The sequence below is a fragment of the Xenopus laevis genome, chromosome 5L, assembly GCF_017654675.1.
Source record: "Xenopus laevis strain J_2021 chromosome 5L, Xenopus_laevis_v10.1, whole genome shotgun sequence".
NCBI classification, from domain to species: Eukaryota; Metazoa; Chordata; class Amphibia; order Anura; family Pipidae; genus Xenopus; species Xenopus laevis.
In genome coordinates this window covers 169,112,711-169,184,799 of record NC_054379.1, presented here as the reverse complement: position 1 = coordinate 169,184,799, position 72,089 = coordinate 169,112,711, and positions in this window count along the sequence as shown.

Below are 72,089 nucleotides of genomic sequence, written 5' to 3'. Positions count from 1 at the left end.
ATCTTGAAAGACTGTCCTTCCTTTTAATTGATTGTCCTTCTACTCCCATTGTGCTTGGTTTGCCCTGGTTGAATATTCATAACCCAGTAATAGACTGGGCTTCGTCTCAGATCTCCCGATGGAGTTCTTTCTGCCAACAAAATTGTTTACCCACCAAATCCATCATTAAAGTTTCATCTGTGTCTTCAAATTCTTCTTTGCCCTTGGTTTATCAAGCCTTTTCTGATGTCTTCAATAAAAAGTCTGCCGAAGTCCTGCCTCCCCATCGTCCCTATGATTGCCCCATCGAACTTCTTCCTGGAACCATGCCTCCCAGGGGTCGCACCTACCCGCTTTCTCCTTCTGAAACCCGTGCCATGAAGGAGTACATTCAAGAGAATCTGCAAAGAGGCTTTATTCGTCCTTCCTCTTCCCCGGCTGGCCGGCTTCTTCTTGTAGAGAAAAAGATGGAGGTTTGCGGCCCTGCATTGATTATAGAGGTTAAACAAAATTACTATTAAAAACCGTTATCCCCTTCCTCTCATCTCTGAACTGTTCGATCAACTCAAAGGCTTGTCTTTTCACCAAGTGTGATCTTCGTGGGGCGTATAATTTAATCCGGGTCAGAGAGGGAGATGAATGGAAGACCGCATTCAACACCCGTGACGGGCATTATGAATACCTAGTAATGCCATTTGGCCTCTGTAACGCCCCCGCGGTCTTCCAAGAATTTGTAAATGACATTTTCAGGGATTTACTGGGCCAATACGTGGTGGTGTACTTGGACGATATCCTTATTTTTTCCAGGAACCTTGCTGAGCACCGTCTTCAAGTCCAAGAAGTCCTTTCCCGTCTGCGGAGAAATAACTTATTTGCCAAGTTGGAGAAGTGTTCTTTTGAAGTATCGTCCATCTCTTTCCTTGGTTATATTATTTCTCAACAGGGTTTCAGAATGGATCCTGCCAAGATCTCCGCTATCCAGGACTGGCCTCTCCCCACCCGTATCAAAGCTATCCAAAGATTTATTGGCTTCGTTAACTATTATAGACAATTCATCAAGGGGTTTTCATCCAAGATTGCTCCCATTCTTTCTCTTATCCAAAAAGGGGGTAAGCCTCAGCATTGGCCACCTTCAGCTTTGGAAGCATTCAAGAATCTTAAGACTTCTTTTTCTTCTGCTCCCATTCTCAGACACCCTGAACCATTCCAGCCATTCTTCATTGAAGTTGATGCCTCAGATGTCGGTGCTGGAGCAATTTTGTCCCAAAGAGCGTCTACTGATGGAAAACTACATCCTTGCGCTTTCTTTTCGAAAAAATTCACCTCTTCTGAGCAGAATTATGATGTTGGAAATCGAGAATTACTGGCCGTTAAACTTGCCCTAGAGGAGTGGAGACATTTGTTGGAAGGCTCTTCCGTCCCTGTGACCATCTTTACGGACCATAAAAATCTAGAGTACATCCAGACACTCAAACGCCTCAACCCTCGTCAGGCCAGGTGGGCACTATTCTTCTCTCGTTTTAATTTCATTCTAACTTTTCGGCCTGGTGCTAGAAACAAGAAGGCGGACGCTCTTTCCAGAAGCTTTCTTCCCGAGGATCTCTCTTCTGTCGAACCAGAATCCATCGTACCTCCTACAAAGATCATCGCTGCTCTATTTCCTTCCTTGGCCTCCCAGTTATTATCAGTTCAATCTTCTGCTCCTGTAGGAACCCCTGCTGGTGTTGCTTTTGTCCCTCCTGAACTCCGTCATTCCATTCTGGTTCAGTCCCACAGCTCCAAACAGGCCGGGCATCCGGGTATCAGAAAAACCACTGAACTTCTGTCTCGCCTTGTATGGTGGCCTTCCCTAAGAAAGGATGTCGACAAAGATTTCTCTTCTTGCTCTGTGTGTGCCGTATCCAAGTCTGGACGTTCTCCTCCTAAGGGGTTACTCCTGCCGTTACCCATTCCTTCTCGCCCATGGACTCATCTATCTATGGACTTCATCGTGGATCTCCCTAACTCCTCTGGTTACACAGTTATTTGGGTGGTAATTGATAGATTCAGTAAAGTCGCACATTTTACTCCTCTTCGGAAACTCCCCTCTGCTCCTGAACTTTCTTCATTATTTATTAAACACATTTTCCGCCTCCACGGTTTCCCTGCTGAAATTGTCTCTGACCGTGGTTCTCAATTCATTTCCAAGTTTTGGAGGTCCCTGTGTAAAGCCCTTGGTGTTTCTCTTCAATTTTCTTCTTCTTACCATCCACAGTCTAATGGAGCAGCAGAGAGGGTTAACCAGGCCCTCGAACAGTTTCTTCGATGCCATGTATCGTTGTGCCAAGATGATTGGGCGGATCTGCTTCCGTGAGCTGAATTCGCACATAACAATGCCTTACACATTTCTTCTGAAAAATCCCCTTTTTTCTGTATGTATGGTCTTAACCCTTTGGCTTTTCCTCAGGACCTATTACTCACCAATGTGCCTACCGCCAATGACCAAGCTGCCCATATGTCGGCCATCTGGCACGCCACGGTTGTCAATCTGGAGAAAAGTTCCTTGGTCCAGAAAAGATTTGCTGATCAAAAAAGAGTCCCTTCCCCTCTGTATGCACCCGGTGACAAGGTTTGGCTATCTACCCGGAACATTCGTCTCAAAGTCCCCTCTCCTAAACTTGGTCCCAAGTTTATTGGTCCCTTCTCCATCTCTGAGATCATCAATCCGGTGGCTGTCCGTTTACAACTTCCTTCGGAAATGCGGATTCCAAACGCCTTCCATGTCTCCTTGCTCAAACCCGCAGGTACTTCTTCTTCTTCCTCCTCAGCTCCTGTCATGGTGGACGGTCATCAAGAATTTGAGGTGAAAAGAATCCTGGACTCCCGAATTTCGAGGGGCACCCTACAATACCTCATTGAGTGAAGGGTTCGGCCCTGAGGAGTGCTCCTGGTAAGAAGTTCAGATGTCCATGCTCCTCTCCTGGTCCAAAAATTTCATCGGCAGTTTCCTTCTAACCCAGGTGGTCCTGAGGCCCCCCCTAGGGAGGGGGGTACTGTAATGGAGTCTGAGCTGAGATCCCAAAATGGCGACCAAGATGGCGGCTCCCTGGTTCCTCACGGACGCAGCCGGATGACGCCGACCTCTTCCCGCACTCGGATTGGTCGCCGGCGACGGAATGGGCGCCGGCGTCAATAAATGGCGCCTGCGTCGGACGCATACGCCACCGCGTCAGTCGCCGACGTCAGAGCGTCCGTGCATTCGTCATGACGCCGATGCGTCCAAAATTGGCGCCAAGTCTGGGCCTATAAGAAGGAACTCTGGAAAGACACCAGTGCCCAATTATAGGTTTCAGCTTGCTATTCCTGGGAGTGTTCTTGTGATATTCTTGCCTATTTTGTGTACCGACCTCTTGCCTGATTCTTCGACTTTGAACCTCTTCTGCCTGGACTGATATTATTGCCTGTTTGACCATTCTCTCGTCTCATCCCTATCTGTACCGCGAACTTGGACTTTTGCTACCTCCTCCCTTGGTCCTCACTACCTCTGAGGCCTTTGGCCTTACACAGGCACTTTGCTAAGGAAAGGTCTTCCCTTAAGGAAAAAAAGGGAGTCAACAGCTAACACACCACTATATTATCAGTTAACCTTTTAATTCACTTGTAATTTCTTTGTTAGTTGCTATTATTCATTTATTGGGGCATTTCTGCAAAAAAAAAAAAAAATCTCTTGATTATTCTTGAACCACCAAGGATGTCTACTGAATACATAATTTTATTTACTTCTATATTAAATATATTTGTTTTCCGAAGTCGTCCAAAGTTGCCTAACGAGGAAACTTTGGGTGAGTGCCATCCCGCCAGCATTCTAGTTCGCCCGAAGATAAAACGGTTTGTCGCTGGGCGACTAATCTCCCAAAATAGCAGCGTGTGGCTCTGCCCTACAGGGGTTGTAAAGCCAAAATAAAATACAATACACAGTCGCCGATTGCTCTACAGGGAAACAAACAAAGCTGCTTGAATTGTTTCATTGCAGAGCAGTTAGGGACCGTCTGACAATTCCTATGCACAGCAATAAATGAAGGGAGAATGTCACTGCATACAGTCAGGTTTCTTGTAAAAACGAAACACATTTTTTAATTAAAGTATATTGGAGATTTCTTTTTCATTAAAGAAAGTAAAAATTGGATTTTTTTTGTTTTGCCTTTACATATCTTTTAATAAAATTAAAAAATGTGTATTTTGTTCTCTTGATGTTCCCAATGAAGTGATAGAGGTTTGATTCATTTTTGTTTTTTAATAAATCTGCAAATCCTAAATTCAATTGCATACATTTAGCAACAAATCTATGGAAGTAAACGTATATGAATAATGACTCTGAGTTAAACAGCTGAAAGATTATCCACATTCTGGGATATGACAGTGAAACCAGATCTACCAATTTATTATTTGAAAACTATGATAAAATGGTTAATTCAGAATGCTGGAGAGAAAACCAGTTTCATATAAGCAGTATTTTATAAACAGACCAAAATGTGTAATTGATTGCATTTCAAAATGCCATTTTTAATGCAAGACAGTACTTTATTTGACTCATTAGTGATATTGCCTAGAGTTTCACAGTTTGTTATGTATGTATAACTTTACTTGTAAATTCCTGTTAGTGAGCCGCTGTACAGTACATAAAAGGTTACAGTGATTGTATTATTTAAAAATACATATTTTATTTTAATTTTTATATACACGTGTCTTTTGGAAATACAGAATATGTTTTTTTTTATTAACTTACAATATCCTAGCAAAGATATAATAAATCTGCCTATTCTATTAGAACAAATGAAGGGACAATTTTACAATTTTCTTTTGTTCTGTTCTGGCTTAAAAAAAATAATATAACATTTAGGAACAAATATACAGCCCAATAATCCAGCACTGGAAGATAACATGGCAAATATCTCAACAGCCACCATTCTACTCCCCTTACTGCTCAGGTATGCAGGGACAAATGTCACCCACACACTACAGAACACCAACATACTGAAAGTGATGTTTTTAGCCTCATTAAATCGGTCAGGGAAATCCTTGGCTAGAAATGCAGCAATGAAACTGAACAGAGCCAGAGCAGTCATGTAACCAATTACACTGAAGAAAAACAACACAGATCCTTCATTACACATTAAAAGTACGGTGTCAGTTTCAGACAATGTATCAGCCTCCAGAAATGGAGGATTTGAAGCCATCCACACAGTTGAGATGATCATCACGCCTAAACAACATACAATGACTACTGTGATGGCCAGTTGGGTTCCTACATACTTCTTCAGCTTGCTCCCAGGCTTTGTGGCATTGAAGGCAATTATAACTGTGAGAGTTTTAGCCAACACAATAGAAATAGAAGTGGTAAACAGAATACCAAAATTGGCTTGCCGGAGGAGACAACATAACTTCGTTGGACGCCCAATGAATAATAAAGTACAAAGGAAACACAACATGAGAGAGATGAGGAGGAGGAAGCTGAGGTTTTGGTTATTGGCCTTCACAATAGGAGTGTCACAATATTTCATAAATATTCCCAAAACGACAAAAGCTGTGATGAAGAGAATCAAAGTCATAGATGTTAAACTGGCCCCCAGGGTATCTTTATAGGAAAGGTAGTCTATGTCTTTCAGGACACATTCTGTTCTCCGCTTATTAGACTTCTGATATTCAGAGCATATAAAACAGTTGAGTGCATCTAAAATATTAAAAAATATATATTTAGAGAGGATTATTATGTTGCCAAAAGTTGCTGCTCACACAGAACTTCCTTTGATAGTGACCCGTTTTGGTTTCCATGATGTGACTACTACCTGATAATAGTACAGAGGATAAGAATTAACTGAAATGTAGAATGTAGCTGAAAAGCAAATGCATTAAATGAAGACTTCCAAACTGAGGATTCATTTGGTTTTATTGTTCAGTCATGTGGGAAATGCAGTAGAGGATGAGCTGGAGGACAAAAGAAGGATTGACTCACAGTGATTGGTTTCTTGTGTAATAAACTAAAGACATGAGCCAAGATGAATGGTCATATATTGTTAGATATTAAGGAGCAGATAGTTACATAGTTAAATTGGGTTGAAAAAAGACAAAGTCCATCAAGTTCAACCCCTCCAAATGAAAACCCAGCCCCATACACACACCCCTCCCTACTTTTAATTAAAATTCTACATACCCATATCTATACTAACTATAGAGTTTAGTATCACAATAGCCTTTGTATTATGTCTGTCCAAAAAATCATCCAAGCCATTCTTAAAGGTATTAACTGAATCAGCATCACAACATCACCCGGCAGTGCATTCCACAACCTCACTGTCCTCACTGTGAAGAACCCCCTACGTTGCTTCAAATGAAAGTTCTTTTCTTCTAGTCTAAAGGGGAGGCCTCTGGTACGGTGATCCACTTTATGGGTAAAAAGGTCCCCTGTCATTTGTCTATAATGTCCTCTAATGTACTTGTAAAATGTAATCATGTCCCCTCGCAAGCGCCTTTTTTCCAGAGAAAACAACCCCAACCTTGACAGTCTACCCTCATAATTTAACTCTTCCCTCCCTCTACCCAATTTAGTTGCACGTCTCTGCACTCTCTCCAGCTCATTTATATCCCTCTTAAGGACTGGAGTCCAAAACTGCCCCCATACTCCAGATGAGGCCTCACCAGGGACCTATAAAGAGGCATAATTATGTTTCATCCCTTGAGTTAATGCCCTTTTTTATACAAGAACTTTATTTGCTTTAGTAGCCACAGAATGACACTGCCCAGAATTAGACAACTTGTTATCTACAAAGACCCCAAGATCCTTCTCATTTAAGGAAACTCCCAACACACTGCCATTTAGTGTATAATTTGCATTTATATTATTTTTGCCAAAGTGCATAACCTGATTTATCAACATTGAACCTCATTTTCCAGTTTGCTGCCCAGTTTTCCAGTTTAGACAAATCACTGTGCAAAGTGGCAGCATCCTGCATGGAACCTATAGTTCTGCACAATTTAGTCTCATCTGCACAAATAGAAACAGTACTTTCAATGGCCACCTCCAGGTCATTAATAAACAAGTTGAAAAGCAAGGGACCTAGTACAGAGCCCTGCGGTACTCCACTAACAACACTGGTCCAATTAGAAAATGTTCCATTTACCACCACTCTTTGTAGTCTATCTTTTAGCCAGTTCTCTATCCAGGTACAAATACTATGTTCCAGGCCAACATTCCTTCATTTAACCTTTTGTGTGACACTGTATCAAATGCTTTAGCAAAGTCTAAGTAAATCACATCCACTGCCATCCCAGAATCAAGGTCTCTGCTCACCTTCTCATAAAAAGAAATTAAGTTAGTCTGGCAAGATCTATTACACATAAAACCATGCTGGCACACACTCATAGTATTATGATTTGCTATGAAGTCCAGTATCTTATCCTTTATTAGATGTATCTAAATGGTAATTTAGCGCTCACTCTTAATTCCTATTGGATTTTCAGAAGCATATTTATCAATGGGTGAAAGTTAGAGTTCATTTAATTCTAAAACTCCCATAGGAATGAATAAAAAATTAATATTTTTTTCTGTGGTGAGTTCTAATCTCAGAAGGGCCATAGAAAAACCAGGGGAAGTTTCTGTCACATGATATTGCTCCCCCCAAGCATACATTCCCTTCACTTGTAGCAAGAATATTTTCTCTTCTCATTGTTTTCATTTCCCTATATAATTTGTGTGTTGTGCTCATTCTCTTGGTCTGTCATTTTTCTCTATAAAGACAATATTCTGATGTAAAGATACCATTAGTAAAGAATTTCTGATTTTTAAAATCGGATATTACTACCCGGTTAGATTTATATTGTTAGTAAGATTATTCTGTAGTCAGAATTCCCAATTTATGGATAAAGCACCCCCACTCCCACCCTCTCATTCACAGTCTGATCCTTCTCCACTGTAACATCTTGAAAACCAACACCTAATTTAAAGATCAACATTAAAGGTCGGAAGATCAGTCCTCCTATTTCTTTCCTATTTCTGTCCTGTGACTGCCACTTACCTGTTGTGTTGGACATTTCCCCATCTGCACACTTGACACATTCATAGCAACAAGATGGCTTCCCTTCTATTTTAGCTTTCCTGTATCCTGGGACACATGGCTCGTTGCACAGAGATTGTGGCACCTGTATTTGTATGGGAAAAACATGGAGGGAGTATTGAGATATTGGAATGTGTGTGTCTTTTTCAACCTAATTTACTATGGGTGTTACACTGAAACAGGCACCCGTAAATCACGAATGCTGGGAAATATCAATTATTATTTATTATTACCTCTTTAAAGTAAGGGCCCCACAGATCAGCGCTGCTATTTATATAAAGGCGTTTGGTGCCGTTGTTTAATACATGAAAACTTCCAATTTTTTGTCTTGCAAAGAGACCATTTGGCAACGATAAAAATATTATAACATCGAACTGAGCTGGTGGATCTCCTTTGTCACTGAAGAATATGGTGTCACCAGAAGAAGATAAGAAAGTCACATTACGAACAAATGTATTTATCTGCATATAAGCACACATGGCACAACATTTTCAGTACAAGTTCATATAATTTTTTAGGAAATATTTTTAAGCAAATGTTAAAGTATTGCTTGTTAATAACATATCTACAACAAACTATTATTACCATATTCAAACATATTCCGTAGCATTGTACAATAAATGCATGCATACGTTAAACTTAGAAGAAAACATGCAAAAAAAAACAACCAAAAACCAAACAAGAGGTAAAGAAACCCTGAATGAGACACAAGATTAGGAGAGATGTGGCACTGAGCATGGCATTTAGCAGCAGATAGTGTCCACTGAAGTTAAGCTAGAGGAGGAAAACTTCCCAAAAGAAATGTGTATAATAGATTGTTTGAAGGCAGAGAGATTGGGGAAAGTTGGACAAAATGCTAGAGAACTCCAGAGATGGGGAGCAGTCCTAGTGGGAGAAGAAAGAATGAGAGAGGAGCTGAGGAGTGAATATTTCTGAGGTGAAACATTCTGTTGGCATCTGACTAACTGCCCCAGAGTGGCATAAAATGTGTAAGGCTTTTTGGCAGATGTAATAAAGATACAATAAATATAGAGCAGAATCAAGCATAACCCCATGGCACTGGACCAGAGGAGATGAGGAGATAATGGAGCTTTCTCCTATCCAACGCCCACAACATCCCAGAAGTGTCTACCACAATTGTTGAAGTAGATGTAAAGGGGTTTTGGGCTATTTTAGCACAAAAGGGTTAATATCCAGCTATAGGTATAGAGAGCATGTGTTACATTTAACTCTAAAACTCCAGGATGGGCCTTCACAATATTGAAGAATTGAAGGTATGGTATAGAAAAAACAAATACAAGGGCTCCAGGAGGTTTTTGCAATAAAAATAGAACAGTTTATTTGTCAGAGACAAATTATCCACAGGTTTTGTACTTTCAAGCCACAGAGGCCCAGCAGATAATCATGGCATGGCTACAACATGTCCCTCACAGACAGCACATTGGAACTCCCCAAGGCGATAGCGTCACACCCCCAGGATCTCAGCACTGTGACCTGGATCCCACACTTGTAAAGTCACTTGGTTTCCACTGGATGTGTTGTCTTTCCTGTAGCTTATTAACCCTATGGTTCTGCTCCTGTACCCCATCCAAGGTACGATATCATCAGTATAAATATGTAGGGTAGAACAGACCAGGTTTACGCAGTACTTTGCTGCAAATTTTCATTTATTTGACACTACATGTTTCGAGCCAAATTGCCCTTTATCAAGTGTACTAAACACCATTAACACACATTCTGTATAGGAATACAATGGGAGGAGTTTAAGGTAACACACCCCTTGTTTAAGGTGGGGAAGGGGTTAACCTTCTCAATAAAAATATTTGCAAACAACCTATTGTGCAAATATATGCACTACATGTTTATACTGATGATATCGTACCTTGGACGGGGTACAGGAGCAGAACCATAGGGTTAATAAGCTACGGGAAAGACAACACACAACTTCAGGTCGCCATAAATCTGATGACCAATGCCTCAAACTAGGGTCAGGATTTCAGAAGTCAGGATCGTCAAAACAGGCAGGGGTCACAACAGGAATCAGATATCAGACAAGAATAACTCAGAAAGGCACCAGGAACTCACAAGGAATGAACCTATAATGGGCAATGAAAAAAATCCAAAATGTCCCTTTAAATACATTTAAATTTCACGCCATTGTGCGCTGGTTTCATCACGGCAGCGTGCATGCGCCTATAAATACAGAAGAAGCGCGCCATAGTTACCGGTGCACACAGAAGAGGAGCATTGTGGTATTGTGTATTGAGGACCCGCTAATGGCACAGCCCTGGTAAGCCATTTACAATAAATGCAGTTTAGACATAATGGTCCTGACCATTGAGCGGGCACAGGAAAAACTTACTAATACACGGTCGGAACTTGTGGAAGAAAAATCCAAACTCACAGATCTCTGGGGACAAACAAGAGCGGCGGCCATCTTGGAAGAGCAGGCTGAGATGCTCAGCAAGTTCCGCGATACTATACAGCTGCAGAAACAACACAAGCTTGAGCGCGACAAGGAGGATTACAGGCTGAACCGTGTGTATTCGTGGAAGGAGGACCGACGTCGGCAGCGATCCCAGAGATTTCCACCGCGACAGAGGGGACAAAGGAGTGGTCTGCCAGGCCCTGTAGGCGAGAGCCAAGTAAGCCAGGAAACTGGCCCGTCAGATGAGTATGGGAGCCATGCGAGCGACTCTGAAACAAGTACAGCATCATCAGCCTCTCTTTTTTTAGGCAACCGCATAACAAGGGACACAGACAGCAAGAGAAAAAACCCAAGAGAGACAATACCCCGGCAACAGTATCCTTACCGGAGGCACCAACAGAGGAGCTAAAAGATCTAATTGTTAATTTATCCTCTCATCAACTTACTCCCGCTGAAAGTACTGGACTAAATAAAGGGCTGGGATTTGTTCCACCTTTCTCTTGTGACCCCGTCAGCTGGGAAATGGACTTCCTTAAGTTTACTAGGAACATAAAACTTAAAATGCAGTTTTCTGATAAAGCACAATACCCAAAGGAAAGAAGGGAACCCTTCAGGAAACCCAGGACCCATATGCTAGAAATGGACAATCTTGCATTAAATACATTTGAAACTGTTGTATTAAACGATGTGAAACAACTATGGGATAGAAAATGTATCGGAGGGAATCACTAGACTCACCTTTAAAGAAAGAGCAGCCCTAAAAGCTTTAGAAAGTAACACTGATATAGTGATAAAGAAGGCTGATAAAGGTGGGGCAATTGTAGTGATGGATAAACTAAAATATGTGAATGAAATACAGAGACAGCTGTTAACCCCTGGTCACTATAAAGAGATAGGAAATGATCCCACACCCCAGGTTAAAAAGGAGGTTGACTTTATAATTCAAGAAGCATGGAATGAAGGTGTAATTGATAAGAAAACCAGTGAGTTCCTAAGTACAGAGTTTCCATATATACCGGTCCTGTACACTGTACCGAAAATACATAAACGGTTACACGATCCCCCTGAACGACCAATAGTGTCAGGAATCGGCTCTGTACTGGAACCCCTGTCCAAATTTGTTGACTCATATTTGCTGTATGAGGAATTGTGGAATTGAGGAATTGTGGAGCAGCAAAGTCCCAAGATAGAGCACCACAGAATTGCATCCATGGAATTTGTATTTGTATTAACGGAGTGATAATGCATCTGGTTCACCTATATTGTGGGAAGACTTAGGGGCAGATTTATCAAAGGTCGAGGTGAATTTTCGAATGAAAGAAATTTGAATTTGAGCTATTTTTGTGAACCTCGACAAGGGAATAGTCTATGGGGGACCTCCTAGAACCTATTTGGAGTCAATTGGTGGACTTTGAAAAATTGAAAACTTTGAATCGAATGCGCTATTAATTTGATTTGTACGTTTCGAATTCGGCCGAATACGGACCTATTCGATCAAAGTTTTTCAAATTCAAAATTCTACACTTGATGAATATGCCCCTTAAAATCAAGGTTTGGGGAGTTATGGGGTAAAATTGGGAATTTTATTAATACAAAACTGAACATTGATATTGAGTTATCTCCTGAATTTGCATTACTTGATTATCAGGTGAACACTTCGGCTTATTTTACTCCTAAATTAAATATTGGAATAAATATAAATATTTCATACATCTGGTCAATGCAGCTACTCGTAAATCTATTTTTTTGTATTGGATTCAGGAAAACTCCCCAGATCTGAATCTGAATGTTATCTTAAGTCTCTATGTTTAGAAGCAATTGGTTTTAGATATGGTAATACTGGTTTCAAGGAAAAGTTTTTGAAACTTTGGTCTCCCTACTTTGACATTCTGGAGTCTGATTTATGTAAAATTCTGATGAAGACTCTTTTCACTCATCCATTGATGTTCAAAGATAAATAGATGATTTGTTAATTTTGTCCATTAATATAGCATATGTTTTATTTGCTTGGTTAGTAGAGCGGAAGATTTTATTTATTTTTATTCTGTATTAATTTATTTTTTCCTTGATGAATTATTGTTTAAGTTGGCATTTGTTTGAAATAAAATCTAATAATAATTGTTTTCTTTTATTATGAAAACTGATGGGCTTTATTGTAAGTCAATATTTTATTGATTTTGCCCTTACTGTTTAATTTTTAAATACCAATAAACATAATTGGAAAAAAAGAAAGAAAACTTTACAATCTAAAATAAACCTAAAACCTTCAAATCATACATTGTGGTCCCATTTCTGTAGATGCAGAGCATGGCCCAAACCTTCTTACCTTAGAACCTGGTCCCTACACATTAACAAACACTTGACTTAAATGTTTCGCTTAAAACTTAATACACAATTATAGCACATTATAAACTCTTCAGGGCAACCAGGGTTACTGCAAAAGAAGCACATGTTATACAAAACATTTCAAATCTTTATTGGAAAAAACTATGGTGCCCAAAAACGATGATGCAACTGAAACAAGAAAGTGATAATCAGCCCATCATGATTATTTGCCATGATTTGAGATGTTTATTTGCAGCAAAAACCACGAATTTGAACTTCTGAAACTCAAATGTTTGATATTTATTAATCAATAAACTTAAAACTCATATATAAAAACTTGCCATCTAAAAGTTGGTGAGCTGATGTTGTATCAGTGAAATTCAAGCTACTTTCAATTTGATTTTCAAGACTTTTTCAAGATGTGGCAGAAAAAAACAAAAAAAAATTCAATAGCATAATGGTGGGAGGGTTGCCATGGAGAGGAAACATGCCAACGGAATTAGGAAAGGATGGATGCGTTGTCATGGCAACAAACCCCCTTAAGAGAAGCGCGACATGCGCACTAACGGTATTGAAGCCTCTGAGGAAGTTGGGTCTCTGGCAAAACGCGTCAGGCAGAACGAGGAGCAAGCATCCAATGTCATTACCAGGCACCCGGAAGAGAAGCATGTGGCTGAGAAGCAACGCTGGTCCGGGCATGATCGCTGCAATTGCGGGTGGATACTGGACTAGCGGATATATGATGTTTTATTTGTGAGTATGATTTTAAATAATTTTATATTTTATATAAATAAAAGGGGTTTACACTATATATTTGCTCCATTTTTAAGATACACTGGAGGATGTGATTTGCATCAGGATTACCCTAACTTGATGGGCACAGATTACTTTTAAACGCTTGTGAGTACCCACCAAAACCACAGCTGGTGATTTAATATTACCACGTATGTGAGCCACTTGAACGTGCTGTGTATGTGAACTCTGTATAACTGAGAGTTTGGAAAAGCAGGCTAAATAAGAAAAAATATACTACTATTTGCTGTACTACTTATTCTCCTTCAGCCATTTCAGCTTTAATTGAAATGATAGAAGCCAAGCAGCAAAGTGATCTAAAACGTAAGAATAGGGACCAGGGACCATATATGACTGAAACATGACGAGAGATTGGGGAGAATAAGCATATGTTGTGGGCTTCAAAAGAAATGAAGGAAAGAGAGTTTGAAACCTAAATTTGGGGGAGAGAGGAATTCCATCCCCTCCACTCTGACGATCTTCTGGTGTAGGGGTATGACTAACTGAGAAGCCTCCATAGGAGAGGACAGCAGGTGAAGGAGCGAGCCATGTTTCAGTAATAGCCAGAAGATTATAAAGAGATCATAACCTGCAGTGAGTTTACTGCAAAGAAATGAAAGTGACAGAGGGTGATGGGTTTATGTGAGAAGTGCATAAGGTCTTAAAGATTGGACAAGACATTGACAAGGGCCTGTGTTTAGGAATAGCCAAGGAATGATGAGAGAGTGGGACCACGGTTTGGGGAGATGTCCCCAGCTACAAGTAATAATAAATTGTGACCTAGATTTAAAATTGTGACCATTGAATTGTTTGATCAGTTGAAATGGGTTAAATTAATTAACATTGCAGGTGTGGTTAGATTGAGAGAGGGTGATGGGAGCAGTAAAGAGGAGATTAGAATGTCAGGATTGATGGATGTTGGACGGCTGAGGATATATGCAGAACAATGGAGGAAAGAGATATAAAAGATATATATATATATATTAATTATATACATAGTTTAAATGGTATAACCAGGTTTATCTTGTTTAGAAAAGTATTGATGAGCATTGATGTCTGGATGAGATGTGCAATGTGTGCTGGGAGTTGCCAATCCAACTACTGATGCAACTGTCCAACTTTGTGTAACTCTATGGAGATTATTTACTAAACTCTGAATTGATCTCATTATTTTATTTAAAAAAAAAAAAACAACCAAACTCCCATGTACAATTTGACCTTATTTATTAATTAAAAAACTTGAATTAATCTGTTCAGGTGAAAACCCATATCGTCCAATTTTTTTTGGACATTTTTCCAGAATCACTAGATTTTTTTGTTTTTTTCCAGAAAACCCACACTTTTTTCAGATTTTCAGGCTAAAACCAGCACAAACCACAATATCTTGAAATTGGGATAGGTGCCTCTCCCATTGACTCATACAGTACCTCAACAGGTCTGCGATGGCAGATTTTCGGATTCTGGCTTTTTGCAGCATCGGGATATAATAAATCTTGAAAAATGTGAGTTTTCTTTCCCACGTACAATTCCAGTTTTTGCCCCAAAAATTTGAGATTTAGTAAATAACCCCTATATGTTGCACTTAAAATTCCTGTAATTTAATTCTGTCATACTGTAGCTCTCCTGCCATGTTCCCCCTTAATGAGTACCCTGATATACAGCAAGAGAGTCACATTGGTTAAGAGTGGGCAGATGATTAATTAAGATGTTTTAAAGACAAAACTCTCCTAGTCCTGGTGATCTGATGGAATATGAGTAATTAAGCAACTAACAGGACTGAGCACTAAAATGGACATATCGTATATACCCGAGTATAAGCAGAGTTTTTCAGCATCCAAAAATGTGCTGAAAAAGTCTACCTCGGCTTATACTCGGGTCAGCGGTACCCAACCCGAGTAGCTGAGATTGCAGTCACTTTTAATCATTCCTATACCAACAGTAGACTTGGGGAGAGACTGCAATATCCCACAATGCCCTCTGTTGGTTATATGAAAGAATAACAGTGCGCCCTCTGTTGGTTATATGAAAGAATAACAGTGACTGCAATATCAGACAGCGCCATCTGTTGGTTATATGAAAGAATAACAGTGACTGCAATATCAGACAGCGCCATCTGTTGGTTATATGAAAGAATAACAGTGACTGCAATATCACACAGCGCCATCTGTTGGTTATATGAAAGAATAACAGTGACTGCAATATCACACAGCGCCATCTGTTGGTTGTATGAAAGAATAACAGTGATGACAATATCACACAGCGCCCTCTGTTGGTTATATTAAAGAATAACAGTGACTGCAATATCACACAGCGCCCTCTGTTGGTTATATGATAGAATAACAGTGCGCCCTCTGTTGGTTATATGAAAGAATAACAATGACTGCAATATCACACAGCACCCTCTGTTGGTTATATGAAAGAATAACAGTGACTGCAATATCACACAGTGCCCTCTGTTGGTTATACGAAAGATTAACAGTGATGGCAATATCAAACAGCACCCTCTGCACATGGTAGTGGGACAGTGGGACAATGCACACAGTAATCCGTTTGGCAATTCTCTGTCATCATCAACTTTGCAAAGAAGTCCGGTTGATCGCTGGGGGGGGTCGCTTTGGCAGAATGTGCGCTGCTGGGAGACAGGGCTGTAGTTGTGTCTAGGCTTATACAAGAGTCAATAAGTTTTCCCAGTTTTCGTAGGTAAAATTAGGTACCTCGGCTTATACTTGGGTCGGCTTATACTCGAGTATATACGGTAGCAGCCCATCAGTCAAGCAAGTAGGGAAAGCTGTTAGATAAAAGTTATATCAATAAAACATATTGCACATACCCCACAAATGGCAATATGATTAAAATGTTAAGCATCTGACTGTATTGGTAAGTTGCAGAAAGCAAGGAGTAGTAGAGTCTATTTAGCAGGAGTAGTACATACCTGGAAAGCATGAGGAGAGATGTAGTTCAGCAGGTATCCATGAGCATCATTCTTAACTCTGTCTATCTCTGTATGTTGTACTTCAAATTCCTAGGGGCATCATTATCAAAAAGTGAAGTTAGAGATCACCCTAATCCACTGGTGTGAAATTCTTCCACTCTCCAGTACTTATCAATGGGTGAAAATTCACCATTTCATAAATATGCCTTTAAAAATGCTATAGAAATAAATGGAGTGTGGACTGTGGTGATCTCTAACTTCACGTTTTGATAAAGATACCCCCTGCACTTTAAATTGCTAAAGCTGCCATAGCTCCCTAACCCTCACCCCTGCCAAATAGGACAGATTGGATATATTTGTGTGTGGCTGGTTGGAATTGAAATATCTAATTGCACATGAATTTTCCATTATTCCTCACCCCTAACATATGCACCAAGTTATTTTACATAAGGTTTAAATCAATACTTAATTTCATCATAACTTACTAAATTAACTTAAGATTCCTATACCCCCTACATGCACTAGGTGGGGGCGGGCCCTGGTGCAGGCCGTGCAGCCGGGCCCGCCCCCACCCTCGTCTGTGTGATTTTTCTCTGCGGCTGCAGCCGACTCCAGCACGCACAATCTGCCGGGGGGGGATCTGTGGGAGTGCGGACCCTGGCCCAGTTGCTCTCCCTGCTCCCCTGGTAGTGACACCCCTGCCTACATGATTTTAGTACAACAAACTCTCGATTTACCCTACCTGCCAGGGCTTTAGGTTTCTCATATATTCCAGTTTGTCCCAGTGATTGGCTGGTGGCTGAGCAGAGTAGAGATTGTGCAGGGCATGAGCCAGGGCATAGACTGCAGTGTAAATTCTATAAGTCACTCTGTAATCCCCAAGCATTGAAACTTCATCAATTATAGACTCATTCCCTGTACAGATTCTGTCACTTGTGGGTTTATTTTCAGTCCATGATGGAAAAATGCAGTCAAATACATCTTGCCATATATATTCTGTTAACTTACTTTGGGGGTAGTTGCTAAGAGAAAAACTTTTTAAAAAAGAATGAAAATCTGGAATTTCTCCCTCTTGGATTAACAAAGAAAGAGCTCTGTTAAATATGACATTTTTTTTTAAGTTATGAGGAAAAGTGATAAAATCAGTAAAAAGGGAAGATGTGATGCAAATTCTTTCTGGAATTCTGTAATTTGAAAGGATAGCTATAGATTCATCAATGTACTTTGCATTAATAAACACAATAACCACATTGACAGAGGTTTTTACCATCGCCTTAAACATTGTTTCTCCTCTCAAGATTGCAGAGTGTGTGCGCGTACCATAATCAATTGCAAATAAGAAAGCTAAACAGCCCCCCATCATGGCAAGTTCTGTACTTATCCTGTCCCGGGCTCTGTATCCAGTGTCATCATCTGATATAATGAGTCCGACCCATTTCCAGCCAAAGTGCTTCAGAATCTGCACAATCCCATCAATTTCTGCCTCCTCATTGGGGATAGTTCTGTAGAATGATGGGAACTGGACTCTGTCATTGAAAACTGGATCCATGGCGCCATAACTGATCTTAAATAAATACATAAATAATTATGGTTTTATATTTCCCAGTTTTGACTACTTTCTTTAATGAATGACCCATTTTATATTCTACCCCTTTCTCATGATTCTTCCATATCTCATTGTGCTTTCTTCTTTATTCTCTTTCCTTACACATTTGTCAATACTTACCTCTCTCTCTCCATTTATCATCAGCTCTCCTCTCTCATTCTCACATTGTCCTTTCTGTTATGTACTTCCCAAATCTATTTTCCCTTGTTTTACTCCTCCTATTCTTTAGCTTTTTAATCTTTCTTGTCGTTTCTGCACCTCCCTTTATTATCTTATCAGTTTGTGTGTTCTCTCGCACTTTCTTCTCTTCTATTCTTTTTTCCTTGACATCTGTACTCTTGCCTTTACTCCTCTTTTCACTGTCATTTCTTTCCCCCTATAGTCCAGCAGTTATCTTGTTTAAACACCTTATTTTGGTACACAAATCACATTTTCCCCGTTTCTCCAAATCCACATTCTTTCATAAGTAGTTGCTATGACATTTCTCTTTGCATTGGATAGAATTGCTCTCCAACTGTAATTAATTCACCAGTCTCCCATCATCAGTACAGTTGCAGTGAGCTTCTCTTTGGGAAAGACCATTTTTTTAAAGAAGGACCATTTTAAAGAAGAGTGGAATTGAAGTTGTCAGAAAGATGATACAAGTAGCCTGACAGTTATTTAAATTTGCTATTGTACTGTAACTCTTAAACACACAAGCTGGGCAGCACCAAAGTAAAAATCTTGTATTCTTTACAGAATGGTAGGCTTTTAGGTTGAAAAAGAGAAATATTTATTGAGAAAGTGCATCATTGTAGGTATGTAGATGTAGGCGAACGCAAAATTGGTAGTATGATTCAGAATGATAAAGATAAGCTTGCAGTATGAATTTATTGTCGCATCTTTTTACACAGGTCTACAGCACATAAATGAATACCTGCCTGGGGGTATCTAAACACTGCTAGAAATTGGGATATGGATCGTGTTGTGATAGTAGTCAAGTCTCCCAAAAACCCCACCAGTTTATTAGTCTTCCAACAGTCATAATTTGGAATTGTTTGTTGTTCTCCAGACATTATGTCCAATAAACCACTCATGGCCTTAGCTTCACATCCACAGGAGTCAAATATCTGGTAGCCCAGGGTAATATTAGGTAAAATTTGAGAACTCTTATTAATCTCCTCAACTGCATAAATCAATGCCAAATATTGCCGCAGAAAGCTGAAAGATGTTCTGTAGAAAGCAATAAGTTGATTGAAAAAAATGACAGAATTAAAAGAAATTAATTAATACTTTATGGACAAAATATCAAAGGACCTGTGATGGGAAAATGTGTGATGTTGAAGGCAAAGGGTTGATAATAATGACGTTTGCATTTTCTAGGGTGGCTTTTTGGTGAAATAGACTGGATTGTAAAATTCTTGCATTGATTTGTGAAATTCTTCACCAATGGTGGAACTGCAAATTTCTCTGAGAAACATTACTAGGGGAAAAGGGTCCTACTAAATTACAAGGTTTTTTTTTTTTAAACATTCAAAATTATTTGTAGCCCCAAAAAGTAAAGTCTTTAATATAACATAAGTCCATTGTGGGATAAGAAGAATATAATACTGTAGGCTTTAGTAGAAAATAATAAAATGGTAATGATAAAATACATGGTAAATAGATTCAGTTGTTGTAAATTGAATACGATAAAGGAAAATGACCGTAGCAGTTGTTAATGGTAAAGAATGTATAAAATAGTGATAGTGTAAAAAATTCAACTTTTTGTTCCTTTCATTCTCAATGAAGCGGAAAATCTCAAAAAGTTTAATAAAATGTCAAAATAAATAATTAAAGTTGGTAAAGACAATATCCTTCCAGAAAAACTCGTCAGTTTTTACTTTCCAGGTTATCTCTGGCAACTTTTTGAGATTATATTTCTTGAATAAATCCAGACTATTCCAGGTTTTAGAAACTACTTGTGTGTATATTTGAATTTGCTTTTTTTCACTGTGTTTTAAATGTAGATGTGTTTCTAGTTTAGTTTTGCTACATTTGGAATATTGAAGGTTGCCTATATATATATATATATATGACTATATACTGTATATAAGAGAGGAATAATGGTTTTCAATAAGGAGAAAACTGGTTTCCTAAGATTAAAAGACACAAATTAGATGACAGTGTGCTGAAAGCTTAGACAGATACTTGAGACTTATTTCATACATATGGTACAACTTTGCTAAACCCCTGATACAAAATCCTATTAATAAAGAAGTACTTACCCAGAACATTTAACATCTACTCTTAAAAAATGTAGCTTATAAAATTTGTTTACGGAAAAGGAGTATAGCTGGACAAAGGAACCAACAATCAGGTCCCCAGCTTGAAAGCTGGTCGGATAGTAAACTTTCCTCATAGAACATGTGGCTCTGGGTTCCAGATGAACATCAGACACTACTGGAATAATAAACAGAGATATGATTAGAATTAACATGATTCATTTAGAGAAATGGAGTGCTACCGAGCTGGAGCATCTGTTAGAGAAAATGTTCTATTCTGTTACCAGCTCAGAGCAGGGGCTATTTATCCCAATGCAGAATCTATTTATTGTATTCATTTCAACAGAAATCACATCTAGGCTATAAGCTATTTTTTTACAGACTAGGTCAGATATAAATCTCCTTGTGGACTGAGCAGTCTGCAATGCAATGTACTAGAATTAACTCCCAGTAGAGATTGTAAGTGTTTCCCTTCCCAAGTGGTGACCAAAAGTTTGGCATATTTTTGATTATTTCTAAAAACCTGTTGACTGCTATATTTTATTCCTCTATAGTGTATATATATATATATATATATATATATATATATATATATATATATATATATATATATATATATATATATATATATATATATATATATATAAAACTTTTATACAGTCTAGACTATAAACTAAAAGCCAGAGAATGGGAATAATGAATATTATTTTTCATAAAGTTCTCATTTGCAGAAAGGTTTGTTCTTTATTATACATATGCATTTTGATCTAAATAATGTTGATGATTATTTAGGATATATGCAAAGGGAATAATGATATTAATAATGAAATTTAATATAGAATAAACTTTTTCCAGTTAAATTAATATTATAAATAAGTTAGGGAGCTGATGATGGAAGCAATAATTCATGGCTCCTGTTTTATACATATATCTGAGTATAAATATTGTTCATTTTAGCCTAAAACCATCAATAACAGATATCTTGAGCACTTAAGTTCAAAAGCACATGATTTGTACTAAAAAATTCGAGTACATTGAAGGACCCTCGAAGCTTTTATAACTGCACTGGTACATGATCATTCTTGCAGAAAAAAGACATCATTGAAATCCAAAAAATAAAGTTGCACAGCTATTTTGTTTTTAATCCTGATTTTAAGTGAGACCAAAAGGCAGTCATTTCCTTCCTCTCCAAGTAAACTAGATTCAGTAATGCACATCTTATTTAGGTACTGCCAAACATCAGTTTGAAGCAGATGGTCCAACTGAGGAGGAGGCGTGAAGGGAGGAATGAGGAGACTTGAAGAACTGGCCCTCAGGCTCAGAATTGAGAAAAATGGACATTGCTCTCCAAGATACACAAGGTTTAGATTTGGAGAGAATATATATTTGCCAAGCTAAGAGGAGCCTTGACCAAAGGTTGGACCTTCGAGGGGATTTAAAGTGATAACTTAAAAAGTTTGATAAGTAAAAGTACAAAAAGGTTCTCTATGTCAGAAAGAAGTGAAAGGTAGAAGTCAGGAGAAATGAGTGGAATTCTAAAGTTCAAGTACAAATGTGAAGGTAATTTTATCGGTATATGGATAAAGGTTTAGAGAGGATAGCATTGAATGATCACATACAATAATACAAATATATTTTAGGCATATAAAATGGAAAAACTGGACACAAAACAATTATTTTTCAAAGTACTGTACCTATTTCCCAAAAATAGAATTTTCTGGAACCCGAACAGCCTGTGTTAGAAAGTGCTGGCGGCTTCAAGAGTTACCAAACTGGGCCGTGGACCAGAAATATACAACAGTGTAGGAAAGGGGAGAGTCCAGTACACTGTTCAGGCTTTATCACACACATTTTACCTGAAAGGTATTCAATTAAAAACTATCCTTCTATTTCAGATGTGTGGACATGTTTTTGTGCATACTCAAAATGTATGCTATTTGTCCTTTTTAAGCTTGGAATACAATGTTTGTTTGTTTCAAATTGTATTACTGCATTTAGGATTGGTGAAATGGTGTCACCTAATAAACTAATCTCAGGTGGTATCTTCTCCGAGGATGTTTCGTTGATAAAAGAGGATTCGAATTTTAGAGAGAAGGTCCAAAACAGATCATTCAGGAAGGGTAAAGTAATTTTGATTGATCATGCCAATAATAAGGATATTTGCCCATTTACTCTGTACAAAAAATTCATGGAGCTTAGACCAACAACCTCTGACTTATTGTTCAATCATTTGGATAAGTCGAGGGTGACTAAGTTCCAGTTTAGGAAAATACTTAGTAATAGTTCTCATTCCTTTCATATTGGTGCAGCAGCACAAGCCTCAATTCCGAGTTTTTCAAAAGAAACCATAAAGAGGATAGCTAGTTGGGAGTCTGATGGCTTTACAATTTATGTTCGGCCTGCATTTGCAGAATTCAATTAATATTACTGATGTTATTTTATTTTAGAAACACCAGTGAAGTCAGTCTGGATTTTAGCCGATTCATACCATATATTAGTTGGGCATTGGAGAGAACCAAAAGACGCCATGGAAATCAATATAGTTTGGATAGGAATTAAAGGACTAATGTGGGATGATATTCTGCACACCTTAACACAGGCTATACTTGAGCATTGGCCTCCTTCCATTTTGTTAATAAATGCTGGAGGTAATAACAAAGAAAAAAAGATTTTGACTATTGACCTCATTAAAGGAATTAAAAGGGGCTTTTCATACATTCATTTTTTGCTTTGCATAAAATTTGCGTTTGGTCTGAAGTTATACCAAGATTGTTTCGGGCAAAAAAAGGAACATTTGAATCCTGTTAAAATGCAGAAAAAAAGCAGAATTTCTCAATCTCTTTACAGACACACAGAATTGGAAGATGGTAGTGCAGGCCTGTACTTCAAGGATAGGATTCATCTTTCATGTGTAGGCTCTGATATATTTAACACTGGGTTGCAAAATGCAAAGGTGTTTCCTAATGATTGTTCACTGGCATTTGCATAGCTGGGAACTAAAACTTTGTTGAAATGAGAGTTGTTATCAACATGTTCTTGTAAAAATTGTAATTATTGTTGAAATGTAATATTTGTTTACGTAGGGGATCAGAAAAAATCCTTCTCCTGTTGTTCTGTCTGTGACATCATCCAGCCCAGTTACAGGCTGGAGAGCCATCCGATTGGCTGGGCACCCCAGTGCATCCTTGGGAGTGAGGGTATGCCTGACTTTGGAGCCTTTTGTACAGGGTTTCTGACAGAGTTTAACAGGGGATGTGTGGTGAAAGATCCAGCCAGAACCAAGTCTTGTGAAACTGTCCATGCTGTTAAATCTGTGAAAATACAGAGAGAGCCCATCCTGTTCTCTGCCCCAGTGAGTGAGCCACCCAAGGGAAGATACTGGCAAGGATAAAAGTGTGGGGCCCCAATTTGAGGACAGGTCCTGTGCATTTACCTGCTATGTGGGAGCGACTGCTAAATTCCAAAGGGAAAGGTACTTTGGGAAAGGTAGCACTACCTAGGGTATAAGAGCTCTAGGGAAGGGACATTCTATTTCAACTGAACTGTGTGGTTATTAACCCCTTCCAGAGGATTGGGACTTTGTCGGGTACCTAATAGTGAGATAGGTAGGTCCCATGCGTCCCCAGTGGAGGAGTGTATTATGTATTAGATTGCCCAAGTTCTTTCACTACTGTTTATATAAAGTTTATATTTGTTTAATTTGCAAACTGTGTTTTATTTGTCCTAGTGGAAATTCCCTGAGGTGTGCTCCTCAGTGTTCCCTAGGTGGAGGCACTGCACTGTAAATCCCAGTTCTCATAAGCAAAAGGGAATCAGGGCCCTTGGATTGCCAATGGTTAATTGCAATTTAAAGAGACAGTGGCCAAATTAGAGTTACATTTGTATACCAATAACTCTTAAAAATTGTGGGTCACCATCAGGGCAGACAGAACAATGGTTAGTTACAGTGGGTTTCCTTCTTTGGTTTTCCTTTCAAGGTCCTTGCGTCACGGTTGGCACCCTGAATTCAGAACCGACGCTAAGCACCCTGTTCTCGGCTCTTGCATCTGCCTTTAACAGCCGCCTTTCACCTTGGGAGGAGCCCTCGGCTAATCGGATGCCACCAGGTCTTATTAAGAGGAAGCGAAGGGTTCTGAACAAGCAAAGTGACACAATGGTAATGCAGAAGTCTTTTGGGCAGAAGGTCGCAGTACAAGGCGTAGACAGAAAGCAACATCAGATCAGGCCGGATCGGGGCAGGAAGAGTATAAGCAGGCAAGGGTCAAACCAGGAGATCAATAAGACGGAATACGGAATAGAAGAGTCGGTTATCAGGCAGGGTCAGGATTTCAGAAGTCAGGATCGTCAGAAGCAGGCAGGGGTCACAACAGGTAGTCAAATCACAGAATAACAGAAGCTATATTAGCACAGAAGCACCAGGCAAGGAGATTACCTATATCAGGCAAAGAACACAGCACTGATGCTCCTTTAAATCCTGTCTGAATTTGGCGCCATGCGCTCTGACGTCATGCGCCAGCGTCACTGCGCCTTTAAGAAGGGACGTGCGCGCCGCTCGCACCCATAAGAACCAGCACTGAAGCAGATGAATGGCGCGGTGGGCGTCTCCACTGACCCCCACGAGGGTAAGTTATTACACATTGACATTTGGTCAACATTTTGACACCCACATTGTGTGCATGGTAAAAGGTAAATCACATGTCTAGAATTATAATGAATATATTGTCAAATACAATGTACATTCCAAAGGTTTTATATTTTGTAAAAAAATAAGTCTACAACTATTATGTAAATTTTATTTAAAATAGGGTCCATACATGGAATTTTTAGATTCTTTTGTATATGTTTGAGCTGAAAATATTGAGATCTAAAAGTAAGAATGTAGGAGGGAACCTAAGGGGAAAGATGATTCTTCTCCTGTTTACTACATCTAGGAAAGGAGAACAAATTAGACATGGCACCATCATGGGTTATGTATTTCCAAAATAGGGCCAGGCAGGGAGTGTAAGGGGCACACTCAAAAGCCTTTACAAGGGGTGGCATGGAATAATCCCCTGTGAAACAAATGGTCCCAGAGAATACATGGTTTTAGAACAAAGCTCTTGTGCTTGGCTCTTCCCACTCCTTGATTTAAGTATTTGCCATGTTTGCTTTTGCATAATTAAATCTTGCTTTAAATTGCCATTAATCCCCAGCTTTGTTAAGTCATAGCAATGTTTGATTGAAGTTACTAAGCACATAGGCTCTGCTAATTCAGTGGGGAATCCTGACAGATACTTACAGGCACTTTGCTAAGGAAAGGTCTTCCCTTAGGGCTATTCCACACGGGGAGATAGCGACGCGTTTGCGGCGACAAAGCGCCGCGCCAGTCGCCGCGACCGGCGCAGGCGACAGTTTTGTATGGGCGCCTATGTAAAAACGCCTGTGCTAACCACACGAGGCGATGCGCTTTTCAACAGTCGCCTGAAAATGCCTCGCCAGGCCATTTCTGCAAAAAAAAATTAAAAAAATCTCTTGATTATTCTTGAACCACCAAGGATGTCTACTGAATACATAATTTTATTTACTTCTATATTAAATATATTTGTTTTCCGAAGTCGTCCAAAGTTGCCTAACGAGGAAACTTTGGGCGAGTGCCATCCCGCCAGCATTCTAGCTAGTCTGAAGAAAAAACGATTTGTCGCTGGGCGACTAATCTCCCAAAATAGCAGCGTGTGGCTCTGCCCTACAGGGGTTGTAAAGCCAAAATAAAATACAATACACAGTCGCCGACTGCTCTACAGGGAAACAAACAAAGCTGCTTGAATTGTTTCCCTGCAGAGCAGTTAGGGACCGTCTGACAATTCCTATTCACAACAATAAATGAAGGGAGAATGTCACTGCATACAGTCAGGTTTCTTGTAAAAACTAAACACATTTTTTAATTAAAGTATATTGGAGATTTCTTTTTCATTAAAGAAAGTAAAAATTGGATTTTTTTTGTTTTGCCTTTACATATCTTTTAATAAAATTAAAAAACTTGTATTTTGTTCTCTTGATGTTCCCAATGAAGTGATAGAGGTTTGATTCACTTTTTTTTAAAATAAATCTGCAAATCCTAAATTCAATTGCATACATTTAGCAACAAATCTATGGAAGTAAACGTATATGAATAATGACTCTGAGTTAAACAGCTGAAAGATTATCCACATTCTGGGATATGACAGTGAAACCAGATCTACCAATTTATTATTTGAAAACTACGATAAAATGGTTAATTCAGAATGCTGGAGAGAAAACCAGTTTCATATAAGCAGTATTTTATAAACAGACCAAAATGTGTAATTGATTGCATTTCAAAATGCCATTTTTAATGCAAGACAGTACTTTATTTGACTTATTAGTGATATTGCCTAGAGTTTCACAGTTTGTTATGTATGTATAACTTTACTTGTAAATTCCTGTTAGTGAGCCGCTGTACAGTACATAAAAGGTTACAGTGATTGTATTATTTAAAAATACATATTTTATTTTAATTTTTATATACACGTGTCTTTTGGAAATACAGAATATGGTTTTTTTTATTAACTTAGTATATCCTAGCAAAGATATAATAAATCTGCCTATTCTATTAGAACAAATGAAGGGGCAATTTTACATTTTTCTTTTGTTCTGTTCTGGCTTAAAAAAAATAATATAACATTTAGGAACAAATATACAGCCCAATAATCCAGCACTGGAAGATAACATGGCAAATATCTCAACTGCCACCATTCTACTCCCCTTACTGCTCAGGTATGCAGGGACAAATGTCACCCACACACTACAGAACACCAACATACTGAAAGTGATGTTTTTAGCCTCATTAAATCGGTCAGGGAAATCCTTGGCTAGAAATGCAGCAATGAAACTGAACAGAGCCAGAGCAGTCATGTAACCAATTACACTGAAGAAAAACAACACAGATCCTTCATTACACATTAAAAGTACGGTGTCAGTTTCAGACAATGTATCAGCCTCCAGAAATGGAGGATTTGAAGCCATCCACACAGTTGAGATGATCATCACGCCTAAACAACATACAATGACTACTGTGATGGCCAGTTGGGTTCCTACATACTTCTTCAGCTTGCTCCCAGGCTTTGTGGCATTGAAGGCAATAATAACTGTGAGAGTTTTAGCCAAGACAATAGAAATAGAAGTGGTAAACAGAATACCAAAATTGACTTGCCGGAGGAGACAACATAACTTCGTTGGACGCCCAATGAATAATAAAGTACAAAGGAAACACAACATGAGAGAGATGAGGAGGAGGAAGCTGAGGTTTTGGTTATTGGCTTTCACAATAGGAGTGTCCCAATATTTCATAAAGATTCCAAAAACGACAAAAGCTGTGATGAAGAGAACCAAAGTCATAGATGTTAAACTGGCCCCCAGGGTATCTTTATAGGAAAGGTAGTCTATGTCTTTCAGGACACATTCTGTTCTCTGCTTATTAGACTTCTGATATTCAGAGCATAAAAAACATTTGAGTGCATCTAAAATATTTAAAAAAAATATATATTTAGAGAGGATTATTATGTTGTCAAAAATTGCTGCTCACTCAGGAACTTCTTTTTATGATGTGACTACTACCTGATAATAGTACTGTGAGGACTCACCCTGGTTGTCTAGTGGGGCGACAGGGACGCCCGCCGCGTTGATCTGCTCCTCTCTCTTGCCGGTTTCTCTATGGCGCGCACTTCCTGGTTTTGGTGCGTCACGAGCATCATGACGTCATCGCAAGGGCGCAAAAGTTGAATATTTAAAGGGGCTCTGTGCACAAACTCATTGCCCATTGTTAAGTCTAAATTGTTAGTATCTGGGTGTGGTTCTACTACTGTTTGATTCTTGTTTTGAACCATGCCTGCCTGACCATTCTGAACTCTGATTACCTTGACCCTTGCCTGCCTGACTATTCTGATTCTACCAGTATTGACCATTGCCTGCCTGACTATCCTTGAACTCTGCCTGCACCGACCGGGCCTGTTGACTGCGCTTTGTTTTTTCTAAGAACTGTGCCTACCGTCCAAAGACTTTATAACGACCGTGCCCCATTGATTGTCCTCTCTTATTAAGACCTGGCAACATCCAATTAGCGGAGGGCTCCTCCCGAAGTAAAAGGCGGCTGCTACAGGCAGAAGCGGACCAGGGAGCCTAGCACTTGTTCTGGATTTTGGGAGCCGGTCGTGACAAGTACAGAGGATAGGAATTTACTGAAATGTAGCTGAAAAGCAAATGCATTAAATGAAGACTGTCAAACTGAGGGTTGATTTGGTTTTATTGATCAGTCATGTGGGAAATGCAGTAGAGGATGAGCTGGAGGACAAAAGAAGGATTGACTCACAATGATTGGTTCCTTGTGTAATAAACTAAAGACATGAGCCAATATACAACTCCTAAAGATGGATGGTCATATATTGTTAGATATTAAGGAGCAGATGTATCAAAATGGTAATTTAGCGCTCACCACAAAAAAACGTACCCAAGTTCTCTTAATTCCTATGGAATTTTCAGAAGCATATTTATCAATGAGTTCATTTGATTCTAAAACTCCCATAGGAATGAATAGAAAATTATTTTTTTGTGTTGTAAACTCTAATCTCAGAAGGGCCATAGAAAATTAAGGGGAAGTTTCTGTCACATGATATTGCTCCCCCCAAGCATACATTCCCTTCACTTGTAGCAAGAATATTTTCTCTTCTCATTGTTTTCAGTTCCCTATGTAATTTGTGACTCTCTTGGTCTGTCATTTTTCTCTATAAAGAAAATATGCTGATATAAAGATATCATTAGTAAAGAATTTGTGATTTTTAAAATTGGATATGGTACCATCCGGTTAGATTTATATTGTTAGCAGAATTATTCTGTAGGAAGAATTGCCAATTTTTGGATAAAGCACCCCCACCCCCACCCTCTCATTCACAGTCTGATCCTTCTCCACTGTAACATCTTGAAAACCAACACCTATTTTTGGACAAATTGGAGAGGCTTCAGATGGGTTTTTACCTTCCTCTGGATCAACTGGCAGTTAGGCAGGTTATATATACTTAAGGTTGAACTTGATGGACATGTGTCTTTTTCAACTGAATTTACTATGTTTGTTACACCAAAACAGGCACCCGCACACAATGAATTCTGGGAAATATCAATTATTATTCTATTATTACCTCTTTAAAGTAAGGGCCCCACAGATCAGCGCTGCTATTTATATGAAGGAGTTTGGTGCCGTTGTTTAATACATGAAAACTTCCAATTTTTTGTCTTGCAAAGAGACCATTTGGCAACAATAAAAATATCATAACATCAAACTGAGCTGGTGGATCTCCTTTGTCACTGAAGAATATGGTGTCACCAGAAGAAGATAAGAAAGTCACATTACGAACAAATGTATTTATCTGCATATAAACACACATGGCACAACATTTCAGTACAAATTCAGTTTTTAGGAAAACTTTTTTTTAGCAAATGTTAAAGTATTGCTTGTTAATAACATATCTACAATAAATTATTATTACCATTTATTTATAAAATGCCAACATATTTAGTAGCGGTGTACAATAAATGCATGCATACATTAAACATAGAAGAAAACATTCCAAAAACCAACCTAAAACCAAACACGAGGTAAAGAAACCCTTGTATGAGATGTGGGGATGGTTAAGGAATGGGCAGGATGAGAGATGTGGCACTGAGCATGGCATTTAGTAGCAGATAGTGTCCACTGAAGCTAAGCTAGAGGAGGGAAACTTCTTAAAATAAATGTGTATAATAGATTGTTTGAAGGCAGAGAGACTGGGGAAAGACAGAATGCGAGAGAGGACTCCAGAGATGGGGAGTAGCCCTAGTGAGTGTGAGAAGAAAGAATGAGAGAGGAGCTGAGGAGCAGGTCAGTAGAGGAGAGTAACTAAGTGAGTGAATATTTCTGTGGTGAAAAATACTGTTGGCATCTGACTGTGCCCCAGAGTGGCATAAAATGTGTAAGGCTTTTTGGCAGATGTAATATAGATACAATAAATACAGAGCAGAATCAGATCATGAGAGGAGAGAGATATTTGAGTACTGAATGCATTCATTTGCTGAGAGAGATAGTATAGAAGGAACATAATAAGGGCCTTTGTGACACTGCCTGGCCTGGTTCTTATCTTACTCCTAAAATGTTTCATTTGGTGTCTGAGGTCCTACAAGGTTCTGTCTGAGGCCTAAGAGTATGAAGAGACTGGAGTAGGAGAGAGTGGGTAACAGTGTCATAAGTAACTGTGAGATATAGCAGTATTAGTGTAATGTAAGGGACACTTTGGAGGCAGATGAGGGAAGGGTGAGTCTTTCAGGCAGGGACTGGCTGTGCACACAAGGAACTGAATGGCAGGACAGAAGCAGGGAGACAAGGACGTAGAATCAGAAGTGGACCTGATGAAGATGAGTCAGAACAGGAGCAGACTGGAAGGATAGGACGGTGCGGGCGTAGCTCAGATCAGACTGGGGACTGGATAGCTGGAGGACTGGATAGTAGGAAAGGCAAAGATAAGGGTCAGGCTTGGTAGACGGGATTCAGACAGAAAAAGGAAAGAAAGGGCAAGGTGCAAAGTAAGGTCAAGACAAGGCCAGGATTGGAGGGAGGAGCAGATCCCTGGTTCGCATCCCAGCAGAGTCTGACAATTAGTTGTTAGAAGAGGGTTTTGGCCTTAGCTGATAACTTCATTAATTAGCGGGATTACAGTAGTTTCAGTGCTTTTAATTTCCCTTATAATTTCTCATCTACTACAGGTATGATACCCGTCATCCAGAACGCTCAGGGACCTGGGGCTTTTCAGATAAGGGATCTTTCCTTCATTTGGATCTTCATACCTTAAGTCTACTCAAGAATCATGTAAACATTCAAAAAACTATAGGCTGGTTCTGCTTCCAGTAAGGATTAATTATATTTTAGCTGGGATTATGTACAAGGTATTGTTTTATTATTACAGAGAAAAATCATTTTCAAAAATGTGGATTATTTGGATAAAATGGGGTTTATGGGAGATGTCCTTTCCGTAATTCAGAGTTTTCTGGATAACGGGTTTCCGGATAATGGATAACATACCTGTATTACTTCTTCCTCTCTGGATTTTCTTGCATATTCTTTCCCTGACCGTGTGTGATTTCTGCCCAATTTATTGAAGCCCGCAAGGGCATTTATAGACATATATACCATTCTTGTACAGGAACCCCTATTAGGTTCAGATGAGACTTCTCGGTTCTTCAACAACTGTAGTTTGACGTCTCTTTGTTGGCAGTTAGAGCAGCAATTGCATGCAATACATGGAAAAGTTCCATTTTTCACTGGACTAAATACCTGCTGTCCTTTAGTGTTTACCCTTAAATCAGGCATAACTACAAGGCAACCCAACATTTTATTATTTTTATATGATTTTGAGACTTAAATATCCCTTTATCATTGATATCACTCAGGGAACTACTGAAGTAACCGTTAACCACACTGTATCCCACCATAAAACACATCTATTAAATACCTTGGGTGCCAGTGGTTCTTTAAAACAAAAAACTTTATTGGGCAGATGACACAATTTAGAATGATAGGTGCTGATTCAGCTGGTACAATATCAAATCAGTAAATGCTGGAAGTTCACAGATCTCCCAGCATCACCAATTCTTTCTCAGATAACACACTCACAGCTATAATGTTTACAACAGGTAGTACTCACTGGCTTGGTGAAACAATCCAGGAAAATCCAATCTCTGAGCCTAACTACTTGAGTCCCTATACTGGCAGCTTTGTCACCACAAGGTACTAACCCTTACCTGCCTCCTCATTTAATCTTCTGATTGCTTTACTACCCTCATGCTGCCTCTCACTTAAAGGAGAACTAAAGTCTAACTAAAGAAGTAGGTAGAAATGTTGTACATGATGTTTTGTGCTTCTGTACCAGCCCACAGAGGAAGTGCAGTGACACGAAATGCGTCAGACCTCATGGCGCTGTTTGTTCAGTGTATCAAGATGTACAAATAAAGGAAAACCATTTTAATTACAAAATTGAGAACAAGCTATTTCTCTGAAAGGGACACCGGAGTGCGCCGCCACAACCATTAATGCAGACAGTGAATACGTTCCCCTTAGTGACCGACTCAGGGTGGCAGCACCTGGGTCACAGTGCAGTCCAGATAAGATACTTTTAACACACACTTTCCATACGTTTTGGGAGTTGGAACCGCTCCGTGTGTGAACGGTGAGTGGGCATATGGGAATTCTAAAATTAAATAAATTAAATTTACCAATTGAATGCTTGGATTTGATACCACGGACTTGCAATTGACTAATAGGAACCCCCCGGTGTAGCACTGGATACATGTATATATGTTGTATCAGTGAAATTCAAGCTACTTTCAAAATTATTTTCAAGTGATCTAAAAAGGTAGAATAGGGACCAGGGGACGATATATATGTGTAACATGTAGAGAGATTGGGGAGAATAAGCATATGTTGTGGGCTTCAAAAGAACTGAATGAAAGAGTTTGAAACCTAAATTTGGGGGAGAAAATAATTCCATCCCCCCCACTCTGACGATCTTCTGGTGTAGGGGTTTGACCAAATGAGAAGCCTCCATAGGAGACGGCAGCAGGTGAAGGGGTGAGCCATGTTTCAGTAATAGCCAGAAGATTATAAAGAGATCATAACCTGCAGTGAGTTTACTGCAAATAGATGCATTCCAGGGGGGCACATGAGAAAGCGAGAGATGGTAATGGCTTTATGTGAGTAATATTTGAAGGATTGGAAGAGTGTAAGGTGTTAGAGACTGCAGAAAGACATTGACAAACACCTGTATTTAGGAATAGCCGAGGGGAGGAATGATGTGACAGTGGGACCAGGGTTTGGGGACATTAACAGCTGAAACAGAGGCTCATATCTCTAACTGCCTCCTGGCTATCTCAAATTGGTTGAACCAGCGCCACCTCAACCTTACAAAAACTGAACTTATCATCTTTCCACCTAAGCCTGGTCCTACTCCCCTATTTACTATCTCTATTGATGGCTCATTAACCCTGTCAACTCAGCTCACTGTCTGGGGGGAATCTTTGACTCCTCTCTCTCCTTCTCTGATCATATTAACACCACTGTCAAAACCTGTCACTTTTTCTTACGCAATATTGCCAAAATCCGTCCCTTCCTTTCACCTGATACGGCCAAGACGCTCATGCATGCTCTCATCCTATCCCGACTAGATTACTCTCTACAGTCTGTATTAAACACTGCTGCCAGAATTCTCCTTCTCTCATCCAAAAGGTACAGGCCCATCCGCTGCTGAAGTCCTTATCATGGCTTCCTATAAAACAAAGAATAACTTATAAACTCCTCCTCATAACCTTCAAAGCCCTTCATTCCTCTGAATCTAACTACATCTCATCTCTTGTTCTTGACCTAAACCTCCGCTCCTCTCAGAGCAATCGCTTGGTCTAACCCCCCACTACTACTGCTGTTTCCCATATCAAACCCTTCTCTCTTGCGACTCCTTATATTTGGAATGTCATTCCTGAATCCCAACGGTGCGAATCCTCCTTCATTGTTTTTAAAACCAAACTCAAAGACTCCCTCTGGGAGCACCTGGATAACAGCTGAACTGGGAACTGGCACCTATATGTGTCACACACTATAACTGAATTGTGTCTGTCTGTCACCCTCCCATTTAGACTGTAAGCCCCATGGGATAGGGTCCTCAATCCTTTTGTCTCCTTGACACTGACCACTTAATCTTCATTTTAATTATATTTTATATGTAGGGAATCTGTGCAAAATCATTGCACTTATCCCTGTAAGGGCAGAGAGCCTGTGTGTGTGTGCTGTAAGCTGTTACCTAGCAACCAGCTATTCAGTGCAACAGGAAGTGACACAGCAGCTAGTGAGTGGCTGGCAGGAAGAGGAAGTCACAGAGACTGGCAAAAGAAGAGAGCCTGGCATAGAGAGCCGCATGGTGGACAGAGAGAGAAGCAAGAGAGCTGCTGGTGGGACCAGAGAGCTGAGAGGCTGCACCACATTCATTTGGATCAGATGAAGCCACATACTGTGCCTGGAGAGACAGAGAGTGTGAGAGGAATCCAGACTGGAGGAACAACCAGCAGGAGATTCCTATCTGAGCATCCAAAGTCTCACTGTATGTCTGACTGTGCTGGACTCACCTGAAGAGACTCTTAAGTATCCAAAGAGGATTTGTGAGTATCCTGGTTAAAGGGACAGTACCCTAAAGAGCACTGAAGATAAACAGACTGTGTATTAAAGAACATTAAAGGGATACTGTCATAGGGAAAAATTTTTTTTCAAAATGAATCAGTTAATAGTGCTACTCCAGCAGAATTCTGCACTGAAATCCATTTCTCAAAAGAGCAAACAGATTTTTTTATATTCAATTTTGAAATCTGACATGGGGCTAGACATTTTGTCAATTTCCCAGCTGCCCCTGGTCATGTGACTTGTGCCTGCACTTTAGGAGAGAAATGCTTTCTGGCAGGCTGCTGTTTTTCCTTCTCAATGTAACTGAATGTGTCTCAGTGGGACATGGGATTTTACTATTGAGTGTTGTTCTTAGATCTACCAGGCAGCTGTTATCTTGTGTTAGGGAGCTGCTATCTGGTTACCTTCCCATTGTTCTGTTGTTTAGCTGCTGGGGGGGAAAAGGGAGGGGGTTCACATGACTGGGGGCAGCTGGGAAATTGACAAAATGTCTAGCCCCAAGTCAAATTTCAAAATTGAATATAAAAAAAATCAGTTTGCTCTTTTGAGAAATGGATTTCAGTGCAGAATTCTGCTGGAGCGGCACTATTAACTGATTCATTTTGAAAAAATGTTTTTTTCCCATGACAGTATCCCTTTAAAGGACTTTACCTTTTTTCTTAGTTATCTAGACATATTGCGCTAGCAAGTTAGTTAGTGAGGCCCTATTGCCACCGGTTAGGAGTGCTGCATGTATTAGGTGCCCATTTATTTTATATAAACTGTTATTTAAGTTTAACCAATACTGTGCGTGTGTTATTACTGTATTCCTAGTGGGGCCAACCGTATGTCATTCCCGGATCCCACTAGGTGGAGGCACTACGCTAGTAAGTACCAGGTACCCAGTCTCTCCCCATACCACTGCAGAGTGGCTCAGGTTTGTCCTGTGTCATCAGGTAAGCGCCACACGTGGAGTGTAACACCGGCCAAAGGGGTGTCGAAAGGGTTACATATATTTATGTGAATTGTATTTCTAATAATGCACTTATTGATACTTATTAAAAACTATGACCATTGTATTGTTTGATCAGTTGAAATGGGTTAAATGAGTAAACATTGCAGGTGTGGTTAGATTGAGAGAGGGTGATGGGAGCATTAAATTGGAGATAAGAATTTCAGGATTGATCGATGTTGGATGGCTGAGGATATATGCAGAACAATGGAGGGGAGATAAATATAAGATATATATTAAATATATACATATTTAAATGGTATAACCAGGTTTATCTTGTTTAGAAAAGTAATGATGAGCAGTGATGTCTGGATGAGATGTGCAACGTGTGCTGGGAGTTGCCAATCCAACTACTGATCCCATGCGGTACAACTCTGTATAACTCTATGGAGATAGACGCGCAGCCGTGCCCCGCCCTCCTCCGCACACGCTGGATTTCAGTGGCGAGCGGGCTGCCGGGGGCCCTGAGGGGGTGCGGGCCCTGGTCCGCTTGCACCCCCTGCTCCCCTGGTAGTTCCGCCACTGCAATCCACTAGTGTAAAATTCCGCCAATTTCCACTATTAATCAATGGGTGAAACTTTACCCTTTGATAAATATGCCTTTAAAAATTCTATAGAAATAAATTTACAGATTGGATATATTTGTGTGTGGCTGGTTGGAATTGAACTGCACATCATTTTCATGAACTTTTTCCATTATTCCTCACCCCTAGCAGATGCATCAATTTATTTGACACAAGGTTTAAATCACGATCAGTATTTTCATCATATCTTACTAAATTAACTTAAGATTCCTATACCCCCCCCTTGAAAATCCACCCGTGTGTTAAGCAGTTTACCCATTTTTCTGCACCTCATAAACTTTACACAAGAATAGAACGTATTTGGGTTTCCCAGTCGATAGCCTCCAAGCCTCAATCATCCAAAATTTTAACAGTCCCTTGGTCAGATCACTCTCCTCAGTTACTGTACAAGAGGTAGTTAAAACATATAACAAATGGCGTTTGTTTGGAATGAACTCCTGTTAAAATCTCCTGAAGATATTTCACAAACTGAGAAGGTTCTGAAAGATTACTTTGCTAATAACCTGGGGTCTGTAACATCCCTAGCTACCATATGGGAAGCCCATAAATCGGTCATAAGGGGTCATCTAATCCAACTGGGAGCATTATGGAAAAAACAGTGCAATTCAGAAATAGATAGATTGACAAAACAGCTAGAAGACTTAGTAGCATCCCAAACAAGAAACCTGGAAATAGAACTTTCTAGCCAAATCCACAGAGCTTGGATTTCTAAATCCCAATTAGCACTACAATGGACCCAACAGTGCTTCTATCTTTATTCTAACAAACCTAGTAGGCTGTTTGCAAGATGTCTGAGAAATAGATTGGACTACACTCCAATAACAAATCTTAAGACTTCTACAGAGCAAGTTACAAATGCCATGCATAAAATCCTTCAGGAATTCTGTGTTTTATAAACAATTATATGCCGCCCCAACGCCCGTATCACAAACCCAGCTCAACTCCTTTTTTTAAGGAACTAGAGCTTCCCAAGATTTCAGATGATTTTAAATCCATTTTGGATACAGAAATATCAGAGGAAGAAGTCCAATCAGCTATCAAGGACCTTAAACTTCCCAAAGCACCAGGCCCAGAAGGGTTCACGGCCATATATTATAAAAAAAATTCTCTCATATCTTAACTCCCCATCTGACCAGAATGTTCAACCAGTTAATATCAGTAGACTCTCTCCCCCAACAAACCCTTACAGCAAATATCTCTCTTATCCCGAAACCTCACACTGACTTAACTGCAAAAACTTTTGCCCAATTTCTGTATTAAATATCGATATAAAAATTCTAGCCAAAATGCTGGCTGACAGATTAAGTAGAATCCTCCCTTCCATAATACATAGAGACCAGGTGGGATTTGTGCGAGGTCGGCAGGCAGCGGATGCGATCTGTAGGCTTACAATATTGACAAATCATGCTGTCAGACTTAAAATTCCAACGATGTTACTGAAATTAGATATAAAAAAGGCATTTGATTTGGTTACCTGGATGAAGCACTCTACTATAATTCAGTAGGCAGGATCACCATAGGCTCTCTTCACCCACATTCCCTATAGCAAGGGGTACAAGGCAGGGCTGCCCCCTATCCCTTTTGCTATTCGACCTGATGATCAAACCATTACCAATAGCAATCAGGATAGACCCAAATATACATGGAATACAAATGGGACCTACTGAACATATTCTAAGCCTATTCGCTGATGATGTAACTGCACTGATTTCCCGTCCTCTCACGTCCCTACCAAACTTATACGGAATATTGCAAAAATTCGGATTCATTTCAGGCCTAGTTTTGAATTCCACAAAAACAGAAACCCTTAATATAAATCTCCCTCCAGAATTAGTTAAATTATTGACAATTAACTTTTACTTCAACTGGTGCAAAAAACACATTACAATCCTAGGTATCAGATTTACCGCATTATACAAACAGTTATATCAGGCAAACTATCCATATATTTACAAAAAGCTACAAAAAATGTTAGAAGATTGGAGCAAGTTTCATATCTCATGGATCGGCAGGATTACGGCAATAAAAATGATTTTCCTGCCAAAAATCCTTTATTTGTTTAGAGTGCTGCCAATAAATATCAAAACAGAAGATCTAAAAAAACTTAAAAAACACATAATAGCATTTATCTGAAAGGGCAGCCTTCAAGAGTGATTAGAGCCTCATTATATAGAAGACCATTGTTATATAGAAGACCATTGGAAGGGGACCTAGGGTTACCAAATCTTAAAAAAATATTTTTAGCATCTCAAATTGCACAGATCCCACTGCTACACATACAACATCAACCACCATTGTGAGTCGAATTAGAAAACTTCCTGACGCACCCATATTCTGCTGAAGCCCAGATATGGACCCCTCTGAAAGATCGACCATGGGTGCTAAGTCCAAGTTAACTCCACACACTCTCTCTCTGGGACCTTAATGCCAAGCAATACTCACTAATGTCCCCCCATCTCCCGGTTGCACCAATCATATGTAACCCCATGTTCCCACCGGGGATCCAGGCTCCAGTATTTACTTGGTGGACATCCAAGAAACTAACCAGGCTTGCTAACCTGGTTACAGTTAGGGGTCCTTGTTCAATTCCCTATTTAACTGACACTTATGGACTTTCGAAGGCAGAATTATTTAGAACATCTCAACTTCTACATTGGGTCAAGGACAGATGGAAATTAGCCTCCCAAACATTCTTTGAAAGGTGGTGCTCTAGAGAATCCATATCCCCAAAAACCCTTTAACTTTTATATGGTAACATGATATCACCTAAGACTGCTACAGACCTCGTATACATTTAATTGTGGGAAAAAGAGCTGAGATGTACTCTAATGGAGAAAGAGTGGTTTAAAGCTTGGTCTAACCTGAAACATAGCTCAGTCAACACGATCCTAATAGAAGCTGGCTACAAGGTTCTTATGCGATGGTATTTAACACCTGTAAAATTAGCAAAGATTTACCATTCCCCAAATAACCACTGTTTTAGAGGTTGCATGATTCGTGGCTCTATGGGTCATATATGGTGGTCATGTCCTAATGTGATCAGGTTTTGGGGAAGAGTCTACAATTTGACCTTTTCAGTTCTTGAACTAAACCTAAGGAAAAATCCTTATGAAGCTTTAATGGGTTTGCCTCCTAAGGATGTTCCTAAATTAAAATGTAAGCTATTGAACCACATATTTCTAGCAGCAAGGTGAACTGTAGCAAAATGTTGGAAGTCCCCTAACATACAATATATTTAAAAATAAAATAGACTGGATCTATGTTAATGAGAGGTTAACGGGATTAGCTACGGACAGGATCCAAACTGTTAAAAAAAATATGGCAGCCGTGGGTTGACTATAGATTCAATGGTATTCACTCTACATAACTCTTACCAATGGATTTAGGCGGTATCATTTTCTCCTGACCCAATAATGCCCGAATGACGACGAATAACGAGCAATAGTCTCCAAGGACTTATAGAAATATTTTACTTATTTCCTTTCTCTATTTTTTTTTTATTTTTTATTCCTTTCAGGTAATGTGAAATGTTAAAGTTAAAGATACTAAGTGGAAAACTTGTACATTTAGGGGCAGATTTATCAAGGGTCAAAGTGAATTTGAGGGAATTTTCGAAGTAAAAAAATTCGAAGTAATTTTTTGGATACTTCGACCATCGAATAGGATACTACAACTTCGACTCGAAGTAAAATCCTTCGAATATTCGACCATTCGATAATCAAAGTACTGTCTCTTTAAAAAAAACTTTGACTTCAATACTTCGCCAAATTAAACCTGCCGAAGTGCTATGTTAGCCTATGGGGACCTTCTAGAGCAGTATTCTAAGTTTTCTGAAGTCTAAGAAAAATCCTTCGATCGATGGATGAAATAATTTGATTTTACTTAGACTGCAAAACGGTCAAATTCGGTGAAAAAAACATCGACTTTGATATTCGAAGTATTTATCACTTCGAAATTCGACCCTTGATAAATCTGCCCCTTAAAGATATAACATACAAATAACACAGATATACAAATTTTGGAACCCTGATAGGGTATATGTATTCAGTCTGAATTTCAGAGGTGCTAATAGATTTTAGAATGTAACGCTATGTTAATGTGATCAGATAGATACTGGGAGTATTTCCCATTAGGTTTAAGTTGAATGCGCACTGTAAATGTATATCAATATCAATAATTTCAAATGTGTAAAATGTACTGATGTGAAAATTATTGGATGCTTGTACAAATAAAAATATTTTTTTTTTAAAAAAAAGATTCTATACCCCCTACATGATTTTAGTACAACAAACTCTCGATTTACCCTACCTGCCAGGGCTTTAGGTTTCTCATATATTCCAGTTTGTCCCAGTGATTGGCTGGTGGCTGAGCAGAGTAGAGATTGTGCAGGGCATGAGCCAGGGCATAGACTGCTGTGTAAACTCTATAAGTCACTCTGTAATTCCCAAGCATTGAAACTTCATCAATTATAGACTCATTCCCTGTACAGATTCTGTCACTTGTGGGTTTATTTTCAGTCCATGATGGAAAAATGCAGTCAAATACATCTTGCCATATATATTCTGTTAACTTACTTTGGGGGTAGTTGCTAAGGGCAAAACTTTTTAAAAAAGTATGAAAATCTGGAATTTCTCCCTCTTGGATTAACAAAGAAAGAGCTCTGTTAAATATGACATTTTGTTTTAAGTTATGAGGAAAAGTGATAAAATCAGTGAAGAGGGAAGATGTGATGCAAATTCTTTCTGGAATTCTGGAATATAAAAGGATAGCTATAGATTCATAAATGTACTTTGGATTAATAAACACAATAATCACATTGACAGTGGTTTTCTCAATCTCCTTAAACATTGTTTCTCCTTTCAACATTGTAGAGTGTGTGTGCGTACCATAATCAATTGCAAATAAGAAAACTAAACAGCCCCCCATCATGGCAAGTTCTGTACTTATCCTTTCCCGGGCTCTGTATCCAGTGTCATCATCTGATATAATGAGTCCGACCCATTTCCAGCCAAAGTGCTTCAGTATCTGCACAATCCCATCAATTTCTGCCTCCTCATTGGGGATAGTTCTGTAGAATGATGGGAACTGGACTCTGTCATGGAAAACTGGATCCATGGAACCATAACTGATCTTAAATAAATACAAAAATAATTATGGTTTTATATTTCCCAGTTTTGACTATTTTCTTTACTGAATGACCCATCTTATATTCTACCCATGATTCTCATGATTCTTCCGTATCTCATTGTGCTTTCTTCTTTATTCTGTTTTCTTACACATTTGTCAATACTTAACTCTCTCTTTCCATTTATCATCAGCTCTCCTCTCTCATTCTCACATTGTCCTTTCTGTTATCTGCTTCCCAAATCTATTTTCCCTTGTTTTACTCCTCCTATTCTTTAGCTTTTTAACCTTTCTTGTCGTTTCTGCACCTCCCTTTATTATCTTATCAGTTTGTGTGTTCTCTCCCACTTTCTTCTCTTCTATTCTTTTTTCCTTGACATCTGTACTCTTGCCTTTACTCCTCTTTTCACTGGCATTTCTTTCCCCCTATAGTCCAGCAGTTATCTTGTTTAAACACCTTATTTTGGTACACAAATCACATTTTCCCCGTTTCTCCAAATCCACATTCTTTCATCCTTCTTTAAAAAGTAGTTGCTATGACATTTCTCTTTGCATTGGATAGAATTGCTCTCCAACTGAAATTAATTTGCCAGTCTCCCATCATCAGTACAGTTGCAGTGAGCTTCTCTTTGGGAAAGACCATTTTTTTTTAAAGAAGGACCATATTAAAGAAGAGTGGTATTGAAGTTGCCAGAAAGATGATACAAGTAGCCTGACAGTTATTTAAATTTGCTATTGTACTGTAACTCTTAAACACACAAGCTGGGCAGCACCAAAGTAAAAATCTGGTATTCTTTACAGAATGGCAGGTTTTTGCATTGAAAAAGAGAAATATTTATTGAGAAAGTGCATCGTTGTAGGTATGTAGATGTAGCCACATGCAAAATTGGTAGTTTGATTCAGAAAGGTAAAGATAATGATAAGCTTGCAGTATGAATTTAGCATTGTAAAATCTTTTTGTAAATAAGATGGTTTTTACACAGGTTTACAGCACATAAATGAATACCTGCCTGGGGGTATCTAAACACTGCTAGAAATTGGGCCACGGATTGTGTTGTGCTAGTAGTCAAGTCTCCCAAAAACCCCACCAACTTATTATTCTTCCAACAGTCATAATTTGGAATTGTTTGTTGTTCTCCAGACATTATGTCCAATAAACCACTCATGGCCTTAAATTCACATCCACAGGAGTCAAATATCTGGTAGCCCAGGGTAATATTAGGTAAAATTTGAGAACTCTTATTTATCTCCTCAACTGCATAAATCAATGCCAAATATTGCCGCAGAAAGCTGAAAGATGTTCTGTAGAATGCAATAAGTTGATTGAAAAAAATGACAATTAAAAGTAATAAGCATTAATACTTTATGGACAAAATATTAAAGGACCTGTCTGTGATTGTAAAATGTGTGATGTGGAAGGCAAAGGGTTGATAACAATGAAGTTTGCATTTTATTTTCTAGGATGGCTTTTTGGTGAAATAGACTGGATTGCAAGAATTTTATGGAATGGATTGTAAAATTCTAGCAAGGATTTGTGAAATTCTTCACCAATGCTGGAACTGTAAATTTCTCTGTGAAACAGTAGCAGGGGAAAAAGGTGCTACTAAGGTACATGGATCAAAACAATTAGTAGCCCCAAACAGTAAAGTCTTTAATGTAACATAAATCCATGTTGGGCTAAGAAGAATTATATTTTAGTGTCCAAAAACATAATACTGTAGGGTTTAGTGGAAATAATAAAATACATAACTGGATTCAGTTGTTGCAGATTGAAGGAAAATGACCATGGCAGTTGTAAATGGTAAAGAAAGCACAGGATAGTGATAGTGTAAAAAAAATGCAACTTTTTAAATTTAAAAAATTAATAAACTGGGGAAATAAATAAATAATTAAAGTTGGTAAAGACAATATCCTTCTTAAGAAACTCGTCAGTTTTTACTTGCCAGGTTATCTCTGGAAACTTTTTGAGATTATTTTATTTAATAAATCCAGACTATTCCAGGTTCTAGAAACTACTCGTGTATTTGAATTTGCTTTTTTCACAGTGTTTTTAATGTCGAGGTGTCTCTAGTTTTAGTTTAGCTACATTGGAATACTGAAGGCTGCCTATATATATATATATATATATATATATATATATATATATGAGCCTTAGCACAGAAACACACACAGCGACAATTCAGTTCAGTCCTAGTTGTTCTTCTATAGAAAGGAGATGAAATACAACTGAAATGGTGACCAGTTCTCTGGTATCAGCTGTTTGGGACAGACCACAGATACTAAACAGATACTACAGAAAAACAGCGAGAGGCGAATAATAGTTTTCAATAGGGAGAAAACTGGTTTACTAAGACTAATAGGCCCAAATCTATAGAACACAGTGTTCTGAAAGTGAAGAGAGATGATTGATACTGTATTATAGTACAACATTATGGTACAACTTTGTTATACCTATAATCCTATTCATAAAGAATGTACTTACCCATAACATTTAATTTCATGTAAATATTGTGAGGTATGGAAATTGTCTTCGTAAAAGGAGCATAGCTGGACAAAGGAACCAACAATCAGGTCCCCAGCTTGAAAGCTGGTTGAAAAATAAACTTTCCCTATAGAACATGTGGCTCTGGGTTCCAGATGAACATCAGTAGTTACAAGAATAATGAGCAGAGATGTGACCAGTATTAACATGACTCTTATAGAGAAATGTAGTGCTACAGAGCTGGGGCTATTTATCCCATAGCAGGAACTATTTATTGTATTAAATTCAACAGAAATCACATCTAGGTTATAAGATATTTATATACACTGATCTCCTTGTGGATTGAGAAGTCTGTAGTGCAATGTACTAGAATTAACTCCCAGTAGAGATTAGGGGATGATTGTTCGTGTTTCCCTTCCCAAGTGGCGATTAAATGTATTATTATTATATTATCGTAAAACCAGAGTATGGGAATAATAAATGTTCTTTTAATAGTTCTCATCTGCAGAAAGGTATTGTTGATTCTTTTCCTCTCTCTCTCTATTATACATATGTACTTTGATTTAAATAATGATGATTATTTAGAATATATGCAAAGGGAAGAATGATATTAATAATGAAATATAATATAGAATACATTTTTTCCAGTTCAATTTATATTAGGTGGGTAAGTAAGTTAGGGAGCTGATGATGGAAGCAATAATTCATGGCTCCCATTTTATACATTTCTGAGTATAAATATTGTTTATTTTAGCATAAAACCATAACAGAGATCTTGAGGAATCCTAATTCTAAGACACCCAATGACCCACAAAGCCTTTTATAACTGCACTGGTACATAACCATTCTTCCAGAAATAAGAAATCATTGATACCCAAAAAATAGAGTTGCACAGCTATTTTTTATTTCTGATTTTAGGTGAGACCAAAATACAGTAGTTTCCTCCATCCTCTCCAAGTAAACTATATTCAGTAATACATAGCTTATTTTGTTACTACCAAACATCATTTTGAAGCAGTGGTTCCCAAACTATGAGGATGGCCCAACTGAGGAGGCTTGAAGGAGTGGAAGGTGGAGGTTTGAAGAAGTGTCCCTCAGGCTCAGAATTGGGAAAAATTGCCATTGTCCTCCATGATACACCTTGAACTCCATTGTGAAGGTCAGTTAGGTTGAGATTTGGAGTGAATATATATTTTCTAAATTAACAGGAGCCCTGGGGATTTAAAGTGATAATCTTGAGTCATAATCATTCAACGCAACTAGGTTTTATCTGTACTTGAACTTTAGAATTCCACTGACTTCTACCTTTCACTTCTTTGTGGCATACTTGAAGGTAATTATATAAGTATATGGGTAAAGGTTTAGAGGGGATAGCATTGAATGGCAAAATACAATAATACAGATATATTTCAGGCTAATATTAATGGGAAAACTAGACATCAATGAACACAAAGCAATCATTGCCTGTAAAGGTACCTGGTGGTCCAGTGGTGCGGCGGGGATGCCTGCAGCTGAAACTTCCTTTAGTCTGACGCACGTGTAATTTTGCCCGCGCCATTTTGTGATGTCATCATGACCTCAACTGATCTTTGCCTGTGTACTGACTACTCTTATGGAAGCCATTTTGATACTGGTGTATTGACCAGGCTTATGACCTTGACTACAATCTTGCCTCCTGATTGCAACAGGAACGGAGAATGAGGAGCATGGTCAAGGGATAGGCTGAGTCAAAACCAAACAGGCAGGACAGTATACAAACATACGGTTCCCTTGCCTGCCCAGAACTCTCTCCTTGGTCCTCTCACATTAAGACCTGGCAGCAACCAAGTAGCTGAGGCCCCCTCCCAAAGCAAAAGGCGGCCCTTATAGGCAGAAGTATGAGCTGTGAGCTGTGGTGTCCTGACGCCGGCATGATGATGTCACACGTCTGGTGAGAAATTAGAAAATAAAAGCTCTTCCAGGTCACGGGTTCAATGCCCGATTATAGGTTTTGTTTGGAATATTCCTGGGTGCTTCATAATTCTTGTTATATTGATTCCTGGACTTTTGACCCTGCCTGAACCTCAACCTTGCTTCTAATCTGCCTGCCTTTTGGACTTCTGCCTGGATATTGACCACGTTTACACCTGATCCTATTTGTACCGCAGACTTGGACTTTAACCCTTAAAGCTTCCGCCTTTGTCCAGATGCCCAGATGCCTTGCTGGGCTGTAGACCAGGAATATAGGAAAAGGGAGAGTCCGGTGCACTGTTCAGGCTTTTTCACACATATTTTACCTGAAAGGTATTAAATTAAAAACTATCCTATTTCAGATGTATGTATGCTATATGTCCTTTTTAAGCATCTTACACATGTATTCCCAGATATAGCCTTTTCGAAATACTAGGTTTGTTTAAATTTTTGCCAGCCTGTAGGGGATCCGACTTACCCTGGTGGTCCAGTGGTGCGGCCGGGACGACCGCCACGCCGCTCCGTGTCTGACGCCATCTTGGATCCTTATGGGCTCACGCGCGCCTTCGTTTAAAGGCGCATGGCGCCAAATTTGAAAGTATATAAGGCTTATTAAAGCTACAGGACCTTGCCTGTGGTAGGATCTTGTTCCTGGTGCTTTATTCTGATTCTGATACCTGTTTTGACTCCTGCCTGGCTTTGATGATTCTACTCTCTGTAACACCAGCAACACGCAGGGCAGAAAACAGGACTGGTCGGCAACGAGCTGTGTTCTGATTGGAGGCAGGCAGGATATCTGAAAAAGATGTGGAGGCCTGGATCCGGCAACTGCGGGCCGAAGCAGCGGTTTGTGGGAGAGATTGGCTGCAGCACCAGATGTCCCGACTCCTTCCGCAGCTTCCAGCTCCCCCCAGCCCCAAGCGCACAAGAAGATCCCGCCCGCCTACCAGGTTGAGCCCCTCCACATCCCCAGCTCGAAGGGCCAGCGTGAGCATAGGTAGGCAGGGGAGTGGAGCGCCGGTCGGCACAAGCAGTAGGGGTGCCGGCACTTCACAGGGGCCCCGGCTAGTGACGGCATGCACAGAAGTTTCCCGCAGGGGATTGGCGGGCGGAGCCTTTCCCAAGGAGCAGGCCCAGAGCCACAGGGATGCCGCATCAACGGGGGCAGCGAGGGCTGGCCCCCGGACCAGGGCAGAGGATAAGAAAAATAGGCCAGGGAGGCCATGCCGGTGGCTCCTTAGCAGGCCATGACAGTGCGCCCAGCACAACCTGGTACCCCTGAGAGTAGCCAGTTATCGGACCAAGAGGATGGGAGCTGCATTTGTTTGGCAGCCAGTGGCGGATGTTTCCCATCTACTACGCCAGCAGAGGGACTTCTTCACAGCACCACAAGGAGCACCTCTACAGGACCTGTTGCGGGGGTCTCCGGGGCCTCAGCTGTCCAGAACACCCCTCTGGAGCAGCATGGTGGTGAGTGTGGGGGTAATGTAGCTCACAACAATGCGGCAGGGGTTGATGGTATGGGGGATATGGATAGGATATCACAATTGTTTGGGGGGTTAAAGGAGCTATGGGAGAGGTTTAATACGGGCAGTGGGTCCACAAGCACAAGCTCAGCGGGATCGCCCATTTCATCCTGGGTCCATAATTCATCAGTGGCAGGAGCCCGTTTAGGGACTGGGATAACAACAGGGCCCACAGTAGGAACAGTATCCCCAGTAGACAACCCCACCACTTTGACGCCCTCCCCCACAATTTCAGTAACAGTGGGTACTAATACCGAAGGGCTCCTAGGTCAGACGACCGTACCAGCTGTACAGGAGGTTTCTGATTTTGCGAAGGGTTCTACGTATGTTTGTTTTGAGGGCCCCCCCCCCCGGTGCCCACATAGAAAATGAGGTTAAGGAAAAAATGTGGAAAGGAGAATACGTAGAGATTTTTTCACTGCTTCCCCTAGAAAGGTTTAACTTGGATAGATTGGATAAAAAGGAAGAAAAAAAGAAGGAGGAAGAAGAAAAGCGGCGGTACAGGTTAATACCGCGTACCTTTAGCAATTGGTTGCAAGCGTTTGTGATATTTGCTAGTGTCATAGGTGAAAAGTGCCCCCAAAGTTGACCAGGTTTATTCTGTTATTTAGATAGCATATTTGAGGCCTACAGGGTTTTTGGAGGGAACACGTGGTTAAGAAATGATGAGCAATTCCGCCAGAAAAAAGCAGAGCGCCCCTCAATACAATGGGATAACAGGGATGTAGGACTTTGGTTACAACTAATGTGCCCTAATAGGCCAAATAGCAACCCCTTTCCAGGGGGGCTGGGGGAGCAGGTACCTCTTCCCCCTCAACAAGCACCAAAAAAGGGTACATGCAGGTTTCGCCATGAATGCTCTGGATGTGGAGGCCAACACCCGGCCACGAGCTGTTTTAAAAAAGGCAAGGGGGGCTGCAGGCCATTTGACATTACAGGAAAAGGGGACATCGCCGGTGAACGTGGCCGCCATGCGACCTTTTCTAAGAATGTATAAAAATTGGCAGGCGGCTGAACTTATTGAGCGAGGTTTTTCGCTTCCGCATCCCTGCAAAAGGGGACAGCCCAACCGTTGCTTTACGGAACTTAAAATCCGCTTACGCCTTACTTAAAAATTAATTATCAAAAGTCTAGTATACTTAACATCTCCTTAAAACAATCTCAAGTGGCACAAATTAGCAAGCAGTTCCCCTTTTCAATAGAAACTCAGCAATTTACGTATTTGGGGATAAAGGTCTCAGCCAATACAGAAGATAGCATAAAAAATAATAGACTCCCGTTGTTGAATGAAGTACAGAAAGACCTGAAAAGATGGGATAAGCCTGGATTTTCCTGGTTCGGGAGAATAAACATAATAAAGATGGACATCCTCCCAAGGTTTCTTTACTTATTTCAGACCTTACCAATGACTATCCCCAAACTACTCTTTAAATCTCTACGAAAAACAATAACAGAGTTTGTATGGGGGAGGAAGCCTGCGCGACAGAAATACACGTACTTGATACAACCCAAGGACAAAGGTGGACTGGGACTGCCGGATCTCCATAACTATTATGCAGCAGCAGCCTTACAAAGGATGTTCGATATATTCTATGCAAGAGATTCGAAATTATGGGTGGAAGTGGAAATACAGTGCACATCAATTCCTTTAGATACATATCTTTTACTATCAAACCATAACCGCAAATCGAATAGGATCGAATAGTCCTTGAAACGATTATCAAAATCTGGGACTCCGTAAAATACAGAAAACATCTTTTGAATCCCAAATCAAGACTTACTCCCATCCTACATAATTTGGACTTCAAACCCGGTATTGGCGAAATAAATATCAAGAAGTTGTCGAAAGGAGGTTCTCTATTCGCTCAACAGCTCATGACGGGGAGGAGATTCAAGGAAATACAGGAAATTATACCACAAGACGTGATGACAGGGCTGGAGAGACATGGTCTGATGCAAATCCAACATTTTTTATATACGTCCAGAATAATAGATGCTAAGGGCCTTCCTGATACGATGTATGAACGATGGCTTATGCTTCGAGAAAGACCAAGGCATGAAATTGCACTAGTGTATAGAGCACTGACGGAAGAAAGAGACCTCCCCAAAGGAAAATACAAACAGAAGTGGAAACAAGAATTGGGAGAGACATTTACAGATGCAGAATGGAACCAAATAAATGGTCGTATATTTAAAGTCTCTTCCTGTTGTAAAATTCAAGAAAATAACTATAAGATATTTACGCAATGGTATCAAGTTCCGACAACTCTGGCTAAGATGTATGAGAACGTACCTGACAAATGTTGGAGATGCAATCAGGAGAAGGGGAACTTAACGCATATACTCTGGCGCTGTCCCAAAATTAGATCTTATTGGCAAGAGATTCAACAAATTCTTTCTAAATTTACTGATATAGAGATAGAAGACTCAGCATCCTTCTTTTTGTTAAATAAAAATAAAATACCCACGTCCCAATATAAAAAGTCAGTGATCTCTAATATGATCAATGCAGCCAAGCTATTAATCCCAAAATACTGGAAATCTTCGGAGAAACCAACAATTAAAGAATGGATATACAAAGTGCAAGAGATTTACACGTTTGAAAGGTTCAAATGTAATAAGGATGAAAAAATGCAACAACTTCAATTCTCTCAAAAATGGCAATCGTGGCTTCTTTTTGTAAAATCTGATGATTATCAAAAATTAATTTCCACTGATTAGAAGGGGCATGAGAGCCCAGGGAAAAATGGTCAGAAGGATACAGAGTTAGAAGAATAAGAGCATTGAGAGGGAACCAGAGAAGTCAACCCATGGTCTTATAAGGTACCCCTTCCCTTTTTTTTTTTTTTCCTTTTCCTCTCGGTCCTATATCTTTTGTTATAGGTATTTTTTGTATAAATATGTTTTATAATACAAATGTAATCTTAAATCAAGCAACATTTAGGACATCTCTTTTTGTATACGTCCTACTTTTATATGTTTTGTTACCTTACCAAAAAACAAATATATATAAATAAAGAATTTAAATATATAAAAAAAAAAAAAAAATCCGCTTACTTATACCCCCAGGTGGTCACTGAAAAGCTCGAAAAAAGAAGTTCGGCTCGGTAGGATGGCGGGCCCCTTGGAGGGTCCGCCATTGGACAATCTAAAAATTTCCCCGTTAGGTGTGATCCCCAAGAAGGAGATGGGAAAGTTCCGGATGATACATCATTTGTCATATCCAAAAGGGGAATCTGTAAATGATGAGATAGACAAGGACCTCTGTGCGATCACTTATACTTCCTTTAATAGGGCAATTGAGTTGGTGCGGGCAGGGGGCGCTCATGGCAAAGACGGACATTGAGTCCGCTTTTCGCCTGTTACCAGTTCATCCCGAGTCATTTCACCTGCTGGGATGTTATTGGAATGGACAGGTATTTGTTGATAAATATCTCCCCATGGGTTGCTCTATTCCATGTGCTTATTTTGAGGAGTTCAGCACATTTTTAGGGTGGGTGGTACGGGAAGAAACTAGATCTCAGGCGGTCATCCATTATCTGGACGACTTCTTCTTTGTTGGCCCACGGGATTCCCCACACTGCACCTTCCTGTTGCACACTATGGAGAGCTTAGCCAGAAGATTTGGGGTCCCTTTAGCACCCGACAAGACAGAGAGCCCGCGGTCCTCCATAATAATGGAATAATGATAGACACGGTGGAAATGGTATGCAGACTCCCACAAGACAAGTTAGAAAACTTGCGGCAGGAGTTGGGGGGGCCCGGCTACAACAGGTACAATCCCTCGTAGGAAAATTGCATTTTGCGTGTAGAATTATGCCCATGGGGAGGGTTTTTTCCAGGCGTTTAGCACTGGAGGCTGCTGGTGTAAAATGCCCACACCATTTTGTTCGCATGAGCAAAGCAATCAGAGATGACTTAGAAGTTTGGGATTCCTTTTTGAGAACGTTTAACGGTAGGTCGTGCTGGCCAAAAGAGGCGTCCAGCAATGGTCAGTTTCAACTGTACATGGACTCTTCAGGATCCATTGGGTACGGAGCCTTTTTTGGGGGGCCATGGAGTGTGGGGTCCTGGCCAGACAGGCTAAAAAAACTTAGCCTTCCTGGAGCTTTTTCCCATAGTAGTGGCAATGGTGCTGTGGGGGGGACATGCTAATTGATAGATAGGTCATTTTTTGGTCAGACAATATGTCAGTGGTCCAAGCAATCAACAATCGAACTGCCTCGTCAGAACCTGTTTTGCGTCTACTCAGGTTTTTAGTTCTGGGTTGCCTTCAGCGGAATATGTGGGTCAGGGCAAAACACGTGCCAGGTATTAAGAATGATGTGGCTGACGCTCTTTCTCATTTACAGTGGGAGCGGTTGAGAACCCTGGTTTAGGAGGCAGGAGGAGCCGACAGGAGAAGTTTGCCTGACCCAATTATGGGCACTGGGTTCGGGCACATGGCGCGGTTGGTGAAACAATCGGTGGACCTGGGTACATGGTCAAAATATTGCGCTGCATGGGAGGAATGGAGGACGTTTCAGGATCAGGCAAGTTCAGAAAGGAGAGTTGCGGTAGTTAGACTCACACCACTAGTTTGGGTGGAGCAGTTGTGCTAGAGGGGTACCTCGGCAACGGCATTAGCAGGAATTAGCAGGAAAATTAGCTGGGGTATCATTTGGCCTTAGGATGCATAATGTGAGGGATTGGACAAAGGATGCTTTAATTAGACAAGTGGTAAAAGGATTAAAAAAAGAAAACAAGGGAGAGGATAAAGAGATTGCCTATTTCTTTTGCAAGATTACAGGAGCTGGTTTTAAAATTGAAGGACATATGTGCGGGGGATTACGAGTTAATTTTATTCCGGGTGGCTTTTGTTTTGGCCTTTTATGGAGTATTCCGGGTAGGGGAGCTAGTTTCAAAAAACAAAAAAGAACTGGGAGGCCTTTTGATGACAGACTGTAAACTAATGGGGGGAAAATTGTACCTTACTTTAAGGAGGTCCAAGACTGACCAATTGGGAAAAGGGCAAGATTAAAACTGGGGACAGCAATGGGGACCCAGTGTTGCCCAGTGGCAATGTATACACAGTTCTTGGCCTTTCGGCCGGATAAGCCGGGACCCCTATTGATACACCTGGATGGCTCATATTTAACTAGGTTCCAATTTCAGGCGATTTTAAAAAAAATGTGTTCTGCGTCTAGGGTGGGAGGGTGATAGTTTTACATCCCACTCCTTCCGCATCGGGGCTGCAACCAAAGCAGCTGGGCTGGGGTTGCCCGCGGCAACCATCCTGGGAATAGGGCGCTAGAATTCAGGTAGATACAAGCTTTATGTTCGCCCTCAGCATTAACCTGTTTATTTTGGTTCCCAACAGGTCCGGTGACAATATGGATTGCAGGCCATTCTTACAATTACTGGGCTGCAAGACACGCCGCTACCTGTGGCTACGGGAGACAGTTGGGAATCGACCAATCCAAGGCTTTGGTGAGATGGTTGGGGTTCCGTGGTTTATGTTGGGGTAGGTTGTTACCTCTTTTGTTCTGTTTTGCAGACAGGGAGAGGCCCCCCCAAATTTTAGTTTTACATGCCGGGGGTAACGATTTAAGCTCCGTCCATATGAGATTGTTAATACAGGACACCAAACCCCGCGATTGGTGGGGTTTAATGCGGCGCTTCCCGGGCACATTGTTAGTTTGGTCGGACATAGTGGATAGGTTCACCTGGAGAGAGGCCAGATCTAATGAGGCTGTCAGCAAGGCTAGAATAAAAGTAAACAGGGAAGTGGGAAAATTTGCAGTAAGGACTGGTGGATTGGCTTTGCGACATGTGGTCTTGGAATTGAGGGCGAGAGATGTGTACAGGTGCGGATGGAGTATACCCAAACGAGATTGGTCTGGACATATTTAACTTGTCCTTACAGGATAGGTTGGAAAGGGGCCTTGCAGTGTGGGGGAGCAAAGTATACTAAGGGGTCAGTATCCTTTGCTGTTGCGGTGGTCCTGGGAAAACAGAGTTAAAGGAGGAACTATGATGAGTTACAGAGAAAAAGAGGAACAATGGATATCTGGCCAACTCAGGCATGGGGTCCCATGGTGGCAAAAGTAAATAATACCATCGAGTCGGTGTACTGTGGCTGATGGGTAAACAAAAATCAAGAGGGGTGCAGTGGTTACTGAGGTACAATGCACAGTATGGGAATCCCAGGACCATTTGCCAAAATCGAATAAGGACAGGTTTTGAAACAGTTAGTTAAAATCTAATAGGGAATGTTCATGGAATGTTTATGGATGTTATAACTTTGTCATATGCTTTATAAATGGTTAATAAGTATTGGATGTTTAAAATGTGTGAGCATCGAAAAAACGAATAAAGAAGCTGCGGCCATAAGTATTATTGTCTTCTTTTGGGTAACATGTTTCAAGGGGGGGGGTTAAAGATCGCAGCCTGTTGTTGATATGTACGGTAAGTAAATATGGGCCCCCCTTTTTTATCATCCTCTCCCCCCACCCTCACTCCAGGCCTTTAACAGTCATGCAGTTTTAGTTATTTCGCGTTATAAGCTGTTATCGTTCGAATCCCACTAACCGCACGATAATTTCGAAGAATTGGTCGGACTTCCCTAAAATCGGTCGTTCGGCAAGAAGCGTCGTAGCGTCTATGGGGAGCTTTAGTGATGGGAGTCTCTCCTTATACTGTTTAATGGAAAGTTAAACGCTCTATTAATTGAATAGTTTTCAAAGGTCTCCTTTGACAATCTTTGTTTGATGCTACTGCGTATCTTGACAGTGCTATATAAATAAATGATGATGATGATGATGATGCTTCTGGTAAATGAAAAGGTTTTCTCTCTCTATGTTGTAGAATGGAAATTTTAACAAATAGAATCACTTTGAAAGTCCTGTAGGTCTAGTTTGACAAATATGGAAATGGATATGGTTTTATAGCACTAGTGATGGAAGTGTTAATAGTATATTCATTATTTGATCTTTGTTGAAAGTGGTGTCAGAAAAGCAAGTGAAGTTAAGAGACATATTGATGCACATGTTCATAATCAACTCTTTCCTTGTGGTGATCTTCCGGAGGCCTCACGAAGAAGGTTCTTCCCCACACAGAAAGATATTTCAAATCTTATGTGCAAAGATAGATACGAAGGGAAAAATTCTGTGCTTGACCAGCAAAATATTATTGATCTTGTAAACAATTGGAAGCAAGAAAAAACAACAGTCAATGGCAGCAAAAGATGTTGCAGAAATATGGTAATGAAATCTGTCACGGCCGGCACCCAATACCAGAACAAGTGCCAAGTTCCCTGGTCTCGGCTTCACCAGTAGTGTGACCACCGTTGGGCTTCGGGAGGAGCCCTCATCTTACTTGGGTGCCACCTGGAATTAACGAGGGGTACGGCTGTTAGCAGTCTTTTGGGCCGAAGGTCACGGTACAAGAGGATTAGGCAGAAGGATGGTCAGACAGGCTGGGTCGAGGCAGGCGGATATCAGAATCCTGGTAGTCAAACAAGTGGTTAAGCAGGAGAGTTGTCGTAGGCAGGCAAGGGTCAGGATACAGAATGCAGAATAGTCAGGAAACAGGCAGGAGTCAAAACCGGATAATCAGGACAAACAGATTCATGATCAGATGCACAAGGCTCAGGAAAACACTAGAAACCAAGTTCTATCACTGGCAAACTCTGGAAGCCCTTTCAACCTATTTATACACTTTGAATTTGGCGCCATTGTGCGCTGGCGTCATCACGTCAGTGCACCTGCACCTTTAAGAAACATGGAGGCGCGCGCGCGCCCTTAGAGGAGCAAGATGGCGCCGGGCCATGCAGCGGGTGACCCCGCCGCACAGGTATTTTTATTACAAAATCCCACTGTTAGATGCAACCTACCGAACAACGAGATATGCTCTTCCTCTGTTTTTCATCTATGTAAGAACAAATGTTTGTTATGCTGTGGTAGGAGCTTTTGTGATTCAACAGGAAACGGCAGTGCATATAGAAGAGGCCTTGCAGACCTGGAACAAAAAATGGAATGCCAAATATTTCATGGTAGATTTCTGCCTTGAAGAAATTAAAGGAAAACTATACCCCCCAAACAATGTAGGTCTCTATAAAAAGATATCACATAAAACAGCTCATATGTAAAATCCTGCTTCATGTAAATAAACCATTTTCATAATAATATACTTTTCTAGTAGTATGTGCTATTGGGTAATCATAAATAGAAAATTGCTATTTTAAAAAATAAGGGCCGCCCCCTGGGATCGTAGGATTCACTGTACTGTATGTTAGGTCACATGAGCCAATTAACAGACAGAGTTGTGTATTTTGCTTCCACACTTCTTCCTGTTACAGTTAGAGCTGCAGTATTTCTGGTCAGGTGATCTCTGAGGCAGAACACAGACCATCACGAAATGGTGGCTCAAGGCAAGAGATGTAAAAGGCAATATTTACTTAAATAATATATATTCCAGTTTGGTAAGATTCTTTAATATGCCACTTAATATGATTTAAACTATCTGTTGATTAAGTTCATTTTGGGGGTATAGTTTTCCTTTAATGCTATAGCTAAGGTTTTCAAAGGTAATGATTTTAATTTAAAATGAATGATTTTGTTAACTAGTTTGTAACAAAGTATGTTTGACCAAACTTATTATACTAAAGGGCAGATGTATCAAGGGTCGAATTTCGAAGGGTTAAATCCCTCAAAATTCGACTGGGGAATAGAATCGAATAGGGAATTCGGGCGAATTTACGCGCTGGCAAAGTCGAATGGGCGAATATTCGCCCGGTGAATAGTTGCACAATCGAATGCCTTTTTATTCAATCAAAAACTTAGAAAACAAGCCTATGGGACTTTCCCATAAGCTTTTAAAGCAATTCGGTAGGTTTAATCTGGCAAAGTAGGCAGTCGAATGATTTGTAAAAGAGACCGTACTTCAACTATCGAATGGGCACTCGATCTATTCTAATCATTCTACTTATGCGAATTTACGCCAATTCGATAGTCGAGGAGCACAAAAAACGACTCGAAATTCAAGCTTTTTTCCCCCTCTATTCATTCGCCTGAGCTTGGTGAATGTGCCCATAAGTATTAATGAAGTATATTTGTTTTTAGACACTGAAATAATCTTATGCGACTTTCATCGTGAAAAAGCCTGGTCAGAGTGGCTAAATAAAAAAGCCCATGGTGTTCAAAATGTCAAAGTCATTTTACAAATGATCAGAGATGTTGCAAAAGCCACAACTATGGAAAGCCATACAAAGGCTCTTGCTGCTCTAACAAAAAAGAAGGCAGGATTGGAAGAAAAATGAAACTTTTAGAAAATGGTTCTCTATAAAATGGCTTCCTGAAATAAAGGTGATAGTCTTTCTAGCTATAATAATGAGTCAAATATCGATATTTGCACACACCAATACAATGGGCCCATGTACTGTATATCGAAATATGACTCTGCATGTTCTCATTAACACAAATAATGGTTTAGAACGGCAGAATGAAATACTAAAATACAACCATTTGGATGGCTACAAGAACTGCACATTAAGGGGCCGATTCACTAACTTCGAGTGAAGGATTCGAAGTAAAAAAAAACTTCGAATTTCAAAGTGTTTTTTGGGCTACTTCGACCATCGAATGGGCTACTACAACCTTCGACTACGACTTCGAATCGGAGGTCCCCATAGGCTTGGCTAACTTTTTTTGATCGAAGGATATTTCTTCGATCGTTGGATTAAAATCCTTCGAATCGTTCGATTCGAAGGATTTTATCTTTCGATCGGACTATTTGCGCTAAAATCCTTCGACTTCGATATTCGAAGTCGAAGTATTTTAATTCCCAGTCGAATATCGAGGGTTAATTAACCCTCGATATTCGACCCTTTGTGAATCGGCCCCTAAGTGAAATGATGACCGTTCTCCATTGTAAAATTTTTTCCGATGCTGTAGAAAAAGTATGTTTTTGTATATTTTATCAATACAGGTATGGGATCCTTTATCCGGAAACCAGATATCCAGAATGCTCGAAATTACGGAATGGCTGTCTCCCTTAGACTCCATTTTATCCAAATAATCCAAATTTTTAAAAAATATTTCCTTTTTCTGTGTAATAATAAAACAGTCGCTTGTACTTGATCCCAACTAAGATATAATTATTCCTTATTGGAAGCAAAACCAGCCTATTGGGTTTAATTAATGTTTAAATGAGTTTCTAGTAGACATAAGGCATGAAGACCCAAATTACGGAAAGATCCCTTATCCGGAAAACCCCAGGTCCCGAGCATTCTGAATAACAGGTCCCACACCTGTATTTCCATTAATATTCAAAAGTAGTTCACTTTAGATAGTAAAGCTATAATTTTAAACATTTATGGACATCACCATAAAGCTAGACGTACAATTACATCAGTGATAAGGGGCAAACTCAGAGCACACAAACTAGTCTATGCAAGTGGGGCAGTGCGCATTGTGAATCAGCAGGACCGTCTAAATAAAGGTTAAATATTGCAGTCATTGCATGAATACGAACATATCAACTTAGCACTGTTCTGCACCTTTTAGTTTGACAGGAAAACCGCAAAGTGCTTAAGTGGAATCAGATACTTAAAGGGATACTGTCATGGGAAAAAAAAATTTTTCCAAAATGAATCAGTTAATAGTGCTCCTCCAGCAGAATTCTGCACTGAAATCCATTTCTCAAAAGAGCAAACAGATTTTTTTATATTCAATTTTGAAATCTGACATGGGGCTAGACATTTTGTCAATTTCCCAGCTGCCCCAAGTCATGTGACTTGTGCTCTGATAAACTTCAGTCACTCTTTACTGCTGTACTGCAAGTTGGAGTGATATCACCCCCTCCCTCCCTCTCCTCCCCCAGCAGCCAAACAACAGAACAATGGGAAGGTAACCAGATAACAGCTCCCTAACACAAGATAACAGCTGCCTGGTAGATCTAAGAACAACACTCAATAGTAAAAACCCATGTCCCACTGAGACACATTCAGTTACATTGAGAAGGAAAAACAGCAGCCTGCCAGAAAGCATTTCTCTCCTAAAGTGCAGGCAAAAGTCACATGACCAGGGGCAGCTGGGAAATTGACAAAATGTCTAGCCCCATGTCAGATTTCAAAATTGAATATAAAAAAATCTGTTTGCTCTTTTGAGAAATGGATTTCAGAGCAGAATTCTGCTGGAGCAGCACTATTAACTGATGCGTTTTGAAAAAAACATGTTTTCCCATGACAGGATCCCTTTAAATGTATTTATTCAGCAGCTTCCTTTCAGCAAGAAAAGGTGGCCCTGGCCAGTCACATACACACTGTGGTCCGTAAAAGTTCAAGGATTTTTATTTATTTTTAAAATGGTGTGCTTTTCGGGGACACACTTTCATTCTTGAACTTATGTACACAACATAGGGTATTTTAATATCCAATCATGTTACATCATTATTAACCCTCATTTTTTTGACAACTCGTATTACATCTGTATTCATTTATCTTATACACAACCAGCATCAATCTCTTTACTTCCATACAAGTTTAAGAGAAACAAAACTGATGTGATGAGAACAGGGCTAATAAAATGTGTGATGTTGCTCAGTAGTGTTAATAGTGGCTAGTATTGCCTTGTTACTGTAGCCATGTCAGTACTGAAGGCCTACGTGCTTTATAAAACAAAGCTGTTTACATATAATTGTAATTTATCAGATTTCTTTTTTTTTTTTAAACCTTGGAAATAAATCGAACTTGAAGAATGTCACTCATTTTCTCAGCACCAGCCTTAAAACATGCCGTGTACCAGTTCTTCTGCATGTAGTTAAATATATTTGAATATTAACTGTATGTAAGAAGGTGATTGAGTTTGGGTGCATGAAAAAGTGTATTGTATGTGTAAAGTGAATGTGAGTGCTGTAAAATGTTGAAGTGATTGAAAGTGTTAAATGTTTTGAGACTGTAATGTGTAAAATTCACCACAAGGTGGCAGTGGTGTCATGCAAGTGAATGTTGAAGGTTTCATGTGGTGACCTGGGGAAAGGCACATGCATTGCTGTGAGAGCAGCACATGATGGAGTAATGTTATCAGCACATGCGCAGTACATGTAAAGGGAGTGGGTGATTAAGGAAAGTATATAAAGGGTAAAACACATTCACGGGTGGTCGTTGGATGCATTGGAAAAGTAGATAGTGATAAGGCTACAGTAAAGTACTAGGTACTATAGATAGTGAGTGGACCACTAGAATGGGTAGCCAAGACCCCAACGAGGAGTAAGTGGCTTAGGAGCCAAGGCTTTGCCAGTGAGGGCTGGAGTGTTAGGGGGAACACGAACATCCTGAAGGAGGGGCGCAAGAAAAATCCTATGTGGAGTAGCCAGAGGGGCATAGGACGTATGCCGGACTGGTAGGACCAGAAGGTGGAAAAGTCCTACCCTAAAAGGTCAGTGGTGCACTGCTGTGGTGTCAGCCCGACTGAATTAGGGAGATGGTAAGTCACCCTGGAAAGGGGTGTTCCTGTGTCACCAGTGACTCTGTGTGAGGGGTTCGCTATACAAGAAGTTATTGCTCTGCAAGGAAGGGAGTAAGTGACACCTGTGGATTGTACAAAAGTTAATGGATATTGTGAAGTGTTCCAAATAAAAGTTCTTCATTTTTGATTTACCATCGGTGTGGATTTCCATCTGTGCAGTAAAGACTGGTTTCCATGGTGACGAAGGAGCATTAACCCTTTACCCCCCTTACATGTATGTTATGGTTTGTCAGATATATTCAGCTAAATGTACAAAGCTCCCAGCATTATCGAAGATTTTCAAAAGAAATACCACGTTTTCTGAAAAGCCGCCCAAGGGACTTTACTCTACATGTAATGAAAAGATACTGAGATGCACTCGATAAAAAAGATGTAACTGTTGTGGATGAAGAAGTGGATGGGACTTAGAAAAAATGTGAACTTTTTTTGAAGCAATCCCTATCTACTCTATTGCGCTTCGCCTGGTCTGAGGTGGCGAAGGAAGTCTAGCGTAAAAGGTAGCGTTCAGTACAATGCGCGCGTTAGTGAATTTGCGTAGTTACGTCCGTTGCACAAATTCGGCAGGCGTAAGGGTGTGAAGTAACACTAGCGAATTTACGCTACTGTCCGTTAGTGAATTTACGAAGTAACGAAAATGACCAACGCTAGCGAATTGACACTAGCGTTAGGCGCTTCGGCGCATAGTGAATTTGCCCCATAGAGTTTTGTCAAGAAGAAATAAGAGCACATTTAATTAAATGCTTTGAGAGTGGGCACATGTCAATGTTTCCTCACAGACCATGTAAAGCTAAAGTTTTGATAAAAAAAAATAAAGACAAGATTTTGGAGCCGTCATATTTACAGACCTAAGCAAAACATGATTGAAAGCTCTAAGTGCAAAATGGGGTTCCATTTCCCATGTGTGAAAATGCAAAAACACGACCAGTGTGTAACTACAAATCAAAAGTTCTACTGTGATAATTGTCAACACTAGCAGACTCATCACCAACTGTTTTCTTAACTTTTAATAGCACTTTTTAAAAAGTACGGATAAGGTTGTTCAATCATATGAAAAAGTTTCCCAAAGCTTTTCATTTGATTGTATTGACATGGGGCATCAGTTTGTTTTTTGTCCATTGGTGCTTTGGTGCCTAAGGTATTCAAGTTGTTTAAAAGTACACCAAGTTTTTGGGGGAAAACTTGAATTTAACTTGATGTTATTGTTAAAAGGGACCTCTGGTTCATATAACAATCCCCCAAAATCTTTTATTTTAAAACAATACATTTCTTAATAGGATTTTGCTATATTTTTTCATAATATTGCTCTTAAAGTTAGCTGTAATGCTTGTGTTGCACTTTGTTTGTCTGATTGTTTATTTATGTCACTTCCCCATGTGATTGAAATGTAAGCTTTCTTTGTATAGTGACAGACTTTACCCTTCGTTTAGAAAGTACCGTGTTTGCGACAGACTTGGTGTCACATGACACACGTTACAGAGAATTTTATGTTGACAAACGTAATAAACAGTTTTGCTCATTATTATCGGTATTTGTTCATTTCTTTTGTTTTTTATTAATACAGATAAGGCAAATGTGTCCAGGTGCTTTCCAGCATAATAAAATAGGTATTTAATAATCAATATTTAATAATCAATAATAAAATAGGTACCGTATATACTCGAGTATAAGCCGACCCGAGTATAAGCCGAGGTACCTAATTTTACCTCCAAAAACTGGGAAAGCTTATTGACTTGAGTATAAGCCGAGGGTGAGAAATGCAGCAGCTTCTGGTAAGTTTTAACCAAAAAATTTAGGGTTTCTGCTCCCATTGGAGGTGCCGGCGTCTCGTTTTTGGACGCCGACGACCATTCTTGGATGCCGGCGACTATTCTTAGGCGCCAGCGACCGTTTTTGCGCTTGACCCGAGTATAAGCCGAGGTAGAGTTTTTCAGCATATTTTGGGGGCTGAAAAACTCGGCTTATACTCGAGTATACATGGTATTTAATAATCAATATGAATCCATAAAATTGAAATGCATTTGTTTTTGATATAAGCGAAACATGACCATGTCCAAATAGCCTTATGGCAAACACTCACTAATGCTCCTTTCCCTACTAAATATTATTTTTATAACCTGCTGGATTTGGCCTTTAGAGAATAGACTGTTGATATAAACTACACTAGATGTAGAGGTTTACAGCTGTGCAACTTGTGGACCACAGGCAGCCCTACGCCATTGAAGTGGGACTGCTTATATTTGTGTAAGATTAACTGGCTCCTGTAGTGTTCCACCTCAGACTCTGGCTGGCAAAGACCTGCATTTCTGTTTTATACATTAGATTTGGACTATAAGCAAATACACTGTTCATTAGCTCATTCCTCAGACAGAGGAGCAGCTGCAACATTGGTTACACTGTACTTGGCAATAAATGAGGAGGATCACACTCAAAATGCAGATTAACTGCTGTAATTAGTATTTACAGACACAGGCTTTAAGCCCTTTAGTCCTTTCTCAAGTGGTGACCCCACATAGAACAGTACATACTCCAAGCACAGAGTTCTCTAAAAACTTTCTTATACTCACAGGTGGCTCCACTTTTCCATGTATCCCGCCATCTGAATATCGAGCAAATGCTCTGTTAGCTGCAACACAACTGTTTGTCCTTCGTGTAGCAGCAAAGACTACGTTGGCTTCTTCTACTTTCACATTTTGCCGTCTCCTGCTGTGTGTGTTAGTTGGTTGATCAGTCAGTCAATGCTCTGCCTGAGGGAGGTGAACCTGGTGGGAGTTTGTTAGCATTTTGAAATAATTGTTATGGGGAGGGCCCCATAACAATCATTTCATGTTTAATCATGCGCTGGGGGTTGCTGTGCTATCCACTGGTGAGCAGGAGGCTTATGGATTTAACTGTATGTCTTAAAGGGGAATTCAACCCCATGGGCGCTAAACCCATGCCCCCCTTCCCCGGGCCTAACTCCCCCCCTGGGCTATTGCCCCTAACTTGGAACTTACCCCCAAACTCCAGTTCCCTTCGTGTAGGTTCGCAGCTTCCATCTTGTCCCGCGCCCCCTTCTTTCTCCATTGATCGGCGGCACATGCGCAGTAGGACAGTTTTTCCGGTTCATTAGCTCATTTAGTATAATAGGATACTTATTTTTAAATTAAACTGAATGGATTCACAAATAATTTTATTTTATTTGCTTTTTCAGAATTTATACCTTTCGAGTATATTATATATATGTGTGTTTGTCAGTATATGAATTGTTTTAGGTGAACATTTAGCGGCAGATTTACTAAGCTCGAGTGAATTTTCTAATTTTAAAAAGTTCGAATTTCAAAGTAATTTTTTGGGTACTTCGACCATCGAATAGGCTACTACGACCTTCGACTCGAAGAAAAAATCGTTCGACTATTCGATAATTGAAGTACTGTCTCTTTAAAAAAAACTTCAAATTCAATACTTCGCCAACTTAAAGCTACCGAAGTGCAATGTTAGCCTATGGGGGCCTTCCACAGTTTTTTTTGATCGAATAGAAATCCTTTGATCAATCGCTAAATCGTACGATTTCTATTCAATCACTCGAATACGCTAACAATCAAAATTTCAATTTGAGGGTCGAATTTCAACGTTTTTTTAACTTCGAAATTTGACCCTTAATAAATCTGCCCCTTATTCTACATATATTTAAATATTAAAATGTAATAAGTTATACAGTTAAATGTTACCATTTCTTTTTTTTAGAGCAAAAAGAAGACTTATTCATTTGAAGAAATTGTTTTTGAAGTGGAGTCGAGAACATCTGCTCTTCCTATTTGTCAGACTAGACAAATTCTTAAGGACCAAAGTTTATGGTCAGGTGTCTGCAAATCACTGGAATTGCCAAACACAGTTGAAAACAGGCGGAGTATAATAAGTGTTTATTCAAAACATCTAAAGGTATTTCTTATGTATTTTTTTATGTGTTTATTTTATATATGTTTATTTTATATTTTATAAATCTAAAGGTTTGATATTGTCAATTTGAGTGCTTAGTATTATTGAAATTCATATTAGTTTACATGGTGAGATTTATTTATTATAGGTTTAATCACCTACGACTGAATTTAAAATAGCATTTATGTCATTTGATTTGTGCAAAGTTTCCATGAATATAAAGCTGCTTAAAGGGATCCTGACATCGAAAAACTTGTTTTTTTCAAAACGCATCAGTTAATAGTGCTACTCCAGCAGAATTCTGCACTGAAATCCATTTCTCAAAAGAGCAAACAGATTTTTTTATATTCAATTTTGAAATCTGACATGGGGCTAGACATATTGTCAATTTCCCAGCTGCCCCTGGTCATGTGACTTGTGCCTGCACTTTAGGAGAGAAATGCTTTCTGGCAGGCTGCTGTTTTTCCTTCTCAATGTAACTGAATGTGTCTCAGTGGGACCTGGATTTTACTATTGAGTGTTGTTCTTAGATCTACCAGGCAGCTGTTATCTTGTGTTAGGGAGCTGTTATCTGGTTACCTTCCCATTGTTCTTTTGTTTGGCTGCTGGGGGGAAAGGGAGGGGGTGATATCACTCCAACTTGCAGTACAGCAGTAAAGAGTGATTGAAGTTTATCAGAGCACAAGTCACATGACTTGTGGCAGCTGGGAAATTGACAAAATGTCTAGCCCCATGTCAGATTTCAAAATTGAATATAAAAAAATGAGTTTGCTCTTTTGAGAAATGGATTTCAGTGCAGAATTCTGCTGGAGCAGCACTATTAACTGATTCATTTTGAAAAAACATTTTTTCCCATGACAGTATCCCTTTAATGTTTTCCTGCTGATGCTGTCGATTTCTGTAAAATAACATTTTCAAGGCTTATCCTTCACTTGCTCTAGAGTCAGCAGCAGAAATATTCTAATACCTTTGTAATCTTGGGACTAGGTTACTCAAGTTTTCTGATCAATATCCGAGTTAAATGTGGCTGGTATTATCATTATTATGCCTGATAAAATTGCACATTTGTTATGTTCAGGGTATGGTGGAAAGTGCCTTTATTTTTACATATTGTACCCTGCCCTGCACTTTGGAAAATCCATTTAGGTCTGTGCTCCAGCTTGGTGTGTATTGACTGTTGCCGCCGGTATAATTGGAATGCTGCCAGTGTATGTCAGTGCGCTATTCAGGAGGGATGTGCAGCACATAGGCACCTTCACTTCCTACCTGTCCCCTAACTAGTGTGCTAATCAGATGAATACGTTTTCAGATGAGACTAAATTGTGCAGAACTATAGGTTCCATGCAGGATGCTGCCACTTTGCACAGTGATTTGTCTAAACTGGAAAACTGGGCAGCAAACTGGAAAATGAGGTTCAATGTTGATAAATGCAGGTTATGCAATTTGGCAAAAATAATATAAATGCAAGTTCTACACTAAATGGCAGTGTGTTGGGAGTTTCCTTAAATGAGAAGGATCTTGGGGTCTTTGTAGATAACAAGTTGTCTAATTCTGGGCAGTGTCATTCTGTGGCTACTAAAGCAAATAAAGTTCTTGTATAAAAAAGGGCATTAACTCAAGGGATGAAAACATAATTATGCCTCTTTATAGGTCCCTGGTGAGGCCTCATCTGGAGTATGGGGGCAGTTTTGGACTCCAGTCCTTAAGAGGGATATAAATGAGCTGGAGAGAGTGCAGAGACTAAGTGCAACTAAACTGGTTAGAGGGAGGGAAGAGTTAAATTATGAGGGGAGACTGACAAGGTTGGGGTTGTTTTCTCTGGGGGAAAAAAGGCGCTTGTGAGGGGACATGATTAGACTTTACAAGTACATTAGAGGACATTATAGACAAATAGCAGGGGACCTTTTTACCCATAAAGAGAATCACGTACCAGAGGCCTCCCCTTCAGACTAGAGGAAAAGAAGTTTCATTTAAAGGAACAGAGTAGGGGGTTCATCACAGTCAGGACAGTGAGGTTGGGGAATGCACTGCCGGGTGATGATTCAGTTAATGACTATAAGAGGGACTTGGATGATTTCTTGGACAGACATAATACAAAGGCTATTGTGATACTAAACTCTATAGTTAGTATAGATATGGGTATATATCATTTATGTGACAGTAGGGAGGGGTGTGTGTATGGGGCTGGGTTTTACTTTGGAGGGGTTGGACTTGATGGACTTTGTCTTTTTTCAACCCTATGTAACTATGTAACTATAAATTATGGGGTGTCGGTGGGTATAAATTACAATGTACACCCTTTACTTAACAAATGCCCAAGGGCAGGCGGTAAAGGCAACTTGACCTGGAGCCGCTATTCTCTACACTTTCTACCAAATTGCCAATCTATCTGATTCAAGTGCTTTTAGAATGTGTACTTCATGGAAAACTTTGTAATGGTGCGATGGGAAGGGGATTGATAGCAGCACTTTATTGAAATTAACTAAAAGAAGCCTTTACAGGTCTGACAAACCTTGCAGATATTATAGGTTGGTTAGCATTATAGCTTATTAATTATCATAACAAAATTAAGGATTTTTTTGCCTTGTTTCGCAGAAAAAATTACGCCCATAGACTTGTATAGCGTTGTGCGTCAAAATAAAGACGCACGGCAAAAAAATTTTGCCGCGCGACTATTTTTTTTTTTTCAAACGAAATGGGTCAAATTCGCCCATCCCTAAACAAAATGTTGTTTTAATGATTTTATTGTTACTTTTTTTTTATAGTATATTTGTTTAAACATGTGTTCATTTATTAATTATTATACTTTATTTAGATAAAAAGAGGTGAAAATCAAGAAGATTATTCTAAGGAAATCAGAGTTCTGCTACCTAATAGTGAACGTAAGAATGGTTTTGTTACTATTTTCTTGAGGATTGATGCTTTTTACTATTTAGTAAATGATGTAGATATCCCCAAAAAGAGTTCAAAAGTACTTTGTTTGTTTTTTAAAAACATATTTTAATAAAGGAACAATACATCTATAAAGTTATGGTTGATCTCTACTGATTCATCTATTTTCTGAAAACAGAATTGATATATAATGATGATTCTCCTGCTGAAAACATTGAAGAGATTGAAATAAAAAAAAAAAACGGAAAACAATGAAGAAATTGGAGGAATAGACGACAATGTGTCACTGGATTCAGAGGTAAAATTCAATTACAAATAAGGAATAATTTATTTATGGAAAATGTCCTTGCTACAAGTTATATTTGGCTTTACTACATAAAAATGTGATATATTGCATCAGTACAAAAAGTTCTGTTGTGTGTGTGTGTTTGCTTGTGTCCAGTTTGAAAATGATCAGCAGAGCATTAACTTACATGCGCTAACAACTGCTCTGTCTAATGATGTCAATGTATATAATTAAGGACAATTTAACAGCCAGTAATGATGTCAATGTATATAATTATGGACAATTTAACAGCCAGTAAATTGTTTAACAGCCAGGGGGAATTTTGCACTAGTAATCGACCATCGCGGAGCTTCAATTGTTATGTTTGGCTTGTTTAGCCTTAGAAATTCAAAAATCGAAAAATTCGCGCGATTCGCCGCCAGCGAATAAATTCGCGTAACGCCCGCAAAAATTCGCGGGAAAAATTTCACAGTTTCACGAATTTCGCGCGAAATTCGCAAATTTTTCGGCGAAGCGAAACGGCGCAAATTCGCCCATCACTAGTTACAGGAAATTAGAACAATAGGCCAAAAGTATGATTATTGACCTCTTGCTGAAAAAGCAAGTTCTTTTAAAGGAGAACTAAACCCCCCCAAGCAAGAAAAGCCCCATCTACTACCCTAGATAGTCCCTCCTCACTGCTTTCTCCCAGTATAGTACATTATTCCAAAAAGTGTTCCTAAATATCATGCTCACTTGTTTATACAGAGTAGCGTAGACAAGCTCATGGGCACCATCTTCTGCATCTTTGGTTTTTTTTTTCTGATGCTCTTCCTTCCCTTCACCAACTTTTCAGCGTATGTGCAGTTAGTAAACATACTGGACTGCTGCAACCGCGCATGCGCCAAATAGCTCACTGTTAGCTGTCCCTTATGGAAGACGACACCACAAGGGTGTGGAAGATGGCGCCCATGAGCTCTGCTGCATTACTCTGCATAAGTAAGTGAGCGTGATATTTAGGAACACTTTTTGGAATAATGTACTATGTATGGAGAAATCAGAGAGGGGGGACTATCTAGGGTAGTGGATGGGGTTTTTCTTATTGGAAGGGGTTTAGTTCTCCATGAACTAATCATGTTTATTCCATTACTCTCTGCAAAAATAAAACACGACCATGTACTTAAGCTGCATAAATTAATAAATCTCATAGAGGATATCAATAGATTTAAGGTATGATGATAGAATTATGGAAATACCTATAATCTGCAAAACCCCAGTCACAATCATCCCATGTGATAGATGTGATTCTTTGTTAATTGCTGTTGGATTCCATTAGATGGCAGAAGTGGCAATAAATATTTACAAGGAAGAAATAGCAATACTTTGATTAAATTCAAGGAGGTCTTTGTCTGTGTTTTATTCACAGTAGGGTTTTCCAACAGAACATTACACTTGATAATTTCATAATGCCAATGTAAACAAACAAATTAAAGAATTTGTCTTTTTCAGGAAGTTGGACTGTGGTTTCAATTGAAAATAGATATTTGAATACATTTCCAGACAGTTCAGTTATGTATAACTGGTTCTTGGTCAGTTTATTTGAGGTTATTTATTCATAGAGAAAAATATACTACAAATAATAAAGTCTGTCTGTCTTATACACAGTTGTATATCCAAAACTAAACCAGCACAAGGTCCTTTTTCCCTAATTCCTTACAAGCTAAATAAAAAAACTAAATTTTTTCAGAAAAGCAGTAAGATCACACAAAACAGCAACAAGGTCCTCTCTTACACTGATAACCCCAGTTCCCTTTCTTAGGGAGTGAAGCCCTATGCAGCTGCAGCTTTTTTGGATCATCATCTTTGTACCTTACAATCTGTGCATCTATATCATACCATATACAATTTCTTTTTTTCAGACTTCATTAGGAAATACAACAGATCTAAATGAAAAAGTGAATATTCAGAAGATAAAAAAATGAATATGTCAGGTATTATTTTTTTTTTGTTAAACTTATATTTATATTTTTTAAATGATCTGTTATAGTAGTCACCGTTTTTGGAACAAAAGCAATATTTTAATATGTAATATAACACAATAATAAGGGGTCAGTTTATTTAAGCCCACATTTTTCTAATGCAGTTTTTAAAGGGGGAAAAACTAAATTTGAATCTGAAAATACTCAAGCTAAAACCTGTTGAAGTTAACTAAAAGTTAATGGGAGATGGCTCCTTTCAGCCCTTAAATCAGTGGCGTAACTACCAGGGGAGCAGGGGGTGCAACTGGGCCAGGGCCTGCACCAACTATTAAAATTCCACCTGGCTCCTTTCCCAGCTATCTCTTAGCATTCTGGATGGTGAGATGCCAGCCAATCAGACGTAGAGGGAACTTCAGCATATAAGGGCTGTTATTAGCTACACACTTCAACTATGCATCATACCATGAACACCAAAGTTGAGGAAATTCTTCAGGGCGACCCATTGTCTCTAATGTTGGATTCATCTGGCAACCGGCAGCTATCTATATTGATATGCATTTACAGGAAATACTCCCGACTTTAACCCCTTGCTTAACTGACACCACTGAATTTCTAACAAGATTAAGCAAGCTAACTGTACCAACTGAAGAATTCTATCTATGTTCTTTAGATGTTAAAGATTTGTTTACTTCTATACCCCATAACGAAGGCATTGAATGCATACACAAATACCTATCTGCATCTGATCTTCCCATGTATAAGGTTACATTTATTTGCCAGTTACTGGAGATGGTCCTGACCAAGAATTATTTTGTATATGAAGGTGAATATTTTTTACAGAAGCAAGGCTGTTGCATGGGTGCCAACATGGCACTGGCTTATGCTAATATTTATATGGACCATTTTGAAAAAACACATATCTTTTCTAATTGTGAATTCTCGCACTACATACATAACTATATGAGGTATGTCGATGACACCTTCTTCATATGGTCTGGGACCATAGAGACATTACAGGGATTTGTTTCTTACCTAAATGGGGTACACCCTATTATTAAATTTACGTTTGAGGCTAACCTAAGAGAATTACATTTCTTGGATGTTAATATTCAAGTCAAGGGAACTGCTATTCTTACATCCCTGTATAGTAAACCCACTGACAGGAATAACCTGTTAAGACCATCAAGTTTCCATCCACCAAATCTCTTTAAGGGCTTGCCACAAGGTCAACTAATGAGGGTTAAACGGATTACCTCTACATCTGAAATCTAAAATTGTGAATCATTGGTGATGGTGGATAAATTTGTTGAGGTTATGATCAAGCTGCACTGTTAGCCACACAGCGAGAGGTGGATCTTATACCCAGAGAGATTGCTTTAACTAAGAAACCTAAAATAGAATCAGCAAAATCCCAAAGAATTCCTTTTGTGACATCTTTTGATACAAATTCAAGTTCTATTGTAGTGTCATCCTAAAACATTGGAAGATATTGACACCGACTCTAAATATGGGCAGTTTTTCAAAGCACCACCCCTATTTTCTTATAGAAGAGGGAGAAATGTGGGGGAATTAATAAAACAGAAGCCCACTTCCCAAAAGGGAGTACGTAACATACTGGGTAGTCAAAGTACAGGTACGTACCCCTGTAGGAATTGCAGTGGCATTATACCAGGTAATTTTGCCACTCACCCACAATTGGGTACTAAATATGAATTAAAAAGTTTTTGCTCTTGTGACACAAATGGTTTATTATATATTGGCCAGACCAGTAGGCCGGTAAAAATTAGATTGAATGAACACAAATCAAACATTCGAACTTACGGCCCAACACCGCCCCCTACAGCACAGATACAGAATAAAAAATCGGAGGATAAAGTAACCAAACTAAAATTCAAATTTTTATTGGCAAAACATTTCTTTTCACAAGGACATCAAATAGCACAACTAAGATGGCAAATACTAGAAAAGGTTAATGCTAAACCAGGTATAGATATAAAGAAAAACCTACTGCGGAGAGAGTGCTACTGGATATGGCTTATGCAGTCACGTCCCCCTAGGGGGTTAAATAAAGATTTTGATATGACTAGTTTTTGGTAAATTGTTCCCTTGACATTGTACTAAAAATCTTGTGTCTCCTTCTTCAGATAAAAAGTATTGCCGGATTGGATTCAGGGACAGATTTCCCTCCTATGCAGGGTAAGATAGTTAAAGGGATACTGTCATGGGAAAAATGTTTTTCAAAATGAATCAGTTAATAGTGCTGCTCCAGCAGAATTCTGCACTGAAATCCATTTCTCAAAAGAGCAAACAGATTTTTTTATATTCAATTTTGAAATCTGACATGGGGCTAGACATATTGCCAATTTCCCAGCTGCCCCAAGTCATGTGACTTCTGCTCTGATAAACTTCAATCAGTATTTACTGCTTTACTGCAAGTTGGAGTGATATCACCCCCCTCCCTCCCCCCCCCTGGCAGCCAAACAAAAGACAATGGGAAGGTAACCAGATAGCAGCTCCCTAACACAAGATAACAGCTGCCTGGTAGATCTAAGAACAGCACTCAATAGTAAAATCCAGGTCCCACTGAGACACATTCAGTTACATTGAGAAGGAAAAACAGCAGCCTGCCAGAAAGCATTTCTCTCCTAAGGGCTAGTCCACACGAGAAGATTCGCCCGCGACAAGTCGCCGCGGTTAGAAAATCAAGAGTAGCGGCGACAAAACGCTCGTCTTGTCTTGCAATAGGCAAGACAGAGAAACGCAAGATACCTGCCACACCAGGCTACTAAAAAGCGCCAGTAGCCTGAAAACGCATGGAGACCCTTTTCGAAGCGACAAGACGCGGCAACAACGAAAAAAGCAAATGCATAGGAAAGCATACGAAAACGCGTGTAGCAAATAGACGAGGCTACGAACAGCGGCGATACATTACTACGACGTGACGCATACGTAATTGTGTATGCGAGGACACGACCGTAGATGTCACGGCGTGAACGTATAATTCACGGCGTTAACACGTAACCGCGAATTTCAAACTGTGTTTGGTCGAGGGACATCGTGGTGCGACTTTTCTCCTGCGCCAACACATTTTGGAAAAATGTCTTTGACAAAGCTGTATGTTGATACAGACAAGCTGATTCAATTGGTGGAAAACCGACCTGCTCTCTATATGACAGAGCAACCGTTATATCACAACAAAATTGCTAGGAGACAATTGTGGGATGAGGTGGCGGTTGAACTG